Raw genomic sequence first — 72089 nt, 5'->3', positions numbered from 1 at the left:
TCGGTAATTCTGTATAGACGTTCTCGGACTATAACCCTAGGTTTCGTCACAATGTCATGTGCAACCAGGGAGGTCTGCCCTGGATTTTCACTTACTACCTCAGGAACAGACAGGATAACTACTTCGAGCTCCTGTCATTGTTGGCAAGTCAAATTATCTCCAAAATTAAGGTGTAATTTATGAGCAAAGAGAAAGTGGGGCTGTCCAGAGGAGGGCTCGGAATCCCTGTCCTTCCACGGTTTCAGCAAATTGACATGATAAATCTGCTGGCTAGGACGACAATTTGGTTGTTTCCCTAAATAATCGATCAGTCGCTTCCTGTCCTTAATTTCATAGAGGTTTTGCCAATGAGCCAGTAATTTGGAATGTGAAGTAGGAACTAAAACATGACTCGATCTCCCGGGTGGAACTCCCGAAGAGACGTACCACGGTTATAGCATCGGACCTAGGCTACTTGCGCCTTTTCCATGTGCGTTTTCAATATAGGTCTAATCTTCTCAAATCTATTGCATAATTGCACGATATATTCCAATATATTTGTTGACGGGAGGGCCTCTTCCTCCCAGCCTTCTTTTAAAATGTCTAATATGCCCCGGGGTTGTCATCCATATAGCAATTCAAAAGATGAGAACCCTGTGAATGCTTTTGGGATTTTCCGATATGCAAAAAGGATGAGCGGAAGGATCTGATCACAGTTCCTTCCATCCTCGTTGACTACCTTACATAACATTTGTTTGAGAGTTTGATTGAACCTCTCTACAAGGCCGTCAGTTTGAGGATGATATACCAAGGTTGTTAAATGTTTTATTTGAAGTTGCTTGGCAGTTCCCTGAACATCTGTGAGGTAAAAGGCATCCCTTGATCCGTCAGGATTTCTTTAGGGATGCCAACTTGTGTAAAGAAGTAGCTTTTGAAGTAGCTGAGTGCAGCGGAACAGTTTCCAGAAACCAGGTAGCATAATCTACCAGGACCATGATATATTTATGACCTCTAGTTGAGGGTTCTAGGGGTCCTACCAGGTCGAACCCAATATGAGACATCTATTAAGGGTAATGGAACTAGAGGAGCACGGCCCCTCTTAGGAATCTGCCTCAATTGACACTCTGGACAGGATGTACAAAAGTGGCTGATTTCCTCATTAATCCTGGGCCAAAAGAATCGGAGCTTAATCCGCTTGAGTGTTTTTTTGGGTCCCAAATGGGCTCCCAGGAGATGGGTATGTGCTAGTTCACAGACTTGTCCATGACACTAACAACAGTGACCTTATCTCTCCCTTATGTTTTGCCACCAGGTACAACAGGTCATTATTTTACACAAAGTGAGGACCCTGTGGAATAGGATGTAATGTGCGGTGGCCATCTATCAGAACGACTGCATTCTTTGCAAATTTAAGGGAATCGTCGTTCCACTACTCTCTTTTAAATGAAGCCGGGGTCTACCTGAATTGAAACTGCAGGTGTGTGAGGGGATCAGATTCGACCTCAAGCGGTGGGGTTTCATCCTGAGCCGACTCAGCACTTGTTGATGACATATCTGGCTGAGATGTCCTGGGTGTTTCCCCGTCATTACCAGAGGCCGAACTCCGCTCCCCAGCAAGCTGTATATATGGTGGGTGCTGATTCCGCGTCTGTGACTAGACCTAGCGATCTTGAGGAAGAAGCGTCTGTGTCACCACTATTAATGTCTACTCAATCTCTGCCTAATAAGAGATTAGGGAGGATTATTCATCACCACCACCGTCAACTTTTTTACTATGCCATCCTGACATATATAACACTTGGCGGATCTATAATCCCGGACATCCCCGTCTTAATTTTGAGCCACTGTAACACCAGATGGTGAGCAACAATAGAAATGTTACTGCTGGAATCAAACAAGGATATAACCTTAATTCCATTAACTAGCACTTCTCCCATATGCAAAAAGGACAGAGGGTTAACAAGTGCACACTGTGCCTCCCCCCCATATCACTCCACAGGCCCCTTCGTCACTTTGCAGAGCTGGCCAATGCGTCCCAGGTTCCACTCAAGTACACTTCACATTGCAGCTAAGAGACATGTTAGGGACACAAGTCCCGTTCTGATACTCCCAAGTCGGTTTTCTGCCCTGATATGTTCTATTGCCTCAGTTAGCGAGACAATATCAGTATTGATGGCTGGCTGGGCAATTTTTCCAGGTAGGGCACGGTGCAACAAAGCACAGACCACCTGCCTCACTATTTGATGGCTCGATTGCTTATGTGGTTGTATTCAACTAACCACCTTAGCCCATAAAGCCATTGCCTGTTTTTTTTGTTGCTTTAGCAGGTTTAAATGTCCAGGCCATTAGGTTTTTCACCTGCCAGCCTGGGTTTCTCCCACCTTTATCAAAAGGCTTACCTTTAATGGATATTTAGGGGCAGTCCCCATACTCGGGAGACCATAAAAATGTCCCCAGTGTGTTCCCAGACGCACCACGTTCTATCCTATGGATCCTGGTTCTACTTTTCTCCAGACCTTTAACAGGATGATGAGTTGAAGCATTCTCAAGCTTTCCCTGACACACCCTGACTGACTCCCACTCTCCGACTTGGGAGCGGTACTTACCCATCTGAATTTACTTGCATTGTGTATAGTGTGTCAAGTCTATGTTTTGGTCTGACTTCCATTCTCTCCAGGAGGTCATCATCCTGCAGACTACGCCACTGTGAAATAAATAGACTTGACACACTTAAAAAGGTTTGGGGCAACCACCCGTATATTATTCCTGGCTGCAAAAGGCTTTTAAATAGCACAGAGATGTTCTCAGTATGGAGTCCAAAACAGAACTGCTGAGGGTTTGCAAAGATGGCGGCTTTAACACTAGAATTACCAGAGTCTACGAAAAAACTTGTAGATCCGGCCCACCTTAAAACTGGTCTCACCTCTTCGCCAGCATCCTTTGTCTTCTAAATGTGCCGATTAAGGCGAGCAGCAAGCACTTGGCTATTCCATCCCCCACCGTCACAGAACATTCACTAAGTTTTCCTAACTCATGCCTTGTTTGATTATCTGGGAGTGACTCAACTGCTGGAGTTTTACAGTGGAAATAATAGATCATTATTTGGACCACACGCATTTCATGTTGATTTGTTTCTACAGTAATCTGTGTAAATACATTGTTAAAATAGAAAATTTTTCATATTTTAGTAATAAATGTTACTACGCACTACTACACTACACAAATCAAGTGTAATCAAGAGTTCGATCTCCACTCACTCCTATATTTGCTGCTTTCAGTAGTAAGCTGTTCTTTTTGTTAATATTATACAGCACACACATACTTAGAGTCAGATGGGGGAAGGGAGGGGTTAGAGTGCGTGAGCTTATTCAGTGCTGCAGGAACAATGTACATGTGCCTTCCCTGTTTATTTATATATCTAGTGACTTCTCTGCCTGTCTGTCTCTCTATTACGCAGTGCTCTGTCTGTCTGTGTGTTATGGATCTTAAAAATAACAGTTATAAGGACACTTGTTCATGTTATTTGCAGTCTCAATTGTTAGAAAATATTTTAAAATGAGCATTCCACATGAAAATATAATGATCTCATTAACTGACAGTGCATACCAGCTTATTAATTTTATGTCCGTTTGATGTTAAATAGAAAATACATTAAATCATATATCAATCGACAAACGCTGCACGCAGGCAAGCGGGCAGTGAGAGTAGAGATAAAGACGCTAGATAGATTATACAGTATACAACAGGCAAAAATAGCGACCACTTGATAACAGTATTACCTATAATGAATGAAAGCATGAATTAATCAACAGAAATAATCACGATCGTCATTTTACACTTAACGATTTACTTAAGAAAAAAAAAAAAGAAAAACGCCCCAGCACGTAGAAAGCAGACGTTTGCCCACAGGCAGGCAGGCAGGCAGGCAGCGCAGCCATGGTTAAACAGAAAAAAAGTAACACTTTCTCCCTAGCGGGGAATCAAGCTCAGGTCTCTGAGGCATGTCAAGCATGCTGCATTCTGAGAAGCAAATCTTAACGCTACGCCACGGAAGCTATTGTGTTGTTCTTGAACCTTTTGTGAAAGTGTTTCTTTGATCTTTGGAAATCAGGCTTCACACATTCTATAGTTTATACCTACATTTTTTAACATTTATTATTAAAATATGATAAAGTTTCTGTTTTAACAATGTGTTTACACAGATTACTGTAGAAACGGAGCACACATGAAATGCATGTTTTCCAAATAACAATCTATTATTTCCACTCTAAAACTCCAGCATTTGAGTCACTCCCAGATAATCAAATAAGGCATGAATTGGGAAAACTTAGTGAATGTTCTGTGAAGGTGGGGGATTGAATAGCCTGCTGTTTGCTGCTCGTCTTAATGGGCACATTTAGAAGACAAAGGACAGACAAAGGATGTTGGTGGAGAGGTGAGAACGTTTGAAGCCCCAATTTACCTGGTCATCTGTCAGCTCATTTCATGTCTCATTTCTGTTTGGCTACCATTTAATGATGAAAAGAATCAATTCAGAGAAATGAATCCTTAAAAACAGGGCTATTATCTAAAGGGAAAAGAAGTTAATTAGCAATGAAACCTGGTCGCTGATTAGAAAAAGGGTTAGAATAAAAACCTGCAGCCACTGCGGCCCTCCAGGCCAAGGGCCTCATGTATAACACTATATGTAGAACTCACACTATAACATGGTGTAAGCACAAAAGTAGGAAAATGTGTACGCATAGAAAAATCCAGATGCATAAATCTGTGCGTTCGCCAACTTCCACGTTTTTCTGCTACATAAATCCCGATCAGCATGAAAAGTAACACACATGCACATGATAAATCCCGATCAGCGTGAAAAGTAACACACATGCACATGATAAATCCCGATCAGCGTGAAAAGTAACACACATACACGTGCCTGCTATCCCGCCCCAACTCCTCCCAGAATTACGTCTCTTTGAATATGCAAATCAATATAAATAGCCCTTAAGCTCAGCCTTCTGTGAAAAGACAATGGCAAAAGCAAGAGGGAAAATAGAAGAATTTCAGTGAATACCAAGTGGAGGCAGAGAAAAATATACTATTTATTGGTTTAAACAGTGGTATAAACAACAAAAGGAAGTTGATCGAGTGACATAGAGTGTCGGAGAAACTCAAAAGCTTAAGTTCACAAAGTTGCATAGTGCCCGAAATAAAAAAGAAGTTGTCAGATATCAAAGTCGCCGTGAAAAGGCGAGTCGTAGCCCACCATCTGAGTGTCATATGAAAGCTTATTAGGGTACAGAGAAAAAAAAAGGCACACAGTGGGGAAAAAGCATGAAATGTCAACTTTAATCTCCAAATTTCCACTTTAATCACGTATTTTTTTTGTCATTAAAGTAGAACATCATAAACTTCATCTTAAAATCATTTAATTTACTAGTTTCTCAATCCCATGGTAACTAAATAGCATGTTAAATGCTTTGTTTTGTATTTGATCTACTATGTGCTCTATGTGTGTGAATCACTACGTCTTCCGGGCTTTCTCTTCCTCCGACAGGACACAGAATCCATTACATTTGTGATATTACAGCTCTCTGAATGATTAAAATACTGAGATGTAGGATAGGAGTTAAAGCATGTTATTAAACATTGGAACACGTTAGCGCAGTGATTGTTCTTGTCTCACGCATGATACTTGCTGCAACGTGTGCTACCTTTGATTAAATACTTTATTGTAGCATTACTGTCTCTTTCAAACGTACTAACTTCCAATTTCTGTCCTTACTTTTGTTTCTCCAAATACTGAATCGCCACACAATCATCTCTGTAATAGACATTAAGCCATCTGTAAGCTTAGAACACTGATTCTTCAAAACTTTTAAAGAACATCGAAATATCTTCGTAGTACGTGTTTAATTATTCTATCCATCTATCCTTACAGTGTTGCGTTAGCACCAGCAAGAATACAGCACGAGGCAGAAACAATCCGTGAACGGAGCGCCAGCGGCTCACTAGCGCTGTGGCATCGTGTAGTTAAATTGTTTTATCTGTATAATATAATAAGCATAATTTGCTGCATTTCATCTTAAAAATGATATTGTCATCATATGTAAATATGCGCTTTATAAAGTGGCTCAGGTTGTGCAATATTATAACTGTAGAGCAAGTTTACAGTGAGGTGATTGTACTAATAAGTACAAACAGTTCTACAAGGAGCACTTGATGGACTGATCGAGTGCGTTTAGAGTTCTTAGGATGAAAGTGTTTCTGAACCGCGTGGTCCATACAGGAAAGTCTGTGAAGTGTTTGTCATATGAGAGCAGTTCAATAGACAGCATGGCTGAGGCAGCGTGTGCTTGATGCTGTATACCGATAATTCTCTTTTCGAGTAGCTGCTGTTCAGCTATGATTCACACTCAGATACAGTGATATAAATACTCTGCGTGGTACAGTGAGAGTAATGTGGAAAAAGATGATCCGATGTGGGATCCGAGGTGCAGTGAGAGTAACAACGCTAAAGCAGTTATGGTATTTGGAATAGGTTTACCATTCTATGGACCATTATATTGTTACAGGTTAATTACAATCAGATGCATTAAACTAATAAACAATATGCACTTAATTTCAGTGTATTGATAAAGCCACGTCAAGGATGTGGATCTTAAAAAGAAAGGATAACCACACAGGAACAGTAGCACTGCTTTGACGCTGGGTGCCACCAGTCTGCAAAACTGAGCAGAGAACTTGTGTACGACAGGGTATGAGCTACTGTGGAAATGTGCGTGGCTTTCCGGCAAGTTTAGGTTTTATACATCGTGATTTGTACGTGGAAACATTCTTACGCAACATTTTTGTGTGTACGCACCTTTTATACATAAAGCCCCTGGAGTTTGACATTTGTGCTCTAAGCTAACATCAAAGCGCTTTTATTAGGGTTCACATGCTGGTGAAAATGAATTACCTTCAAGGGAAGAAATACATCAAATTGCAAGATGGATTCAAATTTGAGGAGTTTCTAAACAAAGGTAAGTTTGAATTTAATTAAATGTTAGCTAATGTTTCTTCTGATTTGAATAATTCATTTTATTGACATTATCAAATTTCTCCTGTTTTAGTGAAAAAAATGGGCTTAAAGCAAACCATGCACCTCAAGTCTTTGATGAGACAGATACTAATGTGGAGGAAGATATTTTTCAAAAGTTGATTCTGAGCAACCCACAGATATGCTTCACAGTAAAATGTCCTCCACAAGGACTTTTCGTTGACCTGGATGTTTCTGATGGCATATAATTTCTTTCATGTTTATGAATGTTCAAATGTCTTCATAAAATATTTGAAAATGAATCAATATTGATCTTCCCTTTTTGAAAAATGAATTTTCACCCACAGCTACCTCAACACCAACTACATGCACTGATACATTTTCAAACTCCAGTTATGTAGAAGATGCAGAACCTGTCTGCAAGCTCAAACTCTAGCAAGAGAAATAGCCAGAGAAATGACAGGTGCTTTAAGCAAAACTGGTAAATGTGAATATATCTGCTTTCATGATGCCATCATTCTACCCCTTCATATATTTATGTTTAATAACTAGATTGTTCAAAATGCCCTGCAAGTCAAAACAGGTGGTATGGATGTTCTTGAAGAATATGAGTTGACTAAAACACTGAAGCACAGCACCAGACGGCAGCTTGTTAACATTCTTGTTAGCTATATGACAGAGGTTGATGGGTAAGATGCCAGAGCATTGATAAATACACACAATCTCAAGCTTGCTTTGGGTCTATTCGTATAGATATGGAGGTTTAAGTTTTGGATAAATGACTAAGTTCTGCTTAATCTTATAACATTTTCAGGAGGATCCCACTTGTAAACAGAGTGAGACATACAGTATACCTTGGGCATTGTTTCTCCTTTCCCTGATTTAGAGCCCTGTATTCATTGAAGGTCTATGTAAGCACACTTCATTCACTTTCATGTACTTTTATGCAGTTTAATACGGCAATTTAAAATAAATACATGAATTTTATTTATTAACATTTTTGTTTTGCAAGTATTTGAAAATGGTATGGTTTTAAATTACAGCATTTATATAGTTTACTGTTGAGATTTAATAAATGTACATTATTGCTTCTTTGTTTGTCCTTTCATTTTTAGGAAACATCCACAAAATTGCTTGAGCAGTGGGAGACCGCATTCAAGCAGAAAGTCATCAAAGAAGCAAAGTCTGTCACATTGACAGAACTTCAAAGTCATATCCGTACAGCAGAGAAACGGTCTGAAAAAGTGGTATATTGAAGTTTTAAATGGCTGGCAAGGCTCTCTGTTCTACATACTAATTAATATTTGTAAGCATTGACCCCTTCTCTTTTTCCGTCAGAGGAACGGTGACATTTCCTCTTTCTTGCTGCTGTTGTATTTGCTACCAACTTCTGCAGGAAGAAACAAGGCTAACATCAGTCTAACTGATGCTGTTGACAGGCTTGTACATTTTCATAAGGTAAATTTATTAAGGCGAGATAAATGTCTTTGTAATGTGTTGTACAGTCATAGATGAATTATTTTTGGTTGATTGGTACTGAAGAAAGTTGTTCTCTTGCTTTTTATTCAAGACCAATATGTAATGTGTTTTTTTTTAGTCTTATTGATGACATGTAAATTTAATATCAATTTTAACCATATCTGCACTTGTCTTTGTTTTCTAGCATATTTTCTTCTTCCCTTTGAACATGACTTGTAATTGCTGACAACCTCCAAACTTGCTGTGTTAAATTTTAACTGTAGCTCTTTCATATTTTCAACCTGATAAAATGTTGTTCATTGTTTGAAGTGTTTAATGCATTAAATTCTGTTCTGTTTTGAAAATTCTGTGTATTTTATCAAATGCAAAATTAACTCGTCATTCTTTTATAGTCCTATACCAGTGCTGAAGAACATCTCTGCAGGAGAGAAGGTCACCAACCATACTTAACAGAGAGTTTGAACATACACTTGATGTAAACTAAATTCCCAAAACACTCTGTTAGTGTTAAAAAAATCAATTCTTGCATTTGTCACACATGTGTGCATGGGACGCAGCTAAAGTGCTTGAATGAGGGTAATTCCAAGCCAGACCGGGATGTGGCAGATTGCAACGACTCTTTTTCTTGCTTTTCTGCAGACCGTTCACGGGAAGTTCCATCTGGCCCTAATGACATCAATTCTGGTTCCGACCCCTTTGACATCACTTCCGGGTCCGAGCCTATGGATGAAGCCCTTCCGAAACCCTTCCATTTCCAGCCCCTTTGAGGTCACTTCCTATACTGGCCTTTAAAAGCTGCCACCTTTCCCCTATCCCCTCAGTTCTTTTTTGGACTCAAATGGATTTGTAGTTGTGAAATTAACACTTTGGATTTTGCTGTGTGTTCTATTCACTGCTGATCCCCAGTTTAAGATGCCATCTATGACTTTAATCCAACCTTTCAAAACTTCTATTATTTGAACAGTAGCCTGCCAAAGGAAATTTCCAACGAAACCTGTATGCTCCAAAGTGCATATTAAATGCACAGAGTTCACTTTCATCATCATGCTTAAGCTACCAGAAACCCTAATTATCATTAAACACAGATAATATTTTATCAGTTAGCATGCTGGATACCACCTCATCTGGTGTGTATGTGTAGTAGTAATAGTATAGTCAGGATATGGTGAAATTCTTGTTTCATGTCCAACCAACATGCAAAACATAACTCTCTGGTGCTATGACTAAATAATTCAAATAAAAAACAATTACATGCAACCATTTTCTGAAAATTAATTTTCCATTTTCTTTTTATTATCTAGTGAATATTTCAATATTTTTCTGGCAAAGGAGTGAGGATACAGACAGAAGATGGAAATCAAACTATTTGTGAAAAATAAGGGTCATCACAGTTTTCTGTACATCACCTTATTGTTGAGCAATTGTGCATATATCATATTAATGACTTAAGTTTGTAATTCACTTTATGGATCTTTCTGATTTTACAACAACAAATGAGTATCTTGAGTGACAGTTATTTTCAGATGCTGTTGCGTTAGGTATTTTTTCTCCAGCGACTCAATTTTTCCTCTCACATCCCAAATAAACATTTCTTAGATTAAACTGGTGACTAAATATTGGAAGATAAGGTTTAGTGTATATGCAGTGGGTTTTGAAATCTTGTGGATTCATCCAGATTTAAATTTTATTAGGCTTTTACTATACTATGACTATACAGTTAACAATCTGAAATTCAATTTTTATTATTTTTTTCTTCTTTTGCCACATGTAGATGTTGGTTATCCTATTGGTGACACCTAGTGGCCTGAATATGCAATTCGTTTGCAGGCTGATGTCTGGATCTTTTCTTTTGAATGAAAGGAAATCTTTTCAGAAACAGCATTACATTTAGCATCTGTATCAAGCTTAAAATGATGTTATTTTCCGTACTATTTTTTTCTTATGACACAGCATGCACATTTGACATTATGCTGGATACAAATTTTGATTATGTTTTTACCATGATATGTCATAGTTTATTTTCTTTTATCATATGATTTTTGAGATATCTTTGCTTCATTTTTATTTTGCCTTTTTGCATACTGGATTTCTATTGCTTAATGTACTTCCATTACTTCAGTAATATTTTAACCTTCACAGCAGATGTGTTTTGTTAGTTCTTCTTTCAGTAATGTTATCCACACCTGGGGCCTCATGCGTAATGCTGTGCGTAGAATTCGCACTATAACATGACATAAGCACAAAAGGTGAAATGTGCTTACACACAGAAAAATCCTGATGCAGGAATCTGTGCGTAATCCAACTTCCACGTTCTTCCGCTACCTAAATCCCGGTCAGCGTGAAAAGTAATGCATGTGCACGCGCCTGATGTCCCACCCCAATTCCTCCCAGAATTATGCCTCTTTGAATATGCAAATCAATATAAATAGCCCTTAAGCTCAGCATTCTGTGAAAAGGCAATGGGAAAAGCACAGGGGACAAATATAAGAATTTCAGCGAATACCAAGTGGAGGCAAAGGAAAAACATACTATTTGTTGATTTAAACAGTGGTATAATCAACAATAGGAAGTTGATGGAGTAACATAGCGTGGCCAAAATAAAAAAGAAGTCACATATCAAAGTCGCCGTAAAAAGGCGAGTCGTAGCCCACCATCTGAGTGTCATATGAAAGCTTATTAGGGTACAGAGAAAAAAAAAGGCACACAGTGGGGAAAAAGCATGAAATGTCAACTTTAATCCCGAAATGTCCACTTTAATCACGTAGTTTATTTTGTCATTAAAGTAGAACATCATAAATAAAATCATTTAATTTACTAGTTTCTCAAATCCCATCATAACTAAAGTAGCATGTTAAATGCTTTGTTTTGTATTTAATGTTCTGTGTGTGTGAATCACTATGTGCTTCCGTTCTTTCTCTTTCTTCAACAGGACACAGAATCCATTACATTACATTTGTGAAATTACAACTCTCTGAATAATTAAAATAATGAGATGTATATGTGATATTTTCATGGTGATTGAAATGAAAGCATGTTATTAAACATGGGAACACGATGGCACAGTGATTGTTTTTGTCTCACACAAGATGCTGCTGCGCCATGCGCGACCTTCAAAGAAATAATTTATTGTAGCAGTACTGTCTTTTTCAAACGTACTAACCTCAAATTCCTGTCCTTACTTTTCTTTCCCCAAATACCCAATTGGCACACAATCAGCTCTGTAATAGATGTTAAGCCATCTGTAAGCTTACAACGACGATTCTTCAAAACTTTTAAGGAACACTGAAATATCTTCATAGTACGTGTTTAATTATTCTATCCATCTATCCTTCCAGTGTCAAGCCAGCCTCAGTAAATATACAGCGCGAGGCAGGAACAATACGTGAACTTTCTAATGCTGCGGCACCATGTCCTCACATTAATTATTAACAATACAGATTATTTAAATGAAGTTAAAGATTTATCTGCATAATATAATCAACATATTTTGCTGCATTTCATCTTAAAAATGATATCGTCATCATATGTAAATACACACTTTATAAAGTGGCGCAGGTTGTGAAATATTATAACTGTAGTGCAAGTTAACAGTGGGGTAATTGTACTTATAAGTACAAACAGTTCTACAAGGAGCAATTGATTGAGTGCGTTTATTGTTCTTGGAACTGCGAGGTCCGTACAGGAAAGGCTTTGAAACGTTTTGCCGTGGCTGAGACAACGTGTGCTTTATGCTGTATACCGATAATTCTCTTTCCGATCAGCTGCTACTGTGATTCCCCACTCAGATACAGTGATATAAATACTCCAAGTGGTGCAGTGAGAGTAATATGGAAAAAGATGATCCACTGAGGCAACCCTTAACGGAAGCAGCTGAAAGAAGAAAAAGAAGAAGAAGATGGTGCAGTGAGAGTAACAACGCTAAAGCAGTTATGGTATTTGGAATAGTTTGGCCATTCCATGGACCATTATATTTTTACAAGTTAATTACAATCAGATACATTAAACTAATAAACAATTTGCTGCGTCAAGGATGTTGATCACACAGGAACAGTGGCATTGCTTTGACGCTGGGTGCCGCAAGTCTGCAAAACCGAGCTCAGAACTTGCGTATGACAGGGTATGAGGTACCATGGAAATATGCGTGGCTTTACGCCAAGTGTAGGTTTTATACATCGTGATTTGAACGTGGAAACGTTCTTACGCAACATTTCTGTGCATACGCATCGTTTATACATGAGGCCCCTGGTCATTTTTGAAGTCATAATAATATATTTATGACTGTTGGCCACTGTGCTCCAGGCCAGAGATGTGGGTTGGGGATGAGGGGGGTGTTACAGAAAAAAAAACCTAAATGGCAGTGTAGACTTCAGTGTTTTTTTCTGCTAAAACTATGGCTTTCAAATAACATGCATCACATTTATATTTGACAGAGTTTCAGCCCCATAATGGTAAAGTGATGTAGCGTAAACATCTTGTACGTTTACCTACAGTAATCATCAAGCATTTCACCTATACTCACAGAATGTGCCACCCTGTTGCAATTTTAATGTAACTAACTAAAGTTTATTTTACAATTCTGTCAAGATGTTTTGTGTACGGTTTCCTATTTTATATATATATATATATATATATATATATATATATATATATATATATATATATATATATATATATATATATATATATATAAAGACTGATTTTTCTTTGTCTTTGCCTGTGAGGGAGTTTAAACTGCATCCATTAGAGCCAGATCACTTTATCATGATATCTTAGAGCTATGTTGCCAATATGACAATGTACCCATGGGGTATATAACAGTATTACATAGAGGCTCACAATATTTTTCACATTCCCATCTACTTTTTAAGTGGAGCAGAAAGAGCCTATCAGAAATTGCAGTTTACTTATAAAGTCAGGGCAAACATTTGAAATCACAGAATTCACAAAGCCTGACAGTGACATTTTCTGACACCTGTCATTGCCAAAGTTGCAGAGAAGATGCATCAATTGTACTTCCAGAAGACTCACTTTCTGTTGAAAGGGTGTCAACAAAAAGGTCACAACAAACAATTATCAATTTTAAACACCACGTGTTTCGATCTAGATTATGGTTCTTCTGTTCCTTTCTTAAGTACTAGGGTGTTGTAGCATGTTAGCAATTATGACTGTAGTGAGAATCAAGCAAAATGACACCTTTTATTAGCTAACTAAAAAGATTACTATGCGCAAGCTTTCAAGGCAACTCAGGCCCCTTCTTGTCATTTTGCTTGACTTCTCCATACATTCCTTTCTTAAGAAATGGAAGTATTACATCTAGTCTAATACTTCCATAACAAAGCTTTCAGTTCTGCTTTTGCACTTTTCAGTCCTGCTGCTTTTTAATATGTTGGTATATCATACTATTCTGTGTCTAGATTTGACAGCATAACTGACAAACAAGGATGCAGGTAGATCTTTACGTATTGCATTACTCACAGAACCGATCTGCCAAGTTAAGTAGGATAAAAATATCTTTAGATAACAGTATATACAAGAAAGCATGAGTCTCACACACAGTACATTTCAAAACATTTCTTTTTTGTGTGGTTTAATTAGATAATGAGATTTAATAGTGATGAGTGAAACGGGGAAGTTTTCTTTCATGCAGTTTCATGAATCTGAATTGACAGTGATTATACAATTGCAAAAAGTGAAACTATTTATAAAAAGAATTTTAGTGTGCAGAGTAAATGTTTTTTTTTTAGCAGAAATCAAGGCATATTTCTTCATAAAAACTTTATCATAAGATATGTTCTGTGTTCACCTGTTTTTTTCTTTCTGCAGCTGTAGTACAAGTAATCACCTGTACACACACAGTGTAAGCATCTTGTTCACATCACCATGGAAGTGCAGCTTGTTTTTTAAAAATATGACACGCTGCATATTTTTTAAAGGAAGAAATGCCAGACACACTAAAGCAAACCATCATGCATGTTACTGTGCTTTCAGAATACTGCTTGCAAGCGCACTTTCCTGTTTCTTGATTCCTGAAGATGAAAGTTTGCATGCTCCATGTAATTTCTGTTTCAGGTGCATTTTTAGGGTTGCAATCGGCAAGATTTACAGTTGGCAAAGTGAGCATCATAGTCGTCTTCTACTTTTCTTCTTCAGGCTGCTCCCACTAGGGTCGCCACAGTGGATCATCCTGTTCCATATCTTCCTATCCTCTACATCTTCCTCTATCACACCCACCACCTGCATGTCCCCTCTCACCACATCCATAAACCTCCTCTTAGGCTTTCCTCTTTTCCTCTTTCCTGGCAGCTCTATCCATTCATCCATCTCTCCTCTGCACATATCCAAACCAAAGCAATCTCACCTCTCTGACTTCGTCACCCAACCATCCAACCTGAGCTGACCCTCTAATGTACTTGTTTCTAATCCTGTCCATCCTCGTTACACCCAATGCAAATCTTAACATCTTTAACTCTGCCACCTCCAGCTCTTTTTCCTACTGACCTTCATTCCTTTCCTCTCCAGAGCATTTCTCCACCTCTCTAGTGTCTCCTTAACCTGCTTCCTACTATTGCTACAGATCACAATGTCTAATCTCATCTGTCAACCTGTCCATCACCATTGCAAATAAGAAAGGACTCAGACCTGATCCCTAATGTAATCCCACCTCCACGTTGAATGCATCCGTCACTCCTACCGCAGACCTCACCACTGTCACATTTCCCTCGTACATATCCCGTACAACTCTTACGTACTTCTCTGCCACTCCCGACTTACTCATACAATACCACAACTCCTCTCAATGCACCCTGTCATATGCTTTCTCCAGGTCTACAAAGCCACAATGCAAATCCTTATGGCCTTCTCTATACTTCTCCATCAACACCCTCAGAGCAAACATCATATCTGTGGTGCTCTTTCTTGGCATGAAACCATACTGCTACACACTAATCACCACCTCCCTTCTTAATCTAGCTTCCAATACTCTTTCACATAACCATGCTATGGCTCAACAATTTTATCTCCCTGTGGTTATTACAGTTCTGTACATCCCCTTTATTCTTAAAAATCAGCACCAGTACACTTTTCTCCACTTCTCAGGCATCCTCTCATTTTCCAAATTTCCATTAAACAGTCTGGTTAAAAACTCCACTGCCATCTCTCCTAAACACCACCATGCTTCAAGAGGTATATCATCTGGACCAATGGCTCTTCCATTCTTCATTCTCTTCATAGCTGTCCTTACTTCCTCCTTGCTAATCCTTTGTACTTCCTGATTCACTATCTCTACATCATCCAACCTTCTCTCTCTTGTTCTCTTCATTCATCAGCCTCTCTAAGTACTCTTTCTATCTTCTCAACACACCCTCCTCACTTGTTAGTATGTTTCCATCTTTATCGTTTATCACCCTAACCTGCTGCACATCTTTCCCAGCTTGGTCCCACTGTCTAGCCAATTGGCACAGGTCCTTTTCTTCCTCCTTAGTCTCTGACGTCTCATACAACTCATCATATGCCTTTGCTTTAGCCTTCGCCACCTCTCTCTTCACCTTAAGCCTTATCTCCTTGTACTCTTGTCTACTTTCTGCATCTCCCTGACTATCCTACTTCTTCTTCCCCATCCTCTTCCTCTGTATACTCTCCTGTACTTCCCCATTCCACCACAAGGTTTCCTTTTCCTTCTTCCTCTGCCCAGATGTCACGCCAAGCACCCTTCTAGCTGTCACCCTTACTACTTCTGCTGTAGTTGCCCAGCTATCTCATAACACTTCACTGCCACCCAGTGCCTGTCTTACCTCCTCCCTATACTCAACCTTGCAGTCTGCCTTTTTCAACTTCCACCATTTGATCCGTGGCTCTGCCCTCACTCTCCTCCTTTTCTTGATCTCCAATGTCATCCTACAGACCACCATCCTATACTGTCTAACTACACTTTCCCTTGCCACCAATTTGCAGTCTTTAATTTCCTTCAGATTGAGTCTTCTACTTGTGTCAATGGCATGAACTTTTATAGGAGTGAAATGCCATTTATTTTGCTTTTTTTTTTGCAAAGCAAAACACAAGAGTTTCACTGTAAATTCAATTTTGAGTAAGTTGTTTCACTTATCTTATTTTTTTTAACATGCAATATAACATTCTCACACCCACTTAATCCAATTCAGGGTATCAGGGACTGGAACCTGCCTCGGGAGTATTGAATGCATGGCAGGAAATGGCTTTGGACTAGTTACACAAAGCAAATCTAATATCATCTCTTCATTTCTCACAGTTCACTTTTCTAGAAAAAAAAACATTTCACTATGAATTTCAAAAATGTTATTTGCTCATGATATCATTAATTGCATGTTATATTTGTCTGCATTTGCAATTCAGTGGACATGGCTGCATGATTGCTATCATATGCAAGTAAAAATTTCACTGTACTTCATACAAGTGACTAATCTCTTCAAGAAGCTGCATTCCTCCATAAACACTTAAAATGGCTAACAACATCTCTGAGGAAGGGTGTCCTACACTTCACTTAACCACTCTAACCACAAACATGTTTATAGCAGATATGTTGTTTTTGAATTCATATTAATATTTTAAAAGAAAAAAAACATAAACCTACCTTTAGCCTACTTACCTGTGGGGCCAACAATTGCAGGCGAAAATTAATGGCAAAAGTACACCCACTCTTATAAATATTTTTTTCTTTTGCTTTTGTATGGTCTTTTTTAATCACTTTTTTATTAGCTCAGGTATTCTTTAGAAAAGACTTTTGTCATTTGTTTGGAAATGTAAAGTTGATTTATTGCATCTGCATCTGTAAACAAATTGTCAATTATGCAATGATTTGCATTGCTGTTTTACAAATCCATTGTCCTGCATCCAAATACCACATCCAGTCAGAAACAAAACCTTTAAGTGGCTCATCTTCAATGAATCTTAATCAGTGTTAGGATGGAGATGTCTGCTAATTTTTGACACTGAAGATGACACAATGAAAGGTTTTGTTTTTTTCCTAGTGTAAATATAAACACATGGAACTCCAGTTTCTGTACTACAACTTGCCTGAAGAATGGGACCTAAGTTGACTCAAAAGCTTGCATATTGTAATCTGTTCAATTAGCCAATTAAAAGTCCCTCTTTGCAGTTACACCAAACAAGTAATACTGATGACCTTAATATTTATTTTTCAACTCCACCCCAACCACCCCCACCCCCCACTAACCCAGGGCAAGCTACACGCTTGCCACTTTGCGTCATCTGCCATAAGGAGATGTGGTTTGATCAGCTGCTGCCTTTCTGCTGCTGCTGCCGAGCTGCAAGTTCTGCTTGTTGCACTGCGCGTCGATCATTTAAAAGCGTGTACAGCAGCTATCCTTTTGCCTCACTGCCTTATCTTGCGTGACGTTAACGTGTCTCTCAGGGGACATCAAGTTGTCTTCCGAGAAGATCACGTATCGTTTCCTTCCGAGCTTTCCAAGATTTTTTTTATAATAGAGAGATGTTTGTTTTAGGCATTGTGTGTCAAACCAGCAGTCACCTATAAGAACAGGTAGTGTGAAACAGTTTGACTCGGTCTTGAATCATTGGTTTAGGCCCTGTGTGTGCAAGAGTTGACAGCCAATGAGCATATAATGTAGTAACGAGGAATAAGGAATGCAGGTATTTTGGACCTTGAACATAGAAGAAAGGCTTGTCTATCACATGCCTCTTGCTTTTTGTACTATGATAGATTAGTAGAAGAAAAAAAGGGCATCAGACAGCACGTTATTGGCTGCTAGAGAAATAAGGGCAAGCTGCAAAACTTTCGAATATGGAATTGCGCTGTAAAGTCATTACTGAGTCATCTAATTGGAGATGCCAATAATATGGATATACTCTGGCCACAAGATCAGCAACTGCTTTTCCAAGTTGGCATCCCCTCTGACTAGAAATTCTGTAATGTGACATCAGGTTAAGAGTTCATTATCAATTTTTTTAAATTCAAAAATGGTCTTTCAGATGTAAATGGATCACTTGTAAGAAAGATAACAGTGTTAGGATTTATGGTAGTATTGTGATTTAGGACTTTATTAGTATAAAACATCATTGAATCACTAAGTAAAATGAAATAAAGAAATTGCAAGCATATTCTGTCGAGTCAGCCTTCTGTATCCATAGCGGATTGGTTCCAGAACCCCCAACCCCTTGTATTTCCCGTCCCTAATATAAAATGGCATAGTATTTATATATAACCTACTCACATCCTCCAGTATACTTTAAATTATCTCTAGATTTCTTATAATACCTAATGAAATGTGAATGCCATGTACATAGTGGTTATAGTGTACTATATTTACACTCCCTTTCAGCCTTTTTATGGATTGCTTTGACCAATTAAATGTTTTATAGGAGGCATTTTATCACAGAAACAAAGGGTGCACACAATGAGCAATAAAAGCATCCCAGAGCCTTATAATAGGTATTACCAACTGAACGACTTTTGTTTAAATTAATGTGGGGCAGCGCTTGCTGTGAGTATGTGTGTGCCTGTCAAATGGTCTCATTGGTTGAAGTTTAAAGCCAGCACCCTGGTAAGCTGGTGGATGGGCTCGCTTTGATTGAACTGGAGAAGGGGTGCAACAGTTTAAGGAAGTCCAATTTCAGTTCAGTTTTTTGGTTACTAATTGTTTAGTGTTCTTTGTTTCAGTTCTGTAGCCGCCGATGTATAAGGCGAAGTCAGGCATGGGTAAGACGCGTGTCAAAGAAATCTCACAGTCCAAAAGTACATTTTAAAATATTTAGTGAAAGTTAAAAGCAAATAATCCACACAGGAATAAAAGGAAAAATAGTTACACACATAGAATAAAGGCAAAAAAAAGAAAAAATGTATCTTCTATAAACTTAGCTTTTCTTAAGAAGCTTTGGTTATTTCTGTACTTAAAGGTTCTTAATTTCTTCTTCTGTATGCCTTAAACATACGGTTCAACACTTAAATCTTTTATTTTACGAGTTACTTCACACTCAAAAGGCCCGTAGGCCGTTGGCACATAGACATGCACCCAGGCACGGTCACGTGCGCAAGCACGAACGTGAGCACAAACAAGGACACGGTTAAAAAACCGTATGCCTCTGTACCTTACACAAGGCAAGGCTAGACACTAACTGGAGAACATTGTTTGCTCAAAACTGTTAGAAAATACAGGAAAATACCAACTCATTTCTATTCACGGGGTTATAGGAACCTCCCATATTTTATGCATTATCATCTAGTAAATATTCATACATTTTATAGAACTAGGAAAATGGCTCTTACAAGTTCAGTGTCCTTATTTTCTAGGATAAATACTGCAGTACTGTAGAAACTATAAAGGTGGAAACAGTTTGGCAATTGGTAGCTGGATAAGTGAGAAAAAGTTTTCCTTTCAGAAAGGCAATACAGTTGATGGCAGTACATCCAGACCAGGATTCCCATATAGTTACCCAAAGGGCACAATGGAAGGTGTAGTCCCCTGGGGCAGCCTAGTTGGGTTCAGTGGGAGCTAGCAAGGAGAGTTGGTGGGATTGGTAATCCCTATTTACAAGATTTCCGATTGACTGGGTCCAAGAATAAAGGAACCACTCTGCCACATCCTGGTGAGTCGGAGTTGGGAATGGAGACAGACAATTCTCACCTAGGAGGAGTGGAGGAACAAGAGAGAGGGAGAAACAGACAGTTGAAGAAGAGTGTTGTTAAAGAATCTTATTATAAGGTATTTTAATAAACCCATGTTATTTGAACCCAGGACTGGTCTAGTGCAGTTGCGTTAGGGATTTCGGCTGCTGCAACACTCCTTACTGGTACAGTATATCAAGGAAAAATGTTAAAATGTATTTCCATGCTGAAGGCCCAAATGGATCCCAGCCCCTGACCATGATATATTTTCAGGTAAATAGGAATTGCCCCCTAGATCGGTCATTGGCTAGGACTTAAAAGCCCCTCTGGTAGGGTGTGGCTGAACTTGGAAGTTGGGTGGAAAATCAGATAAGGGTACCATTTGCAGAGAAAGTGAAGCCAAGAATAGTCGAAAGATGATATGTTTTACTGGACATAAGGAGGAGGAGTGTTACAGGCACCCTATTTGATAGTAATGGATTGAGAACAAGTTAGAAAAAGCCAAGTCAGCAAGTGGGTTTATTGTTTCCATTTTGTTTAATACTCTTAGTTCTCCCTTAGTGTCCTTTCCTCTCCTTGTACTTTTATTTCATAACACACCTCTGTTTAACCATGTTTGGGTCTCTTAAGAGATCTTCTTTGTTTGGCAACAGTTTGACAGTGCCCCTCCAACTTTTTAGGATATACAGTTGCATAATATTCAAAAACAGTATTTACATACAATGAGACAATATATCTCTCTATTATAATAAAAACTAGCCAACGCCTGCTGTAGCATACGGCGGTGTAAGAATAGGAACGGAATACAGTGAGAAAGTAATTCAGAAATCAAGAAGAAAGAAATACTTCTTGAAAGACCCAGTTGTGAATATGTATTGTAAATAATAATTATATATACACACACACACTAATGTGCATTCGTAGTCTGAGTCCCGACCTGAATTGTGTGGGTGGTTACCTACCAGTTGCAAGAAGTAGATCATGGAATGTTGCAAATAATGCAAAGAGTACACGACACGTGTTTCACCCTCATTTGGGCTCATCTGGCGTATATCTACTGCTCCCCTCTCAAGGATTGAACCTCGGACGTCAGCGTCAGAGACAAAGCCCCTTTACATTTCACCACAGCGTGTGGTTTGTTTATTTTACAACTGAGAGGGGAGCAGTAGAGTGTGTATGCCTGATGAGCCCAAATGAGGGTGAAACACGTGTTGCATACTTTTTGCATTATTTGACAGTAAACTATGCAACATTCCATGATCTACTTCTTGCAACTGGTAGGTAACCACCCACACAATTCAGGTGGGGATTCAGACTACGAATGCACATTAGTGTGGGTGTGCATATATAATTATTATTTACAAACATGTAAATAAACATCAATAAGAATAAAAATATACTACTTTATAAATCTTGATCTTATGTTCATTACAGCATAATATACTAATTGATGGTCAAGAGGGAAACAAAACACTAATTATGCAATTTTCATTACGTTATAACTTAAGTTTATTACACAGAAAATCACCCGAAAAATCCTGGACCATCGAGAAGTGTGCGAACTGACAGCATGAAGAATCATCTTTGCGCTGAACTGAAATCATCCCCGCATAAATCAAAGTCATCTAGACGATCTAGATCTGCATAATTAGATCTGGACCACCCTGTATATTGTTTTAACTATTTACCTTTAATCTGGTGCACAGTGCATTATCTGTTAGGTGCTCTTTACCCAGCTATAATTATTCAATTAAAAATTGCATGTGCCCGATTTTGCATTAAAAGATTAATGCTTTTAAGACATGTAAATGTGAGGATTATTTGTACTTCATAGTATGGTGGAGGGCGGCACAGTGGCGTAGTGGTACTGCTGCTGCCTTGCAGCTAGGAGACCCGGGTTCGCCTCCCTGCATGGAGCCTGCATGCTCTCCCCGTGTCTGCGTGGGTTTCCTCCGGGCACTCCGGCTTCCTCTCAAAGACATGCAGGTTAGGTGGATTGGCAATTCTAAATTGGTGTGTGTCCTGTGGTGGGCTGGAACCCTGCCCAGGATTGGTTCCTGCCTTGTGCCCTGTGCTGGCTGGGATTGGCTCCCGTGACCCAGTGTTTGGATTCAGCAGGTTGGAAAATGGAGTATGGTGGAACCTCGGTTCACAACCATAATTCGTTCCAAAACTTTGGTCATTAACCAAAGTAATTTTCCCCATATGATTGTATGTAAATACAATTAATCTGTTCCAGACTGTACGAACTGTATGTAAATATATTTTTTTAAGATTTTTAAGCACAAATATAGTTAATTATACCATAGAATACACAGTGTAATAGTAAACTAAATGTAAAAACATTAAATAACACTGAGAAAACCTTAAACAACAGAGATAACTAACACTGCAAGAGTTTGTGCTATAGTGCTATGAACCACTCGCTAAAAACACTTTTTTTAATGAGTTTTAAGCACAGGGAAAAAAATGAACATTTGAAAAATCTGTAATTTAATAAACCACCAAGAAAAGTAACATTGCAACAATGCATGCTACGAACTGATTACTGTAAACAGAAGAGAAGTGGAGATTAAAATTCAATACAAAAAAGTCTTCATTAAATAGGTTAAAACAATGTCTCTCTCGCGCGCGAGCCTGTGTGTGTGTGTCTTTCTCTCTCGTCTCGTGTGTGTGTGTGTGTGTGTGTGTGTGTCTCTCTCTCTCTCTTGCTCGCTGCACAGGGAATGCACAGGGAGAGACTGAACATGTGCATAAATCATCGACACGCACAAACCAAAAGGGAAACTGGCTTGTTTGTATATCAAGTCTGTGGTCGTGAACAGATGCAAAACTTTGGCGAACTTTTTGGTCGTAAACCGATTTGTATGTGTTCTGAGACCTTCGTGAACCGAGGTTCCACTGTATTGCTTTAATATTCCCAGACGGTACACTTTGATATGCCTTTTGAGTGTCAAATCCCATTGCATTACAATAATGACAGTGATTATTTTCATCAGATTGTTTTACTGAACTACGTTTCCCCTACCTACAGTATATATGCTTTTGTGTGCAATGCAAGCAGTTTATAGTGCCGAACAATGGGCTATTTAAGTATCATATTAATGATTATTCTTTGTAACAGTCTAATGTGCACTGCCGACGGTTCCTTAAAATGCAGGATTTTAGGGAACACGAAAACTTGCAGCCTTTCAAAGAAAGGCGACTTCATTCTTGGTGGTTTCTTCCCTTTACACTTTTTTAAATCGGTTTGGATTTGCTTTTGTTTGAAGTGATGTCCAAACCGTCCACATGCAGTGAGTGAATAGATTATTGTAAAATATCTATATATATCTTATATATATATAATTTTTAACTGAGAGTCTGCAAACACCAATGATGCTTTTCTTACTGAATTGACAGATGTTTCTATGTATTAAATTTACACCTTACAGCACAAAATGTTAAGTTCTATTATTGCAAATTAATGTATTTATACGTTTCATGCTAAATCAGTTCCGATAATAAAATCTAATTCTCTAGGAGTGATGCTGGTGTCTTGCCATTTCTTAAATTTAATTTAATTTTCTTTCTCTGCAGCGCGCCATTAAAGACCTGATCAGACTGATTTTTTAATTTTGCATATTGCACTGCATTTTTTATTTGGCATGTGGATACCGGTCTCGCTCACTTATGATATCTAAACATGTGTTTTATTTAAATGCACACATGACCGAAGTGAAAAGCGCAGTGGGGGTGTATGGGAGGCCGGAGGCAGCATGGGGAAGGGTTTGGAAGAGGACGAATAATAATCGAGAAATGCCATGTGGACTGCTTGTGGGCGGGACCGGTTTTGACGTGGAAGCAGGACGAACCAGAAGAGAAATATATATAAGAGACGTTTCGCTCGTCAACCCCTGTGTTTGATTAAGCGGATATACAATTTTATTTTTTTTTTCTTTGGAATTGTTTCAATTTCATTATTTGCATTTTGACTTTAAAGCTTCATTAAAAACAATATTTTTTGGAGAAACATTGTGACAAAGCAATGTATAACTGTCTGTGAGTGACTATTGCTTCTGTTTCTCTAATAAATAATCCGACATTTTCTAATGTTTGTCCCTGTGATTTATTGATTGTCATAGCAAAAGCTATTCTCACGGTAAACTGTAAACATTTTAATATGAATGGCATATCACGATCTCCTTTGGTGTGTAATGTTATTCCCGGAATATATATATTATCTTTCTTTTTGCTTGTTAAAATTTGCATAGCTTCTCCATTATCATCAATATAGACCTGTCCGAATTGTGTATTCTTTGAAGTTCAACTTGTCGTTGCTTTAACTGTTCCAGGACCACAGATTCTCATAGCGTATGGTCCATTATTGTGTAAATCCACGTTTTGTCCATTGAATGATGCGAATGCGAAAATACTTCATTGTCCACTCTTTGCCTTTTATTTCTGACCTCCGTCCTGCTATTTTTTCAATTACACCTGGTTCTGATGATCTGCGGTAATGTGATCTTTTCTATCTTTTCTTTGATACTGTAGTGACTGACATGATAAAGTGTCACAAAAGTTTTACTTGAACAATCGCCGACTTCCTAACCCCAAATACAACTTTCTAGCACCGTCTCCAACCCCTCCTCCTCCGGGTTTCGCCCCCCCTACCACATCAATCAATACCCCACTATCAGTCTTCCGTGCCGTACTCCGCCCTCCCTCAATTGGACTGAACAGTCACTTAAAACCAAAAAGGCCTCAACTTGGCTGGGACGCTACAATACTTTCGAATTTTACTGCTTTCATATTCTGTACTTTTCTCTGCATGTGTATTGTGCCATCGTTTGTTTGAGCCTTTCGAATTCCACTGCTTTCATAATCTCTTATCTGCCTTTTTTTCTCTCCAACGCCTTCGGGTCTCTATTCTCCGTATTGTCCTTATACGCTTTATACAGTATGTGCTGAGAGCAAAGGATGTGTGTGTGCTACGTGCTTTTACACGACTGAGTGTTTTTTGATGGGTGTGCTCTTATATGATATCTTTTGTAAGTAGGGCGTGTCTTGCAAGAATCTCATGTTCCACATCCCCACGAGAAGACCCTGGGACAATCTCTTGGCACCAAGTCTCATGTTTACAGTCCCCGCAAGATGCTCCGCGGTAAGTCTCTTTTGTCTCGCAGGTCTTTTAAATGTCTTCTAAGAACTACCGAGAAGATCACGTATTTTTTTTATAATAGAGAGAAATGTTGGGAGACAAGACTTTTTATCCTGCAATGAGATGTGATCTTTTGAAGAGAGACACTTTCATGTCCTGCTAAACCATAATTATAGTAAAGTGCAAACAAATGGAAATTATTATTCAGTGAAATAATGGAACAGCAAAAAGAGATCAAATACATTGTTCGGATTTAAACTTTAAGTCGGAGATGCGTAGATCGCCTAATTCATGTTGCCATGAGTGAAAAGTAATATTTCTTCCTAATGAAGATGCGTATCTGCGAGAAGAGAGACAAAACAGTGAGACAAAAGGACAGCTGCTGTACAGTTTTAAATGTTTGAAGCGCCGCACAAGATACAGATCAGATGGCATGGAAGCAGCAGCAGAAAGCCAGCAGTTGATCGAGCAAAGAGGAGGTAAAAAAAAAACTATTTGTTTCCCGTTGTATCACCATAAATAAACAGACTTTTTTGAATGTTTGTCCCTGTGATTTGTTAATTGTCATAGCAAAGGCTATTCTAATGGGAAACTGTAAACATTTTAATACGAATGGCATATCAAGATCTTCTTTGGTGTCTAATGTTTTCCTCGGAAAATGTACTACATTACCTTTCTTGTTGTCTGCTAAAATTTTACATGTCAAAATTTGTTCAACCAATTTTGAATACAACTAATTATTTTGCCGTTACCGTTATTTCGCCGAGTAATAATTTCTGTTTGTTACTGCTAAAGTGATCTTTACTATCACTTTCGAATATTTGTACTTCCATTATCTCTAACCTGCTCTGCATGTGTATCGCACCGTTTTTGAATTGTTTACGACTTTCTACTTTGTCATCTACTGTTTTTCTTTAATTTCCAGCCCCGAGTGTGGTTAAATCACTTGGCACAAAGTCTCATCTCATCTCTCTCTCTCTCTCTATATATATATATATACATACTAGCTGTGTAAGGCTGTGCTGTAAAATGCCCGGGCTCCTAGATACCATGCAGCCTGGCTGTTCAATCAGACAATCGCATTGGTTGTGCATTAGCGGCTAAGCAAGGTTCTTTTTCCTCTGCGGTTTCATTTTGCTGACGTGCTCACCTCCATTGTCTATCAGTGGCTATGCAAGTTTCTCTCTCCTTGGAGTTTCCATTTTGCTGATGTGCTTACCTCGCTTGTGTATTAGCAGCTAAGCAAGTTTCTCTTTTGTTGGCAGTTTCGCTTTGGCAACAGAGTCGCTTTCTTTGAGCAACATGCTGTAGCCTCGCACTTTCAGGCTGCCTCACACTTCCAGGCTGGACAGACAGACACACACACTTCCACGAATAGACGTTTATATATAAGATGTATTGTGAGGTTTCTGAACTCTTTTAGGACTCCCCCACAACAGGATGGCATGCCGAAGCATGCTTGCCGTGTCTGTGGAGGACTGCTTCTCTGTTGCCAAGGCAACCACAGGATCACAGTGCAGCAGCGGAGCGCCACAGATACAACTATGAGCTGATCATGATCACACTATACATGCCTTGGCCAATGGGTGATGCAAAGGGAATTATAAATGAAGTGAACAGTATAACTTGGCCACTGACCTGGCCATGACTATGCCCATTTCCTGTGTATGTGTATAGGAGAGTGGTAGCTCCCACTTTAATAAATAACCCTGCTGTTCCTGTTTCAAGTTGAATAAAGCTGGTTTTGCTAAAGTACAGAGATTCAGTGTCGTGTTTCAGGGTGCAAGACAGCGACTCACACATCATAATACACACGCACACACACACAAATACAATAGACCCAAGTTTATTAAGCATAATTCTCTATGATGAACACAAGCCAACCTATTATGTAAAGTGAAAAATGCAAATTTGTACCTCTTTTGCTAAGCAGTTTCAAGGGCACAGCCATTCTCATTCTTGAGACATTTTCTATTGTAAATTGCACTTTTCCAAGGGAATATGACTAGTCTTTGCATGTGCAACACAATTGTAAGATGCATATGCATTTAGAAGCTTAGACACGTGGATGTAGTAAGTTAAGGTTTGAACCCAGGATATTCTCATTACCATTTGTCTATAATATTACTATTATGTTGAAGATCTGCACCAGTACAGACCTAATCAAAGCCAGCTTTTACACTCATCAGATGTATGTACAACATGGCTTCAGTGTGATAATTTACCAATTTATGTTGTTTTAGTTTGACAGTAAAATCTAAATAAAAAGTATATTCAAAAATTTCTTTTAAAGATTTTAAAGAATTATAACTTTTAAATTCGTTATCAATTATAATGTGGTACAATTTTTAAAAATTGATTTGTAGTAATGTTCTAATCATGATAGACAGATTGTGAATTTCTACCTGTGTACTTCATCAATAATTAAGGCTGTCACTGTGAACGTGTAATGCATTTACAGTTTTTTTAACATTTGTAAAGCAATTTCGAATATGCAGTCTGTTCCAGATCATGGTGCAACCATCTGGGGAATTAATGGTATTGTGTTATTAACATTAAATAACAGTAATCAATGTTGATCTAACAGATTTTTAAAAGACACTGTCTTTTGTACCTGAAGCTTAGATTCTCTTATTGACAGAATGAGTGTTACATCCATTGATATGTATAAATTCTGTTCAAAGCCATTGTAATCATTATAAGCAGAAAGATTAAACTAAACCGTGCTGTTTTTGTCCACCACTACCATGGATCATGCGTTTGTCCATTGATGGAGCAGATCAATGTATGAATCCCTACAGTTAAAAGAAAAAAGTTATTAAGCAATAGAAAAACACACTTTCAATCAGAATTCTGCATAAACACACACACAATTTGGATATTAAAATATAAGAAATAATTCCAAAAATAATTTTTCATGTAACACATATTGAAGTTTGCGAAATACTATATTTCCCATATTTCTACCATTAAACATGGGTAGGTAAGGTGATTTGCTTAGTGTCATCGGCTGAGTCAGGCCAGAACCGTAGCCAATGGGCCACACTGCCTGCAATTAATTATTCTGAAGTCAAATTTTTATTTCTTTTAATTGTATTACTGTTATAACAACATTATGTCCAAGAGTAAGAGTATTAGTCAGTGAGATGCTTAACATGTAACTGCAGTGAGGGTTTTTGTAATTAAACACTGAAACAAATCTGTGGAGTCTTTTATGTGTATCATGATACATCCTGATGAGACAAAGCAGCATATGAAAGCCTGAGATTGCAGATAACCCCTCATTTGCCATGTTAAGCAGTCTCCTAATCTGAGTGTGTGTTTGACTCTCACTCTTAGTTCTGAATAGATTCAGCTAAGCTACTTCTGCCTGTGTGTGTTATCATCCTGCTCAGAAATGTACGTAGAGGGGACAAGGCTCATGGGTCTCAAACAGTTTCATCTCAGCTGTAACACTGTGCATCATTCAGTTAAATCAAGGTCTCAAACTTTGAAATCTAGCAGGCAAGGTAGGCAACCATGGCCAAGAGTGCAAACCATTGCTTTTGTTGAATTCCAAAACCAATCATGAAAATTCTAAAGAGAGTTTGTAAACACCATTGAGTTAATCATTGAATAATTAATAGGTAGTGGGAAAATAAAAATTGCTAAAATTTCTACATTTCAACTATTTTTTCAAGAGAAATTATCAAAAGAAATTGTGCATAAACAAAGAAGTTAGTGGATTCTGTCACTAAGCATCTGCAAAGGAAAAAAATAGAGGTTAATTTCAGCTAAAATGATAAAATGGTAACTGTTGACTCCCCTGACATTTACTCTACAGTTGAAATATTACAATTATTAACTAGACTATTATCCTTAATAATAGAATGTTTCATTTGCTTTCCAAATATTCAGGATTAAACTGAGATTTGTACTTTGACATAGCTAATGCAATTTCAATTAACTTTCAATAGGAACTATGTTTTAAATCTCGTACACCAATACTTCCACATCAGAGTATAGAAAACATGTTCAGTACCTGGATGGTTACTGTATCCTGAAGTCAAGCAGTTCCTTCAATGTGAAGCAGAAGCACCTTTTAAAGAAGAGACTGGCATCCTGGTGTTATGCAGTTTCAGCTACTGTTCTTGAGAACAAAGTAAGTTATACTTATAAATGGCAGCACTTTTAATGAGGCTTCTCCTCATCACTGCCTGCAGAAAGTGCACAACAGAGCAGAGTTCAACTCCACATAATTAGTGGTCTCCAAATCAAAGGGTTTGCAATTTCAGAAAAGCCCCATCACAAACAAGACTTACGAGGACCTATAAGAAACATATAAATTAATAAAATGGTAGATTCACTGAGTTCATCTAGATAATGGCTAAGAGCTGGGTCACATAAATAACTACTCACAGCCAGAACCAGTGCTTGATTCCCTAAAATTGTCAAGTAAAAAACATGTACTTGTGTGTGATTACCATTTAGTAAGACTAAACACTATCCTTAGTTGTTAACCAGAGGTTGTTAAAAAATTCAACATTCACATATCTAGAAGACTGTCAATTTCACCTTGACCAGGGGTCTTCAAAAAGTCAGACCCAGAGTGCCAAAGTGACTACAGCTTTTGATCCAACCTAATTTCGTCTTTCGAGTAATGGAAGTTATTTAGTTTTATTTAATGCCATATTAGTAGATTCATTCTTCCACTTAAAGTCATTCTTTGTAGGACTGACCTTGAGGGCTTGTGACATCAGTCTTGAAATACAAGTAGTACAGGTCATTCTGATAAGAAAATATTATGTTTTATGTTGGATTTTCAAATCGTAATGTATCAAATGTGACAGAAAACATGGTGGCCTACAATCCTTTGTTCTGCACTAAGCATTTGAATTTTAATGTTTTTTTTTTTACATAAGTAGTCTTTATATTTTTCTGGACACAATAAAAGGCATTGGATTATTGTTTTGTTATTTGCTTACAAAACAGGGAGTAAACCTCTCAAGCTGTCAATTCCCATTTCCAATGATGTCCACTCAATGCCTTTACATGGCAAGAGGTACCTCTATTTGTTTATTTGATATATATATATATATATATATATATAGTGGTGTATGGCCAGCCGTTTATCCCGGCCAATACCCCCAAGCCACCATGGGGAGCCCTCCCTTCAGTATGGAGGTTCCCCGAAGACCAGCAGGGCATCATGGACATTGCAGTTTTAATACGCAGCCCTGCTGGATGCCATGTGGACCACTAGGAGACACTGCAGAGGGGAACAACGGTTATTTACCCTACACCCCGGAAGTACGTCCAAGTCACATGGACAAGGGGAATGACGTGCTTCCGGGGTGAAGGAATGGACTTTTTACCTGACCCGGAAGTGATACAAGATCACATGGACTGGGGATTGGGAACACTTCCGGGTCAGGCAATATAAAAGGATTGTGAGAGCTCCCAGACGGCGAGCTGAGCTAGGTGGTAGGAGGGCAACGCGTCTGGGAGTCGGAGGATTGTTTATTGTGTGTTAATTGCGATTGTTTATGAATATAGTAGAGGAGAGGGGGCTTTGTGCACTGTGGCAATTTAATAAAGTCGATTATTGGACTTTTACCTGGGTCTGGAGTCGTGGACAGGGGTTCAAGGGAGCGATAGCGCCCCCTATCTGTCACTATATATATATATATATATATATATATATATATATATATATATATATATATATTTCCTGGTCACTGGATGCCCTTATTGGCTTATTGGGCAGATTGTTACACTAGAGTCAAGGTAAGGATGAAGGCCAAACCCAGGATAGAGAGGTTCAGTGAAGGAAGCCTTGAACCTATGCAAGAGGCTCATTGTGTGTGAGACCGTGTAAAAAGAAAGAGAACCAGCAGAGTAGTCTAGATACACTCCAATCCGGGGGCAGCGAGGAGCAGATATTTTAGTCTTCTTGTTGTTATGCCACACAATATAACTTGAACCAGTGCACAGAAGACTCCATGACTTGTCATTCCATCCAATAAGACACACAAGATCCCTTCCTTTCCTGTAAATGCCTTTATAGGTGACACCTATCCATGCTCCACCTCGCCATTCCACCTCCCAGTAGCAGCGGGTTCCTGATAAGCTTTCAGCACAGAGAACCTGGTGCCAAAAGTCAAACCTGTCAGGGTGATCAAGACAGGGGCGCAACTCTTCCATCCAGGTCACCTTCCTATTTCCCTCACACAGACTGAGATGTGTGTGTGCACTGTTCGGGTCCAAAGTTAGTCGACATGAGTCTATTTAGAGAGAAGGAAACATTTCACATTATCCTAATTCACCATCGGTCAATAAATATTTTGAAACAAAGGTAAATTCTCATTCAAGGAATAGAGGTGTTTTACAGTTTGAGATATTAGAATGGTGGTTACTAAAACATTGGTAGACATGCCCACATTTTAATAACTTAGGACACTGATTAGGATTACTTGAAGTTGGATATTTTTAAAACTTATTAGACAGGCTTCAAGACAGACATTGAGGATTTGCAGGAGGAAGAAGTAAAGAGTTAAGTGGGGACACATTATTTTGAAATGTAATAACTTTAGACTGTTAACCATTATTTAAACAATCATATAGTGTAGGAGTTTACAAAATTTTGTATCAACCCTCAGTTTTCTGAACCTGGATGGTTTGTGGTCTGTAGGTTTTCCATCTCCAGAAGTAAAGAATTCTGACTCTGAAACACTTAATGTTATGATTTAGTTTATTTAAACATTTTCCTATGTTCTTTATTCAATTCCCTGTTAAAGCTTTTCATATCATAGAATTTCATTATATATATGAGACCAGAATGCATAAAACAGACATCTACCACAGGCAGTGTGTTGTAATGGTTAAGATTTTGGCCTTTAAACCCTGAGGTTGTGGGTTCAAATACATTTTGTGACCAGGGTCAAGTCACTTGACCTGCATGTGCTCCATCTGGAAAACCAAAAGAAATGTAACCAGTTGTGTCATAAATGATGTAAGTTGCCTTGGATAAAGGCATCAGGCAAATAAGTAAATGCACCACTATTGCTTTAGAAAAGATTGTTGTTAACATACCTGCTTGATTGAATTCTTTCAGAAAACAAATGCATGGAACTAAATGTGTTTATTATTTATTTGGATACTAAGACACATTCAACTTAGTATCATGAAATTGACTGAGCATTTGGAATAATCATGCATTTGAAAAGTCATTTCCATAACTGGCTAGAAGAAAAATGGCAAAGGATTTTTAAGGAGTTGATTAGTCCAAAGAAAATGAATTGCTATCATTATTTTTGTAAATTTACAGGAATGATTTTATGTAAAATTATTTAAAACTGGTATAACAATTTGCATACAACATAAAACTTGAGGATTTGACAAAGAGTTACAAAATGGCTGCTGATATTCAGTGATATATGGATACTATATTTAATCAGTCAGTCTAGGCAGTAGATTTATTTTAAAATCAGCAGATTTATACTGTCTGCATCTTTCCATATGAGAAATCTGATACAAATGTTAACTGCAGTAGTATATGGCAGGGTGCATCTGTCAAACTGTCAATCAAATTTGAATGATGACATTAAGCCCCTTTCTCTGATTGGTGGGTGTAAATAGAGGCCCCACCCCTCCACCTGATTGGTGGATTTGAATGGTGGCCACACCCCCTGGTGGTGGATTGGTCAATGACAATCTGTCCTTGTCCAGACTCCCGCCCATCCACCTGTTTGCCTGAGGTAAGTGTCAAGAGCATTTTGATGGACGTCTGCCCCCCTCCTTAATCTCACCCCCACCCCCACACCCACCTGTTTGGCCACCTGTTTTGTGGGCTGGCTCCCCTCTTCCCGGACCCTTCTCCCAAGGACATGTTCAGACATGTTCCAGCCAGTCCCCTTGACTTTTGCTTCGGCGCTCAAGCCACCGCGTTCAAGTAAGAATTTCATTTGTTTATCCAATTCACTTAGCGTTTAAAAGGTCGCTGGAAGCCTGAGCTTTCTGCCGCAAGGATGCCTTTTGTTTTTCAGGTACTAGGTACATCTTGCACATGTATTCATATTTATACTCTCGAACCTATTAAAGTAGTAATGAAAGGAATGGCCGTGCTTAATAGGGCTCCAAGAAACCCCCCTTTCTGATTTAAAAGGGTTTTTTTTTTTCATTTTACCTGCAATTGTTTATCGCTGAGTTTTTTAATGTCGCAACGAGGGTTCTTCAGCAGAGGGTTGAGAACGTGTGTTAATGGGGTATGTTTTAAGCTACTTCATCAGGCACAGAGTATCCAATATATTAACATTGTACTAGTCAGAGTCTATTGAGGATCAGGATTTCACTTTCTTTTTTTAAATCTGTACCTCCTTTTTCCATCTTTTGCATTATTCAGTAAACCTTATTTTTGGTGGATCAGAACATTTTGTGTACACTCCACTCATTATTCTCTTTAGGTTTTTAACTGTTATACCCTACACATTTGTAAGTTTCAGCAGTAAGTTTTGAAAATGTTTCTGTGACAGTAGTAAGTAGTAACATAAACATATGGTGCAAAAATCCAGACTACTCACTTTTAAAAGCTCTGCTCTGAATTTACCAATTCAACCAATATGTCAGCTTTGCCTCCATTTCACCACTGCAACAGTCATATGAATTTGTACATTAATCATCATGCATGTAGATAACTAGAAATTAAATGCTGCAACTTGTACACACACACGAGCGCTCCTAATCACACGCATGCTCCCCAAGATCACGCACGCATGTCAGGATTTCATGCGGTTAATTAAGCCATAAATGTTTTAAACAAATATCATTTTTAAAAAGGGCTTTACCGTTTTCCGAGTCGATTTGAATATAAAATCCTGAGAAAAAAAAAATATAAGGATTCGGCCATCCGTTTTAAAACATGCTCGTTTAATGCTTATAATAATCATGAATAGGCCTTACCGGGGTCCAGGGTGTCTGGACTCTCTAGATAATAGTCTGTATTAACAATAGTCATATTTTATTTAGTTCTAGTCATTAAAATTAGAAAACATTGTTCTAAGAAGATCATGAAGATGAACCATTTTGGGAGAAATTCATCTTCCGTTCTGAGCAGCGAGCCAGGATGTGAGAATTTGGGCCATCTGCTGGGTTATTTTATAGATGAAAACAGGATATTTTTTGAAATTTGAATGTTGATTTATAATAACAAATATGTATCATTTGCCAGTCAATTTAAACGGTCAGATATATAAGTTCCTCTGTCCAGTCAAAGGTTAATATCTAAAATCGCTGTACAAAAAAAGTCCAGTTCTTCTGTCTTCTGTCTATCCTGTCTTTAAGACACAAAACACTGTATGATCTGACCTTAGGTTAAAACCCTTATGTGTGAACATTTTGTGGATTATTTCCCACAGCTAAAGTGTGAATCGTCCCCTTCCGGAACCAACACTCCCCAACCTCCTCTATTTTTCTCTATCACCAGAATGCCTGAGCATTCAAGGCATTGGACGGGTGAAAGCAAGGTTATTCAAGCGTGCTCTGTGTGTGCCTGAGTAAAATTCTAACCAAAAAAAATAAAGCTAAGCACATTGCTTCTGCAGTGTGGTTCCTTAGGGCCAGCTGAAGATACATACATTTAAAATGGGTTGTATTGGATAGAAAAGGGCTTATTTTATTTTTTTTATTTTAGTTTATTTTAATTTTATACAAATTACAATTATAATTATACAGCAGAGGACAGATTTTTTATACGTCTCAGATGTGATTTAAAAGGGAACTGCTGCATACTGCTGTGTGTGTACCAACAGGTGCTGCCTTACCAGAGGGCCAAGGCAAAGGCATACCGTTCATGTCTGGACATGTCAAGGGGGCTGGCTGGAACATGTCTGGGCATGTCCTCAGGAGCAGTGTCCGGGAAGTGGGGAGCTAGCCCACAAAACAGGTGGCCATGCAGGTGGGTGTGGGGATGAGATTAAGGAGGGGTGCAGACATCCATCAAATCTGCTCTTGACAGTTACCTTGGGAAAGCAGGTGGTTGGGGTTGGGGGTGGGATTAAGGAGGGGGGCAGACATCCATCAAAATGCTCTAGACACTTACCTTGGGCAAACAGGTGGATGGGCGGGAGTCTGGGTGGGGGCAGATTGTCATTGACCAATCAGCCATGAGGGGGTGAGGCCATCCTTAAAATCTACCAATCAGATGGAGGGGCGGGGCCTCCCTTCAAATCCACCCATCAGTGAAAAGGGGCGTGGCCAGCATTCACACCCACCAATCAGAGAAAAGGTCATCAATCAAATTTGATTGACAGTTTGACAGATACCCCCTGCCATATACTACTAACTGCTATAGATTGACCACAGTAGAGCGGACATCATACAAGGTAATTCTCTTTAAGATGAAGACTAGACAAAATTGGACAAACCTATTATAGAAATTTGGTCTCTTCTCACACAGATTTATTGTAGTCACGGGACATTTAAATGTATGCAGAACTACTGGTTGTGATGTCTGGATGAGAGGATATTCCCATTTGATTATTACTCTGAATTAATGCTATTGGGATAGAAAAGGTCCACTTGTTTTTTTAAATGAGAGAATGCCGCATGATGTTAATAAAAATAAACACATACTCACAGTGTAAAAAGTCATCTCTACTGCTTGGCTCTGGTGCTTTCTGAATAGGGAGTGGTGCATCACCTAACAATAGAAATAAATATGTCACTTGTCAGAATAATCCTAAATAGTGTACAAATCTACCAAGGACCTCACAATGTATCTTTGTTCCTTTGTATTTGCAGAACATACAGTAAGTGGTCACACCACCTGTGTGGCTGATTTTATCAAATTCTTTTTGACTGATCTCTTCTAGCCACACTTTCAAGCAAGTCAACTTCTTCCTCAGATCCTCAGATGAGAAGTCTGTGCTAACATCAATAATTAAGGAGTTTCCGTCTCCAGGGGGAATACAGAAAGATGGAAAAGTCTACATCAGGAGAGAAGTAGAAGGATGACTTTTGAGTGCACATCTGGCCTAAAACATAAATAGTTAAACAGCCCAGTCTTTCTCAAGTGATAACACTACCTGCAGGAAGTGGATGTGATCTTCTGCCTTGGAAAGCTCAGAAAGTTCTTCATCTTTCCTTTTCAGCTCTTCCATTTGCTTGTGCAATTGCTCCACGAGCCCTTCAGCCTTTTTCACTTCACTCTTCTCCTGGTCTCTGATCAGTCCAGTCAATCTTCTGCGGGTCTCTTCAATAGAGTGGATCAAGTCTGCAAGGCTCTTCTCAACTTCTTGCACTTCCCTCTCAGCAGAGATCTAATCAAAGAACAAGAGATATGGAGTGTGATTTTCAGATTAGTTTACAAATGTAACAGAACTGCTTCAGATGTGATCTTGAAAGATTTTCAATTAACTTCTTGTCAAACAATTTTCACTTTAGAAAGGCAACAAAGCAGGTACATTTCTGCTACTGTATTTCAGATTAGTTGTTTTTTATTAAACCTCAAACAATGGCTTATGGTAATAGGCCACTGTTCTGAAGTAGATTAAGAACCGGACTTCCCAATGAGAGAGTTCTGGAGTCACAGCTTTCTCTTTACACAGTTTTTTCAAAATAAAAATAATGCAGTTTCAGCTATAGCTTCTCATGCAATGCCAGGCATAAAAATTCCTCTGCAGCTGTTGTCTCCCATAACTGAAGAAGTATGTGAATCAGGAGAGTGACTGTTCTGTTTATTTGAGCTAGTTTTTCTCAATCAAATAGTGGTTTGAATCAAAACAATGAGACATTTTTCTACAGAAAGATCATGTGTATAGCACATAGTGTACACATTACTTTATACACTTTTTGTTTGCATGTCTCCTCAGAACAGTAATAATAACATAACAAAATGGATATTCCCACAATATTAATGACTTTTTCATTGTATTCCATTATACATTAATTAATCATACTTAAAAAATTGACATAATTGTGACTTTGTTCATTTTTAACAACAAAGAGACCACTAATGAATAAATTCTTCTGAAATTTTAAGAGTGGGGAGATGGCATTATCTTTTAACTCAGTTCTGCAAATGGACTGTGAATAGACATACTGTATCAAGAAAATATAGAAGGAATCGGAAGTAATTAACCTGTAGCAGTTTTGTTAGAAAATGGAAAGGAAATACTACTATCATTCCTCCTTAATTATTTTCACTGTTCATCATTAATTACAACCAACTTAGCAGAAGCATAGTGAACTAACACTCACTTAGAATATGGTACCAGTGCAAGAGAGACATTTGAGGCTGAGATGTTACTACTAATTTCATCATCCAAATACAATCATATTTCCTCCATTCCTAAAGTGCAATATATTTTTGGTATTAGGACCTTTAGAGATCTATATTTTTATAATATGTTTACTTTTTTTGAATGAATACCATCTTTTTTCAAAAACATTTCCTTTAGTATATGAAATTTAGAAACTTTGCCATAGGAAACCTTTCTACTGTATAAACTATCCTTTCTGTTCACAATAAATATATTGATTCTACCTCAAATCCTTACCAGTTTCTTCAAATTAACCTAACCTTAATCATGCAATAAAATTTCAGAATTTCAGAAAATTAATAGACATCAACTATTACAGGAGAAGCTAAACTCATAAACAGGAGTGTGGCAAAATCAGAATTGGATTATCCTTTGTAAATACTGAAATATTTTATTTGTAGTTGTTATACAGCAGGTTTTATTAAGCATTCATTTTTTTAATTAAGTGTTTTATCTTGAGAAAAAGAATGTAGTTCAATCAAACAAATTTAAAATAGCATAACAACTACAATGATATACTCTGCGCTCAAGCCCCAACCTGGGCAAGAGACTTTTAAAATTAAATAGCACCATTTAAAGTAGTTCTTTGTATAAGATATGGCAACAAGTAAAATAAAAATGTTGAGTGCAGCAAGTTTACTTCAGAATTGCATTAGTGAGATCTACCCAAGTTAAAACATTCTGATCAAATCCTTGAAATGACCATTAGAGTTTTCTAATTTGAAATAATATTGAATATTACTTTTCCACTGAGATTTGAAAGGATGGGGATTCTTCAGTCTTTGTGTAAGTAGTATATAACAGTAAAACTGATTTTTCATAGCACTGTACTATCTGATATTAATCCAGATATTGCTGCTGAGGTGTTAACAGCAAGGCTATCTAAGAGATATGTAAATATTTTTGTCCAAAATAGTGTGAGTGGAAAACATTACCAAAACATTTAACCTAGATATATTAGCAATTGATTAAACTGCTTACAGGTTGGACCTTTTATTAGGAACAGTACACTACATTTTAGACAATTTTAATGAAAGTTGCATGTGTTTAACAATTTTAGGATATGGTTGACACATATTGAACTAGATTGTATTTTTTACAAGACTGAATACCATTCCTTATCTGAAATTTTAATTGAGAGATTACTTTCTCACTGTTTCCTAAGATCAGCATGTTTTAAAATCTTTCAACTTTTTGATATTCTCTGGAAATATTGGAATTTTTTCCACATTAACTAAGTGTCACCTTAAGGACAGATGCAAGTGGAAGATGAGCAGGTTGCTTTTAAGAAAGTTTCCAGCTTTTATACAGTATCGAAAAAAATATATGTTACTGGAAGATTTGGAGCTTAATAGTTGAAAAGATGCAAATGTTATCAAAAGTGGCAAGCATTATCAATATAGAGATCTCTAAATGTCACAATCCTTAGTGTCTTCCATAGATTGTACACAGCATATTTCAAGGAAGGTTGAAGTAGATGATTGTCATGTACAGGGACAACAAGTAGGAGCTTCTGTGTGTTAAAATGCATCCTAAACTCTAAATAGTGGACAACTGAGATATTGGTAAACTGATGATAATTAGTGTTGACTGGAGCACAAAGCACATAAAAACAGTACAAAACAGAATTTCCTTTGAAAATGCTAACCATACAAATGAAGATTTAGAAAGCAAATGAAGATTCAGAGACCTCTGCAAATTTACTATATTTTATTGTATTAATATTTTAAGCCGACTAATACAACTGAAATTAAGGTAGTGTCATGTCACCTTATGCCTTAGATCTCTGTAGAGGAACCCATTTCATATGCAACTGTGTGCAGTTCCATATAAATCATGTTAAAATGTAACACAACTTCTTACAGAAGGGTTTGTTGATATGCAAGGAATGATCTGAAAGATATGGAAGGATCTTCATTACTTACCCTCCAGCTAATGTAAAATGAAGGGAGGACCATTTATTAATATCATATCTAATGTTTTCTATTGAACTATCAGGATTTAAATCAAAGAAATCTTTATGTCTTCCCATAATAATTATCTTTAGATATCTACACTGTTTTGATACATCCAAAAGTTATACGGCCTAGACATACATGCCAAAAAAATAATCTTAAAAATTTAGCCTTCATTTAGATTAATTTTAAATCCAATGATCTTATCAGATTCTCCTAGTAGATTTAATACTAATAACATAGAAAAATATGCATTTAAAATATAAATAATTGTATCATTAGCATAAAAATTCCCTTGGGACATTGCAATTGATCGCTTCTGCAGATGAATAGCTAGTGGTTCAATAACAATCGCATAAAGCACTGGTGATAATGAACAGCCTTGACTGATTCCACGTTTCCATATGAAGTAATCCAAGTTCATGTTATTTTATAACCTAAGGCTTCTGGCTATCTTAAAGTAATTTAATCCATTCAGATATACCAGGGCTAAAACCAAATTTGAATAATAAAAAGATAACCAAATTCAACTCTATGAAAAGCGTTTTCTGCATTAAAATATGGTAAGACATCTGGAGATTCAGATTTTGTAGGTGAATATTTTATATTAAAACTAGGGGGCTTCACCTCCTGCTCACTTCGCTCACCAACCCCCATGTTTGGTTTTCCAGATACACACTTTTAAGAGTTTTTTTTTCTTTGAATTGTTGCTATTTCATTAGTTTCACTTTTATTTCAGAACTTCTGTAAAAACAATATTTGGAATCTTTCGAGTCCCAATATGCTGAATCTTTTAAATGAGGTCAGTGAGACTTTGTACCATAATTCAGGATAGGTTTCTCTGTTTGGAATTTCAGCACAGGCAAAACTATTTACATCATCAGCAGTTAATTAATTTTTTTGCAAAGTAACCAATAAATGCATGTGAGGTAAACTCCATTTTTGAAATTCTCTAACTTAAACTTCAAAGCCTTACAATATTTACATACTTCTGACATATCACCTATATCCATATATTTGATCTTTATTCGCCTTTTCGTTATTTCTCAGAGTAATAATTTCTTTTTGTTTGCGCTAATGCGAAGTTTACTTTCTTTGTTTTGACACTGTCGTTTTTTTCTGCTTTCATATTCTGTATCTTACTCTGCATGTGTTTCGCGCCTACATTTTTTTTGAGTCTTTTGAATTCCACTTTCCATTATCTCTAACCTGTTCTGCATGTGTTTGGCTCCCTTGCTTTTTAACCTCTTTATGATATTTTACTTTGTTTTCTACTCTGTCTTTTATTTCTGACCTCGCTTTGTCCTGCTTTTTTTTCAACGACACCTGGGGCCTCATGTATAAATGATGCGTACACACAGAAATGTTGCGTAAGAACTTTTCAACGTTCAAATCGCGATGTATAAAACCTACACTTGGCGTAAAGCCACGCACTTTTCCACGGTATCTCATTCCTTGTCGTACGCAAGTTCTCCGCTCGGTTTTGCAGACTGGCGGCACCCAGTGTCAAAGCAATGCTGTTCCTGTGTGGTTACACCTTAATTTTCCTGACGTGGATTTATAAATATACTGAAACTAACCGCATATTGTTTATTAGTGTAACGCATCTGATTGTAATTAACTTGTAACAATATAATGGTCCAGGGAATAGCCATAGTATTCCAAATACCATAACTGCTTTAGCGTTGTTACTCTCATTGCACCTTCTTCTTCTTTTTTTTCTTCTTTCAGCTGCTTCCGTTAGGAGTTGCCACAGCGGATCATCTTTTTCCATATTACTCTCACTGCACCACTCGGAGTATTTATATCACTGTATCTGAGTGTGAATCACAGCAGCAGCTGATCGGAAAGAGAATTATCGGTATACAGCTTCAAGAACACGCTGTTTCAGCCACGGCAAAACGTTTCAAAGCCTTTCCTGTACAGACCTCGCGGTTCAGAAACAGTTTCATCCCAAGAACTATAAACGCACTCAATCAATTGCTCCTTGTAGAACTATCTGTACATATAAGTACAATCACCCCACTGTAAACTTGCACTAAAGTTATAATATTACACAACCTGCGCCACTTTATAAAGCGCATATATACATATGAAGACGATATCATTTTTAAGATGAAATGCAGCAAAATATGTTTATTATATTATACAGATAAAACTTTAACTTTATTTAAATAATCTATATTTTTTCACTGGGAGTGTCGTGAAGGATAGAATAATTAAACATGTACTACGAAGATATTTCAATGTTCCTTAAACGTTTTGAAGAATCGGCGCTCTAAGCTTACAGATGGCTTAACGTCTATTACAGAGCTGATTGTGTGGTGATTGGGTATTCGGGGAAAGAAAAGCAAGGACTGCAGTGACGGCTACGCCAATATATACTGAATATAAAACAGAAAGAGAAAATAACAACACAGCTAAAAACGCAGCGACAAATTTCGGCAAAAGTTAAATGCTTGTGTCATGAGCACGAGGCGGCTATGCAGTGTCTGCAACGGACGTGGCCATCCACTGTGCATAAGCTACCTTACTGACATTGGTGGGCGAAGGAACCACCGATTCTTCCTCTGCCCAGTGCCACCACAAGCCTAGAGCCGCCCCTGAGTACTGCTGCAATAAATTATTTCATCGAAGGTCGCACACAATCACTGCGCCGTGAAACTCATGTTTAATAAGTGAAACTCATGTTTAATAACGTGCTTTAACTCCTATCATCATAAAAATAATATCACGTATACATCTCAGTATTTTAGTTATTCAGAGAGCTGCAATATCACGAATGTAATGGATTCTGTGTCCAGCTGGAGGAAGAGAGCCGTTTTAAGAAGCAAGTAGTGAATCACACACATAGAGCACATAGAAGATCGAATACAAAACAAAGAATTTAACGTGCTACTTTAATTACGATGTGATTTGAGAAACTGGTTAATTAAACGATTTTAAGATGAGGTTTATGATGTTCTACTTTAATGACAAAATAAATTACGTGATTAAAGTGAAAATGTCGAGATTGAAGTTGACATTTCCTCCTTTTTCCCCACTGTGTGCCTTTTTTTCTCTGTACCCTAATAAGCTTTCATATGACACTCAGACAGCGGGCTACAACTCGCCTTTTCATGGCGACTTTGATATGTGACTTCTTTTTTATTTCAGGCACTGTGCGATTTTGTGAACGTGAGCTTTCAAGTTTCTCCAACACGCTATGTCACTCGATCAACTTCCTTTTGTTGATTATACCACGGTTTATTTGAACAAATAGTATGTTTTTCCTTTGCCTCCACTTGGTATTCGCTGAAATTCTTATATTTTCCCCCGTGCTTTTCCCATTGTCTTTTCACAGAAGGCTGAGCTTAAGGGCTATTTATATTCATTTGCATATTCAAAGAGGCGTAATTCTGGGAGGAGTTGGGGCGTTACATAAAGCGCGTGCACGAGCGTTACTTTTCACACTGATCGGGAAGAACGTGAAAGTTGGAGTACGCACAGATTCCTGCATTTGGATTTCTCTGTGCGTAAGCACATTTCGGCTTTTGTGCTTACACCATGTTATAGTGTGAGTTCTACGCATGGCGTTATACATGAGGCCCCTGGTCCGTGGTGATTATTTTCCCTTTTTTGAGTAATAATTTCCATTTGTTTGCGCTACTGCGATCTTACTTTCTATTTTTTATACTTTCTAATTTTCCTATGCATGTGTATAGTGCCAACATTTATGAAAGTGTTTATAAAGTTCTACTTTGTCTTTTACTCTCTGTCTTTTAATTCTAAATAAGATTGGACATGCTTTTTTTTCAATTCCACTTGTTCTGGGCTGATAATTACTTTCCTTATTTTCTGAATTTGCACCTAGATTCTTCTTTTTCTTTTTTTTCTCTCCAACGTTTTTGAGTCTCATTTCTCCGTGCTGCTTTCTTCTTCACTTAGTCGTCTACGTTTCATTTATAAAATACTGTCCTTATATGCTTTATATGCGCTGAGAGCCGTGGATCTGTATGTGCTCAAAGCCTCCTTTACATGACTGAATGTTTTGCTGCTTCTGGGCTTATTTGATATTGATTGTAATTAGGGCATGTCTTGCAAGAATGTCATGTTCCACGTCATCGCAAGACGGTCCTGGGTCAATCTCTTGGCACAAAGTCTCATGTTTAAGGTCCCCGTGAGACGCTCCGTGGCCAATCTCTTTCATCTCATGGTTTCTTTTGAGTGTCTTCTATGATCTTCACGTGAAGATCACATCTCGATGCCCTAGTGTTTCTCTCCAGGATTTTTTTTTTTATAATAGAGGGATGAAACCAATTATTGGATACAAAGTGTCTGTCTTTATTGATATCACAGATGGAGGCACTTTATCTGTTCTTCTAGCAACATCTTTATTCAGAACTGAAATGGGTCTATACAATTCACAATGTACCAAGTCTTTAATTTTCTTTGGAAAGACAGGAATTGAAGCTTGGCTTTATGATTTTGGTGCTAACAATAATGGCACTAATAGAGTAGAAAGCTAGATACTGCTCTGGACCTTCAACTTTTCAAATGCCGTGAGTTTGTGGCATTTTGGGTTAAGCCTCTCCTTCTTTATACCATGAGGAATATCAGGGGTTAGATTATTTCTTAAATGTGCTCCCTAATTTTATTTCCTGTTACAGTTTATATCTCTGTCTCAGTCCAAAGTTCCCCTTTTGTATTTGTTGCGTTGAATATGTTTTGGTTTTTTTTCTCCATATTCAAGATAGTGATGTGGCTTAAAAGTTCTGTTTTATATATATATATATATATATATATATATAAACAAAAGTTTAAATTCCAATTGTACAGCTAACCTTTTTCTATAGAGTGCCCAATGTGGCAAACTAGCATATTTCTGAATAGTTCAGCAAATCTTGGTATTCAAATCAGACACCTTTCTAGTCTGTAATTTATTCTAATGTGAATCATACAAGATAATTTGTCATCTTAAAACAGCCTTTACCATTTCCCAGAATATGCCTGCAGAATCTCTCTGAAAGCATTTGTTCATCAAAATATAACAATTTGTGTCAAACTCAATTTTATAAAGTCCTCATCAGCTAGCGATGGATTACATCACCATTTATAAGGTGACTTTATAGGATATAATGGTTTGAATTCCACAGTAAGAAGTGCAGGGCTGGAGGTGACAATAGCTTTGTATCTGCAAGATTTCATAGAAGGTAGCAAGTTATTATAAATTTAAAAAAATAATAATTCTTAACGTAACTATGAAATACTGAAAGAGAAAGGCTATTTTCTTGAATTTTGATATAGAAATCTCCATGTATCATATAGATTGTGCTTCATAATAAACTAAACACCATCACAGTTTTAGATGTTATGGTTAAAGTGGCTGAGGATTTATCACAGCCTGGACTTTAAATAAACAAAAAGCATTAGCTATTATTAAGTCTGCATTACAGTGTTTATACTGCAGCCTATTTTAAATTCCTTCAGCACAAATTTCTCTGTCACTAATATTTAGTGTACTAGGGGGATCCACCCACTGCTCGCTTTGCTCGCTCACCCCCGGGTTTGGTTTACCAGATATACAATTTAAAGAGATTGTTATTTTTATGGAAGTTGTTACATATGTATTATTTTCACTTTTACTTAAAAATTTTGTAAAAACAATACTTGTCCTTTATTTCTGGCCCTGGTCGTGGTTAAATCTTTCTCGCAGGACATATAACGCTGCTTGTGTTGTGAAGGGGGAGCTGAACACATGCTATGGAGATGCCGTTCGTTCAGCTGCTGTCTTTTTGCTGCTGCTGCTTGCAAGCTGCGTGTTCACTTTGTCGCGCTGCGCGTCGATCATTTAAAAACCTGTACAGCAGCTGTCTTTTTGCCACTTCGTGTCTCTGCTTTTCGCATTGTGAAGGGGTTGGGGGGGCCTGAACACACGCTAAGGAGAAGCAGTTGGATCATCTTCCGGCTTGTTGCTGCTGCTGCTGCTGGCAAGCTGGGTGTTCTGCTTGTTGCTCTGCCTGTCGATCGTTTAAAAGACTGTACAGCAGCTGTCCTTTTGCCACTTCACGCCTCTGCCATTCGTGTTGTGAAAGGGGGTAAACACACACTCGCTTGTCATTGTTTTAAGAGCTGGGTGCACATGAAGTGTGTCTGCCAAATGCATTCCAGCAACTGGTAGGTTAGATGTCCCTAAACTTGCTTTAAATATTGTCTCACTGCCTTGTATCGCGTGATGTTAAATTGTCTCTCGCGGGACATCAAATTGTCTTCTGAGAAGATCAGGTCGAAATTATACGCGTAATGGTCATAACCGGAATCTATTTTTATCCATATACTGTAATAGACTGCAGCTCAATGGCCGTGGGAGACGGAGTTGTGTGTCGCATCATCACGCCTCCCACGTAATCACGTGAACTGACTGTGAACGCAGTACATAGAAAACAAGGAAGAGTTCTAAAGAGCGCTGGAGAAAAAATGCATACAAGCATATTCATAAGTGCAGCTACTGCGGAAACAAACCACGGTGTAAACCGTAAGTTTCAATTACATTTATAGACACGCTCCTGCTGTCGTTTGTCATGCCTACGACAAACGGAGTTAAAATTGCTGTAGCAAGAAACTTTTAGGTGCCGGGACTTAGCTAACATTAAATAAAGCCGTGGACATCACAACATCACACAAGAGAGCAGCTCATGTGAACTGACTGAACGCATTACGAGTGATCACTTCCATGAATCAAACCTGTTCAAAAAACACATTACACAATTGACAAGGTAGGAAAACAATATGCTCCAAGCTGAGCTCCACAGCTAACACGGTCTTGCGGAAGCAACTTCGTCACGCTGCCACCAAATACTCACAGAAAAATCCACAAGTTAATACACACGCTGTCTCTAGAGTTTCTCCACACTCTGAATGTATTCCTCGCATCCCCATTATACCCTCTGATCTCCCATTTCAATTCAAATGCCTTCAATTTCCAGTAAGGCTCTGCTTCACGATGACGATTAATAAGTCTCAGGGACAGACCCTACAAAAGGTTAATATTGATTTGAGGCAAGATTGCTTTTCTCCTGGACAACTATACGTTGCATTCTCAAGAGTGAGCTTGCGCAGCTTGGTCATATTACAACTGGAGTGCTGAACTGACAACGTGGTATACAAAGAGATCCTTAACAAATAGTTATTGGTATATTTTCCCTCAGTTTAAAAAGGTTTCTTTTCTTCTTAATAAAAATTTAAAAGCTGTAGTTCATCGCTGCAAAGCACGGGGATTTTGCTATATACGGTATATATATATGTAAATATATATATATATATATATATATATATATATATATATATATATATATATATGTATGTATGTATGTATGTGTATATATGTTGATATGTATATATACCTGTATATGTGTAAATATATTTAGATTTGTATATATATGTAGGTATGTATACATATGTATATTTATGTGTATGTATGTATGTGTATATGTATATATGTATATGTGTGTGTGTATGTATGTGTGTATATGTATGTGTATATATATATGTTGATATGTGTATATAGGTATATATGTGGATGTGTATATGTATATATATATATATATATATATATATATATATATATATATATATATATATATATATATATATATATATATATATATATATAGTGGCAGCCCCGGCCGGGACGCCCAGGAGGAACGGAGGAGGGCTTGTGCCTCCTCCAGACCACAAGGGGGTGTCCGCCCTGGTTATGTTGGGGTCCTCAGGTAAAGGGCTTGGAAGCCCAGCCCTGTAGGGACCCGTGGCCACCGCCAGGCGGTGCCCCGGTGCCTGTAGAAGTCTGGAGCCCAGCACTTCCGCCACACCAGGAAGTGCTGGGGGGAAGAAGACAGGGGAACCCAGAGGGCTTCCGGGTGCGCAGCTGGCATTTCTGCCACACTGGGGCGTATCTTCTGAGGAGTGCCGGGAAGCAGCTGGAGCCCATCCGGGTTCCTATTTAAGGGGCCGCTTCCCTCCAGTCATTGGCGGAAGTCGGGTGGAAGAGAGACGGAGCTGGAGAGAGGACTGGAGGCGGCCAGGAGAGAGAGGCATTGGAACTGCGATGGCTGGACATTAGGGGATCGGTGCTGGAGGCACTGGGGTTTGTGTGCACTGTATATAACTGTAAATAAACGTGTGTTGGGTGAAATACGATGTCCGCCTGTCTGTGTCCGGGTTCAAGTTCACAATATATATATATATATATATATGACAGCAACACTCATAACACTGACAAAACAATTACATTGACAATCATGTTACGTTATTTTTAAAATGTTTCCTTTTCTTTTTCATAACTTCTTTAACACACTAGTTCTCCGCTGCGAAGTGCGGGTATTTTGCTAGTACAATATATTAGTAAAAATTAATTCACATTCATATGGATTCCCCAACAACACAATATATCACCCTTCAGTATCAGATACTATGTCAATGGCTCTAAATGAAATTCCATCACCTCTGGTTTTCTTATAATTATTACAATGAAAGATTTGACCAACCCAGTTTCTCTTCTGCCAAAACTGATCTTTATTTATTTATTAAATGAGTCTTCTGTAAAAATACTGCAGACATTTGGCTGAGTTTAGCCTCCACTTTCCAGTCATCTGTTTTCATTTTGACATTCTTCTGTTGATCAGTGTAAAAAAAAGTGAAATCCACTGTGTTTCTATATTGCATAACAATAATATATAAAAATTTCCAAGTAAGGTGAATACATTTTTAGGTACTGAATTTGTTACCCACCAAACACACAGGATATTTGTTGTTTTCCCAAAAAAGTCTTAATTTCCATTTTCTGCTGAATTCTATATTTATACTCTTGCTCTCTTTTCTGCAAAATTCTTGATCACTCTTTTCTTTTAACTAATACGCAGTGTCTCACCTCTTCTTTTTTCACTAAAACTGTAATATTTCTTTTTGTCTACATTTTTACCAGCAACTAAGTATGTCTCTTGCATTAAAACAAATACCAAATCCCAAAGATTTAATTACAATAACATATGGCAAATGGTGCAATGGTTGGAAGATGCTGTGAGCATCAGAATATAAACAAAATAAATGAACAGGGAGAAACAATAGGTAAAACAAAATGGACAATAGTTTAGAGCAAAGTGAAAACACAAAGATACCCTCAATAATCACTGTCAACCAATATATAAAAAAATGTAAGCATGATGGCGCAGTGGATAGTGCTGCTGCCTTGCAGTAAAGAGACCTGGGTTCACTTCCTGGGTCCTCCCTGCGTGGAGTTTGCATTTTCTCCCCGTGTCTATGGGGTTTCCTCCGGGTACTTGGGTTTCCTCCCACAGTCCAAAGACATGCAGTTTAGGTGCATTGGCGATTCTAAATTGTCCCTAGTGTGTGTGTGCGCCCTGTGGTGGGCTGGCGCCCTGCCCAGGATTTGTTTCCTGCCTTGCACCCTGTGTTGGCTGGGACTGGCTCCAGCAGACCCCCATGACCCTGTAGTTAGGATATAGCAGGTTGAATAATGGATGGAAGTTGTTTAAAATATTCACTGCCAAGAGCCAGCTACCATCAAGAAAGATTTCCATGATGCCCTATATCCATTTGCATGAATGTCATTTATTTAATTAGCTGCAATCAAATACTGTACATCTTTGAATTTTAGGTTCCTAGAAAAGAAGACTATCTGATCTTTGGGACATTTTATGACAACGTTTCTATTGAGTGATTTCCAACTCACCTTGACCAGTCTGACATTCTGTTTTGCCTCCTCCAGATTCTTCTGTGTTTCCTGGATTCTCCCGCGGATCTCATCCAATATCTCTTTCAGCTTTCCCTGGTTGAATACAGAGGAGGCTTAGACATGGTCAGACAAAGGGCTCTGTCTTTTAGCTACGTATATATTTACCAAATATTCAAGGTCACAAATTCATCTCTCACATAAACAAAAATGTTTCAAAGGGTATTTTTGAGGTTAAAAAAGCAATCAGCAGTTCAAAGACAACAGACATAAAAACTAAACTAAACTAATGCATAATAAAATGCATTATGATCCCTCTTAGACTGCTTTCCACAATCTGCATAAAACATTTACTATGTTGGGTGCACTGTCCAATCCTTCACTAATACAATTATTTCATTCAACCATTTTCTGAGCAGCTTATTGCACATCCAGGCTTGCACTGGCCTGAAGCCATTACTAGCCTGACTGGTTAAGTTGCCAGTCCTGAAGAAAGACAATTTAGAGCTACAGGTCAGCTTTACCTGAATGATGTTGAGATATAGAAGGAAAACTCACACAGACATTAGCCAGGCTGGGATTAAAAACCAGTCCTTAGGAAAATACCTCTCTTAATGAACGATATTTGTTATTATTTAGACATCCAGCCATAATTGTAACACTGTGTTTTAAAGCTTTTATCTCCACTTCATTACAAAATGTAAATATGAAAGGTAGCTTATAAGACCTATAATTTAATGTTTAGGTCGATGCAGAAGCTCTGCCCCCACACAAGTTCAAGTTATGTGTACCAGAAGACTATGTAATTAATTGGAATTCATGTACCATCCAAAAACAAACTGATAAATTGATTGATCCTTTGCTGTTATTACTTCCTGCCTTGATAATAGGAAAATATATATGGCAGATAATTACCTTCAGTTTCAATTAGTCACAAGCTGAGAACACAACAATGATTATAACTTGCACTGAATGTCTTCTTTATCCATTTTCTGCCATGCAAACTCAAAGCTTACTTTGAATTTGAAGATATTTAATATGTCCAACTTCCTTTGCTCTCCCACACTGTAAATGAAGTTAAACCATTAGGATTAGTAATCCCCCTTCTCACCTGTTTTTCAGCTCTTTCAACCTCAAGCTCCACAGTTTCATGACTCCGATGTCCAGTTGCGACACACAGCAAGCAGATGCATGTCTGATCTGTTTTGCAGAACACCTCCAGACCTCTCTGATGCTTGGGACACAGTTTCTGCAACAGATTTCCAGTTGGACCCACCAGTTTATGAGTCTTCCAAGCAGCTCCTTCATAGTGTGGTTGGATATGGGTCTCACAGAAAGAAACCAGGCATGTTAGACAAGACTTCACAGCTCTAAATTTTCTTCCAATACAAACATCACATCCTACATCTCCTGGCCCAACATAGTTCTGAGGCACTGGTGAAGGTATCCTGAACTTTAATTTCTGTACAACTTCGGAAAGCACTGTGTTCCTGCACAGAATTGGTCTAGGGGTAAAGGTTTCTCTGCATTGGGGGCAGCTGTATTCTTCAGTCTGATCCCAGCAGCCTGTAATACAATCCATGCAATAATTGTGTCCACATGGAGTAGTAACTGGGTCTTTAAGTGTATCCAGACACACCAAGCAGGTCAACAGGTCCTGAGATTCTGAGATATGCTCTTCTGTCATTGTATTTTGCCAAGACTCAGAATTGAAAGTGAGAGAAAACTGTTTGAATCCCTGTACTGGAAACAATGTAATATTTTAATATGAATATGAAAAAATGGCTATTCTGTTGAAAGGAGCAGACAAAAACTTGCATGTGAAAATGGTAAAAGAAAGGGTTATGTGAAAAAGGCAATTATGTCTTTCTGTTTGTATTCAATATGTGACTTATTTATTTATGTGTTTTCCACAAGCAGTGTGCTTAAAACAAAATTATCATATGTGAATAAATGGAGTTGTCTGAGTAACAACAATGCCAGACAGGCAAACAAATACTGCATTACCTCTAACAGCAGACTACAAATGTTTATATCCCAAAATGGTTTGTGGAAAATATTTGACTCTGCTAACCCTACCATTCTAACCTATATGCCACCCACTATCTATTTAGATGTATTTCTAGTTTTTCTCTCCAGAAGTTCTTTCGTTTAGTGCCATGTACCATAAATCTTTACTGAAAAGTAAAGAAATTAACATAATATTCTCAGACTCACTTAATCCAAGCAAGGGTCCTGGGGGACAGAGCCTATCCCAGCAGTGCTTTGTGCAGGGCAGAAAAGAGTTCTGTGCCTATCCAATTTAGAGATTTGGTAGGAAAGTCCACACAGACAAATGGAGAACATGAAAATTCCACACAGAATTTACAGCAGTAGATACTAAGGTAAGATGGAGAGAATTAGTAGTAAAATGCTTTGTATTAAAATAAGTATTGATTAACATCAGTCTTATTTCCTGCAAGTGATGAGTGAAACAGGGAAAATTCAATTCAGTTTTGCAAAACCTCTGGTAAAATGTATTTCTCTGAGAATTTTTGATTGCAAAATGCAGAACTCACTAAAAAGACATTTTGGGGATTTAAAAAAATTTAGGGTAGAGGAAGTGTATCAAAATAAAAACAAACAAACAAGGAATATTGCTCTTTTAAGACCCATTCATGCTACTTTGTTTACCTGTGTTTTTTGTTTCCATAGTTGAGTGATGTACCTACATGACAGTAATGTCAGTTCTATTTATGCCTCTCACTCACACCATAGAAGAGGTGCACTGCATTTTGTAAAAATGTTTTAATTTTTGTCTCCACTGCATCTTTATGATTGTGATTGCCAATCTGATTGAGTCTGACGGCTTAACAAAATACAAAACAATAAAAGGACAATCTGCCATTTTATGGATATGTGTACTTCTGGGGTATATCAGAGGCCATAGTGGTAAGGCTGTAAAACTAAACTGACATAAAAGGCATTGTTCCCAATAAAAGTTACTGACAACAAAAACATTTAAACAAAGCCTGCTATGTGTTGCCCAGTACACCGACTTGTTTGGACACCAACAAGGCTTATATGGGAGCTGTAGTTTTGCTGGGCAGACCTATTTGGGTTCTCGGGTACCACTAAGGAGAGCTGCATGGAGCAGTGTCTACCTGTTACAGAGGGGTTTCATTGGACCCAGAAGTGCTTCCAGGTGGCAAACCTGTAACACCGGAAGTATTCCAGGGTTTGGATTGAAAAACAGCCACTCTGCCTCATCCGGGGTCAGAGTTGGAAGGAAGTGCACAAACTTCAGAGTATCCAGAGGAATGCAGGCCCAGGAAGAATAAATAGATTCCATACAGACATCAGCTGGGTGCAGGATTTAATCCCCGTTCAATAGATTTAGGAAGGAGTAGTGCTAATCATTGTGCCTCCACCTAAGAGAGAATTCTATAGCTAATTTATAACTGAAGAAAGTAAAAGTCACATTTACATTTCTCTCTTTATAGTAAGCCTTTATCAGAACTCTTAATTTTCCTCTCCGTTAGCTGATATACAGTGGTGTGAACAACTATTTGCCCCCTTCCTGATTTCTTATTCTTTTGCATGTTTGTCACACAAAATGTTTCTGATCATCAAACACATTTAACCATTAGTCAAATATAACACAAGTAAACACAAAATGCAGTTTTTAAATGATGGTTTTTATTATTTAGTGAGAAAAGAAATCCAAACCTACATGGCCCTGTGTGAAAAGTAATTGCCCCTTGTTAAAAATAACCTAACTGTGGTGTATCACACCTGAGTTCAATTTCTGTAGCCACCCCCAGGCCTGATTACTGCCACACCTGTTTCAATCAAGAAATCACTTAAATTGGAGCTGCCTGACACAGAGAAGTAGACCAAAAGCACCTCAAAAGCTAGACATCATGCCAAGATCCAAAGAAATTCAGGAACAAATGAGAACAGAAGTAATTGAGATCTATCAGTCTGGTAAAGGTTATAAAGCCATTTCTAAAGCTTTGGGACTCCAGTGAACCACAGTGAGAGCCATTATCCACAAATGGCAAAAACATGGAACAGTGGTGAACCTTCCCAGGAGTGGCCGGCCGACCAAAATTACCCCAAGAGCGCAGAGATGACTCATCCGAGAGGTCACAAAAGACCCCAGGACAACGTCTAAAGAGCTGCAGGCCTCACTTGTCTCAATTAAAGTCAGTGTTCACGACTCCACCATAAGAAAGAGACTGGGCAAAAACGGCCTGCATGGCAGATTTCCAAGACGCAAACCACTGTTAAGCAAAAGAACATTAGGGCTCGTCTCAATTTTGCTAAGAAACATCTCAATGATTGCCAAGACTTTTGGGAAAATACCTTGTGGACTGATGAGACAAAAGTTGAACTTTTTGGAAGGCAAATGTCCCATTACATCTGGCGTAAAAGGAACACAGCATTTCAGAAAAGAACATCATACCAACAGTAAAATATGGTGGTGGTAGTGTGATGGTCTGGGGTTGTTTTACTGCTTCAGGACCTGGAAGGCTTGCTGTGATAGATGGAACCGTGAATTCTACTGTCTACCAAAAACTCCTGAAGGAGAATGTCCGGCCATCTGTTCGTCAACTCAAGCTGAAGTGATCTTGGGTGCTGCAACAGGACAATGACCTAAAACACACCAGCAAATCCACCTCTGAATGGCTGAAGAAAAACAAAATGAAGACTTTGGAGTGGCCTAGTCAAAGTCCTGACCTGAATCCAATTGAGATGCTATGGCATGACCTTAAAAAGGCGCTTCATGCTAGAAAAGCCTCAAATAAAGCTGAATTACAACAATTCTGCAAAGATGAGTGGGCCAAAATTCCTCCAGAGCTGTAAAGACTCATTGCAAGTTATCGCAAACGCTTGATTGCAGTTATTGCTGCTAAGGGTGGCCCAACCAGTTATTAGGTTCAGGGGGCAATTACTTTTTCACACAGGGCCATGTAGGTTTTGGATTTTTTTTTCTCCCTAAATAATAAAAACCATCATTTAAAAACTGCATTTTGTGTTTACTTGTGTTATATTTGACTAATGGTTAAATGTGTTTGATGATCAGAAACATTTTGTGTGACAAACATGCAAAAGAATAAGAAATCAGGAAGGGGGCAAATAGTTTTTCACACCACTGTATACAGACCATATATTGTATAATGAAGGGATTTGCTTTTAGGCAATCATCACTTGGTTAGATGCTACGTAAATTATATTTTATAAAATTATTTTTCGATGCTGGAGCACAGCTCATGCCAAAGGGCATGTGACAATAATAAAAGTCAACTGCATAAAAGGGCAATGAAAGCTTTTCACTCAAGTCCTAAAATTAGATAAAGAGAAACCAGTTAAACAAATGAGAAAAAATATTATACTTGGTAATTTATTTATTGAGGAAAATGATCGATTACATATTTGTGAGTGGCAAAAGTATGTGAACCTCTAGGATTAGCAGTTAGTTTGAAGGTGAAATTCGAGTCAGGTGTTTTCAATCAATGGGATGACAATCAGGTGTGAGTGGGCACCCTGTGTTATTTAAAGAACAGGGATCTATCAAAGTCTGCTCTTCACAACACATGTTTGTGAAAGTGTATCATGGCACAAACAAAGGAGATTTCTGAGGACCTCAGAAAAAGAGTTGTTGATGCTCATCAGGCTGGAAAAGGTTACAAAACCATTTCTAAAGAGTCTGGACTCCACCAATCCACAGTCATACAGATTGTGTACAAATGGAGGAAATTCAAGACCATTGTTATCCTCCCCAGGAGTGGTTGACCAACAAAGATCACTCCAAGAGTGTGTGTAATAGTCGGCGAGGTCTAAGCAACTGAAGGCCTCTCTCACATTGGCTAATGTTCATGTTCATGAGCCCACCATCAGAAGAACACTGAACAACAATGGTGTGCATGGCAGGGTTGCAAGAAGGAAGCCACTGCTCTCCAAAAAAAATTGCTGCTCGTCTGCAGTTTGCTAAAGATCACGTGGATAAACCAGAAGGCTATTGGAAGAATGTTTTGTGGATGGATGAGACCAAAATAGAACTTTTTGGTTTAAATGAAAAGCGTTATGTTTGGAGAAAGGAAAACACTGCATTCCAGCATAAGAATCTTATCCCATCTGTGAAATATGGTGGTGGTAGTATCATGGTTTGGAAGTGTTTTGCTGCATCTGGACCAGGACGGCTTGTCTTCATTGATGGAACAATGAATTCTGAATTATATCAGAGAATTCGAAAGGAAAATGTCAGGACATCTGTCCATGAACTGAATCTCAAGAGAAGGTGGGTCATGCAGCAAGACAACGACCCTAAGCACACAAGTCGTTCTACCAAAGAATGGTTAAAGAAGAATGAAGTTAATGTTTTGGAATGGCCAAGTCAAAGTCCTGACCTTAATCCAACTGAAATATTGTGGAAGGACCTGAAGTGAGCAGTTAATGTGAGGAAACCCACCAACATCCCAGAGCTGAAGCTGTTCTGTACGGAGGAATGGGCTAAAATTCCTCCAAGCTGGTGTGCAGGAATGATCAAAAGTTACTGGAAACATTTAGTTGCAGTTATTGCTGCAAAGGGGGGGTCACACCAGATACTGAAAGCAAAGGTTCACATACTGTTGCCATTCACAAACATTTAATATTCGATCATTATCCTTAATAAAAAAATGACCAAGTATAATATTTTTGTCTCATTTGTTTAACTGGTTTCTCTTTATGTACTTTTAGGACTTGAGTGAAAATCTGATGATGTTTTAGGTCATATTTATGCAGAACTATAGAAAATTCTAAAGCGTTCACAAACTTTCAAACACCACTTTAAAACTAAATTTATGTTGCAGCAGACTGATGATAGAAGTTGAAGACACTATATAATACTCATTTTATAAAATTAGTGTGAGGTATTTGACCTGAAACTAGTAACGGAGGTTTTGTAATATTGTTATATACCTTTCATACATGTACCATGTGTTTCTTTGAGCTGTCATTACAATATTTTCTGCTACATTTGCTGCTGCCTACTATAGCTGTGGCTTGTTGCGCTGATGTCAGTCTTTATTTGAAAGTGCTGCAGTAAGACTAAGCAAACTTTTTTAACCAAATAGATAGGAAGAGAGTGTTACTACTGCAGTGTGGCTTCTCAATACAAATTTTCTTATTTTGTAAAAACCAAGAGCCCACTTTCAGTCACAGATCTTTTTTCGGAGTACAAGTATACCCAAATTATATATTGTGTAGTTACTCAGTTTAAGTAACACCTAGGTAGAACTCCAATTCATTAGTTAATGCATAGATACTTTTATTTTGGATGAAGTAACAAAGATTACCAAAAGTGAAACTTGATAAGAATTATGCAGGATTATGATTCTCTATCTATCTGAATACAAAATGCACTTTATATGTTTCAATGATGTTTTGTTTGCCTTAATAATTTTGAACTAGGGATCTGTGCAAAGGATCATAGTGACCAATTCAAAGTACATCTTAACAACAAGAAACAATCTGTGTCATGGAGGAAATTTAAGTGGCAATAAATTATTAATAGCTTATCATTTTCAAATTCTACTTTTATCTAGATAAATAGATACTTTATTCATCCCAAGGCTAAATTCACATTTAGGTAATTATATTGATATTTTTATTACTTTAAGTCCCCATGACCCTGCTAAAGACAAACCAGGTTCAGATATACATGTTTAAATGGATATTACTTCAAATAGATAAAAAAAAAGCGCTTACCTATGCAGTCACTTTAAACTCTTGTGACATCAGACACAGAGTCGTAGTGAGACAGCAGCCAAAGAGAGGAATGTCCAGCCGGCAGAAAGGCAAGTTATTCAAAAGCAGCAGTTCTGGTTACTGAGAATCAGGGAGTCAGTGGTGGTAGTTAATGTTCTTGCAGCTCGGCGCTAATTGATACAAATGATTGTCATGCCTACTTGAATACTTACTTCTGCTTTGTATGTTAACAGGAATCACGTGTCCAAGAGGTTTTTTGGGGTTTTTTTTAAGTATTTTTTCTACAAGATTAAAAAAAAACAAAAAGGCACTGAAGAATTCTTCACATTAACTAGGGATATATATATATATATATATATATATATATATATATATAAGTAAATGTTTAGGACATTAAAACTGACATAAACCCGGTTCTATACACTCAATGTTCCAGCAGTATGCCAAAATTGTATATACAATGTGAAGGCATAATGTGTATGGGCAGTATTATAATAGTGTATAATAGTTTATAATAATTCATCTAATAGTTATAAGATAAAAGGAATATTAAAAATGCATTTAAAAATTAGATTTAGTTCAAATCAGGCAAACATTCATTTTCCAAACGTGCTTTTTTTATTTTAGGATGATGGTGATCTATTTATAGGCATGGGGTTGCAGTCAGCTCTGAACCGGGTGTCTTACTAGACATCAGTCACAGTACACACTCGGATAGGGCTAATAAAGTTTTTAATTCATCTAAAATGGAATAAACTTGTAATTCTTGGGAAATGTGCACAGTGACACAAGGTGAATGTATATGAGAATGTGAAGCTTGGATTGTGGAGAAGAGAGCTAGCAGAACTAATCTCTGCACTAATACTATGGCAAGCCAAATTAACATTTAGAGATATCTCAAAATGAATTTTGGATATCTTAAAATGTAATTTACTTTTTAAGATATCTGAAACTCGCTTTCAGATATCTCAAAATAATTGTGTCTGCATTTCAAGATATCTCAAATGAATTTTCAGATATCTTAAATTGACCTTTCATGCATTTTAAGATATCTTAAATGCATTTCAAGATATCTCAAAATCATTTCCTGTAAAATTGCCTATTATTTCAATGGGACTACTTGTTTATTATAAGATATCTGGAAATGTATTTGAGATATCTTAAATTGTATTGTAGATATCTGAAAATGCTATTGAGATATCTTGAAATAATTGAGTGTCCTTTAAAAGATATCTTAAAATGCATTTTAGATATCTTGAAATACAATTTGAGATATCTTGAAATACATTGTTAGATATCTGAAATGGAGCAGAGACCCATTTTAAGATATCATGAAATTAATTTTAGATATCTAAAATGTATTTCAGATATCTGAAAAAAAAAGAATTTCAAGATATCTTGAATGCTTTTAAGATATCTAAATTATATTTCGAGATATCTCAAAATAACTTCCTTCTCATTTTAAGATATCCCAAATTCATTGAGATATCTGAAATGCATTTTCAGATATCTTAAAATGACTTCCTGCACATTTCAAGATATCTCAAATACATTTCAAGATATCTTAAAATAACTTCCTGTGTATTTCAAGATATCTCAAATTCATTTTGAGATATCTCGAAATAGACAGGAAGTCCCATTGAAAGAATAGGAAATGTTACAGGAAGTGATTTTGAGATATCTCAAAATGTATTTGAGATATCTTGAAATGCACAGGAAGTTATTTTAAGATATCTCGAAATGTATTTTCGATATCTCAAAATGCACAGGAACGTATTTCAAGATATCTTGAATTGCATTAAAGATATCTTAAAATGCATTTCAGATATTTCAAAATGTACAGCATATCATTTCAAGATATCTTGAAATCTATTTAAGATATCATAAAATGCTTTTTAGATATCGTAAAATAGATGCATTTTTAGATATCTGTAAGTCAATTTGAGATATCTAAAATGCATTTCCAGATATCTTAAAATCCATTTTGAGATATCTCTAAATGTTAATTCGGCTTGCCATACTAATACTGAAATTTGTGCAGATAATGTGCATGCCCAAGAAGGAAGGTGTTTCTTTTAAATCTTTAAAAATGTATCACTCATTAGACATACTAATTAATGGTATGCCTTTACCAGTTTTGGAAAGTTTGCTGTTACAGTTCCTCTTATGCAGATACATGAAATACACACAAGGAAGAGCACTCTGTCAGTGACAGAATGAAAGTATGTCTGCAGAATGACTTCCTGCTTCAGCTTGCTTTTATCAATGTTCAAAACCAATTGGTAATATTATATTGAAAACAATGTGGTACTAACATATGCTTTCAAACTAAATGGAGTTAATTTCTCTAAGCACATTACAGCCATTATAATTAATGATCTAGTAAAATAGTTTCTGTTAATAGTTCTCATTAAAATAACCTAACATAAAATAAGAATATTTTTTCCAGTTTCCTCATCTAATATAAAATGAATGTTTCCTCTGTGGAAGAGTCAATACATTTGAATTTGTTATACCATGAAAAGGAAAAGAGAAACAATTCACTCCATTACTCTTTCCTGGCAGAACTGAGAGTAATTTACGGCTGCTACAGAGCTTTCTAGCCTTCTTGGGACTGCTCCAAACGCTGAGGGGTGACACTAAGGATATACATATTTCTTGATATCTGAGGAAAGCTACTTCAGACTGTTTGTATTTTAACAGCCAACCTGGTGTAGAAAAAGAAAAGAAAATAAATCTTCAGAATATTCAATATGATACAGTTATGGCCCTGGGTGTTTGCCATTTCTTCTTCTATTTAGCTGTCTTTCTACTTTTCTATATTGTGGTATTACCCACAGGGTCAGGATGAGTATGAGCTAGTACCTAGTGATTGGCGGAGTGAAGCCTGACGAAGGATCGAAACATTTGAATCAATTGTGTCGAAAATTGTCTCAAAGCTTCAAAGCATTTCACACTCACCTCTCTAGTGACATCTTCTGGCCATCATTTGCATTAATGTTACGCTTATTCATTATCAACTTCAATGAGGTCTCTTCAACTTTTATTTTTCGCTGGTACAGTTTTACATCGGCTTTTACTGCCTCATATATATACTATACGATAAGCAACAGATTTACTAAAGCAAAATAAGACGCCACACATATAGTACACCGGCTCTTAATAAATATTTCCTTTTACATCCATTCATCCATTATCCAACCCGCTATATCCTAACTACAGGGTCACGGGGTTCTGCTGGAGCCAATCCCAGACAACACAGGGTGCAAGGCAGGAAACAAACCACGGGCAGGGTGCCAGCCCACCGCAGTTCTCTTTACATTGTATCATTATCAGTGCTGCTTTTATTTGTATCATTATTAGCCCTCATCTTTTCTTGAGATCATATTTATTCGACCGTCGTTTGGGCTTTAAAATTGTAACTAAATAAGAAAACAAGCCTTTTCTTTTTTCCTCAAATGCTTTCTTTGTTCTGACTTATTTAAAACCGAGAAAAGGGAAATAAAGGTTGAACCATAATATAGGTGTGCACGTTTGAGAATGAAGATCCTTAAATCCACAGATGCTATTCAATCAATTAACAAAATATTTCATTTATTATTTACAAAATTGACGAGTTCGCTACGATGAAAAGACGCAATCACAGTCAAATCTGTCTCAGATGTAAACCGTGTCGTCCTTTGCTCGACTGACTAAGACAGTTGCGTTTTGTATTCAGCGCGTAGTGCAAACCCGAGTTCAGGATTAAAGAGTCACCGAAATTAAAAAAAAATGATCAGCAGTGACATATTACCTATCCATCCATCCGCTATATCCTAACTACAGGGTCACGGGATCTGCTGGAGCCAATCCCAGCCAACAAACGCCAGTTCACCACAAGTCACACACACCAAGCACAATTTAGGTTCGCCAAACTACCTAGACTGTATTTCTTTGGGAGAATATGCAAACTCCACACAGGGAGGACCGGGGAAGGGAACCCGGGTCTCTTTTTTGCGAACCATCAGCGATACCACTGCGCCACCGTGCCGCACATATTACCTACTTCGAGAAAATAATTTTGAGAGATATTGTGAAAGGATCACATAGAGCTCTATTCTGGAATCACCCTCATTTAGAATCGCCATCAAAATGCGATGACTAATTTGCGGAAGGCATCTCACGTATTTACCATCTTCTATTCATTGCCATTTGACGTCTGTGAATCCCGCCATTGAATGGGATGATAACAAACCCACTTTGGCAGATAAGGTTATTTTCGCTCTGCTGCACCCAATATTTAAAGGTGCCAATCCGGAGCAAGTCAGAGAGGCCGAGAGACACAGCTCAGTCACCGGCACACAGTGTCACAGGCACACAAGGGACACTCCAAAGTGAACACTGTAGTTGAAATTACTGTACTGTATATGTGAAGTGTAATGTGAATAGAAGTACGTGCTGCACAACTAATTACAACTGTCGTTCAAAAATGAACATTTGGTATAAACACATGTGGACCTGCTGTCAAAAATCATCTGACTTTACTGTATTGGAAGCCTTCCTCCCTCGTGAACACATCTTCAAAGTCCAGACAGGCGATAAGCAAGTCGTCTTAGTCAGTGACGTGGCTAGTGAGGCACTAACTCCTTCAGAGTCAGATTTACAAATATATGAACCCAAAAGAGTAGCTTATTCACTATTCAATTGGCAGCATACACATCGACTACTGGTTATATTTTATATCTCATCAGCATTCTTTACACACAAATAGGTAAGGTACATATTTGGCTAAGAAAGAACGTTACATTTATCGCGGCAACAGAGAGTGGAGAGAACGTATTTGCTCTGCATCCTCCATGCGTTCTGAATTTGCCGTTGCAATTCCACAATTCATACTCATTCAGTGCATTTGAAAGAATTGAGTGGTGTATAAAAAATGGATTTCAATTTTGACCTTAATTGAAATATTTAGCTGTTTTTAAAAGTTTTTAATTTGGATGTTTTAATCAATTTTAATACAGACTGTTCAACAAAAGGATAACAAGGAAAAACAAAATAATATTTTATTTAAGATAAAAATTTAGTTTTTAAATATTTGATTTTTTTTTTTTTTTTGTCTTAGTTTGATTCTTAGTTGTTTATAAATTTGAAAACCGTTTATGGTCTTACCTTTATTTGTAAATGAAGTCCATGCACCTATCCTTCTCCACGAAAATCTCTGGCACTTTCATATACAGAGAAACATCAATAATTTTTCACACATAATTATTTATAAGCATCAACTACACAAGAATATACTATAGATGCACTGATAAGCTGTGTTCTAATTATTAGTTTAATATAATTATCCTGTGAAAACCAGAACCAGTGTAGTGTAGATGTGATAGGTGGGAATGTTTTCTGCGCAGAGCAAGAACACATTCGGATTTTATCAATTGAAATGAAATTATAAATTGTAAATTAGTTGTTTATCTTCCTAGAAATTATTATCAGTGTAATGTTTATGTTTATTTTTGTTATTGACTCATAAATTTCAACTGCTGTGTCTGATGCCGTCACAGAAGGAGTCTGAAAATTATTTTTGAATCATTTGTGGATAAAAGTTAGAGAATTTTACTTTTTTCATTCATGAGTGATATTTTTTCCGAGCCCTGCTGCTAACACATGAACTGTATTGAACCTTTTGGCCAATAATGCCTACCCTCAGTCCTCCCCTAGCTACACCACTGCGATGCAGTGCACTTGAGTTTCTATATCGCTATCTTATTGGTGCAGAGAGCCTCTGCGTAGAAGAACAGCAGCAACAAGCACCTGTTTGACTCACATCCACCCAATTCGGTGAGGCACAGTACTGTTTGCCTCAGCTTGTGCCTTTTTTAACTGCTGTTTTATGTCTTATCAGTAAGACTAAATCTGTCACACACATTCATTAAATATATTAGCCAGACTGTAGAAAGTCGGGGTTTATAATAGGTCTGCAAATATTATATTGGGGACATACTGAGAGACAAAGACAGAAACACACCAATTACATGCATCAACTCCGTGTGTGAGGGAGAGCACAGTCCGAGGTGAGGCTCATCGCTACTGCATGGCCCCTGTATATGAACAGCAAAGGCGCCAATTCAGTGATTTTGACTATAAAAATAATCAAAATTATTGGAATCATACAGAAAATGTATAGCACAGACTAGTGGACACATTTATTTTATGTTATCATTATTAGTTTTTTTACTTTTCATAATGACCTACCTCCCCTGACATTATGTCCCTGGTCTTAGTCCCAGCACAGCATAATAATAAAACATTTCCTTAAATAAAAATGATAGTTGTCCTGTCAGTACCATTCCAAACCAATCTTCCAGTTACAGAAGCACAATCCCAGTCACTAACACATTTACCATGTAGCCCCCTCATTAACAAACAAAGTAAGAACACATTCCACCTGATTACTGACCCCTACTCTCTTTTCTGTTTCTTTTTCCGGTTTCTTTGTGGTGGTGGCCTGCGCCACCTCCACCTACTCAAAGCTTCATGATGCTCCAACAATGATGGATGGATTTAAAGGCAGAAGTCTACGTGACCATCATCATCATCAGGCCCTTTTTTCATTTATGTTAGGTAGAATGCCCAGAGGTGACTGGGCGGTCTCATGGTCTGGAATCCCTACAGATTTTATTTTTTCTCCAGCCGTCTGGAGTTTTTTTGTTTTTTCTGTCCCCCCTGGCCAATGAACCTTACTCTTATTCAATGTTAATTAATGTTGATTTATTTTGTTTTCTTATTGTGTCTTTTTTCTATTCTTTATTATGTAAAGCACTTTGAGCTACTGTTTGTATGAAAATGTGCTATATAAATAAATGTTGTTGTTGTTGTTATTAATTTAATATTAAATTATTTAAACCCCTATACCCAAAATCATCGCCCATAACAACAATTGAAATCGTGAGGCAAATGATTTGTTTTGTTTTACACATGAAACAAGATGCACATTTATGTTTGATATATCTACTAGGGGTATGTGCCCCTGGCTGTCTATGGCGGCTGAACCCTCCTTCAATAGCTCACCAGGCTTGCTATTGGTCCATGATGGAATTTTTCTTTGTTAAATGGGGGAAAAAACCCTTTGTGCAACATTTCACACACGGAGGACGCTAAATACGAACCTATGCTCTTATAAAACGGCAATGCTACCTCTGAACCACCCATATTAACAACACCCCAGCAACTTTATCACTGCTGTTCTTAATGGAATTGATGTATATAATGTTTTTGTTTTTATGTATGCACATTAAATTGGTTGTATTGACATGAGAGTATTGTGCAGTATGTTGTATTCTCCTAATGAAGATGAAAAATATTGATATATGACGTATAGTTCCAAAGAAAAATGAGGGTTGCCTGAAAACGTTGCACAATTTAGCTGATCTTTTATATATAAGAAGAGTAGATAAATTAATGATTAGAGGCAAAGAAGGTGTATTTATGAGAAGAGAGTATTATGGAGAGAGGGGTGTTGTGACCCATAATACTAAAGCTCTTATTAGCATTATCAGTTTTATACATTCTACCAGTCAGTATTTGTAAGATGTATAATTTATAGTTTTGTTTCTTGTCACTAAGTATTATTGGGCACAATCATTTAAAATGTATTGATCATCTACAAACATTCATTTCGCCTGGCAATTCTGTCGAGTTTGTGAAATCTCATGATGCCATATGTACTGCAATCATATTTTGATTAATAATGATTTGAAGCACTGAGCAGACATACGCAGTGATTAATGAACCATCAAGCATAGTTTGAAATGCCGAGCAGACATGCGCACTGGGATTGAATCGTGAAGCGCAGTTCGAAACACTGAGCTGATGTGAGCAGTTCAAAGTATGAGTTGTGAAGCCTATTTTTATATATTGTATTGTATTATATATATATTAAGAGTTTCATTGTAAAACATATTAAGCTTAATATTTTATTGTTTGGAAGCACTTGTGTTCTACTGAATTTATATTGTAGAAAAACATAGCATGAACTACTGTCCATCATGCTTAAATGTGTGTTTTCATTTCTGATGACTATGAATAGTTTAAGGCATTCAGCGCCTTCCAAACATCGAAGATGACAGTGTGAACCTTTATTGTTATAGGCAAGCACTTAATTTAAATACTGTTTGAGTTTCTGTTAAGTATAACAGATGCTTTGCTTAGTTCTTAAATTGATATGGAAATGCACACACATGCATCTTAAATTATATACTAAATTGCCTACATTTACAGTGTCCATTAAGAAAGTCAAACTTTTTACTTGTTCCTCTTATTATGCATTATAATGCCTCAGTGTCACGTATTATTAATTACTACTCAGGAGTCCCGCTTCATTGAGATTCTGTCTTATATGCATTTTGAAGGGAGTGTTTATTGAACTAACTATAGCAGACTTGTCATTGTCTTAAAATGACATAATTTATATAATATAGACAATTATTATAAGATTACATATCAAGGAGGCTGTGAGTCTGAGTGGGCTGTGCTGTATTATTATTATTATTAATATTATTATATATATTTTTTATGACTTCATCTTGGTAGACAGAGCATGCCATTAACAATGCATTCTGTCCTAAATGACAGCTCACAAGGTTTTATGATATTTCCTAAAGGCCAATGCTTATCAGATTTTTTTTCATTAATATATTTTGACAATGTTTTATTTTCATTTAATCTGAATTATTTTAAACATATTACCTATATTCATTGCCCGTGTAGATATGTAACATTTGGTAAGGCTAAAGAATAGTTATGGTACCATACATATGGCACCTTTTTTCTAATTAACATAACTCTATGTTTGTCTGAAATGTTATACTTTATATTTTTATGTCTGGCAATGGATTGCTTCAGTATACATTTGATTTATTCCACTTCTGAAGGTGTACATTGTCAGTATTCTCCATTGCATTTGAGCCCAGTGTAATGCATGCCATAGTGGCCAATAGACTGAGGAGCAGCAGACAAGCTCAATTAATAGGAGACGAGAAACCCCCTCACCCTCATGCCCAGGCTGTTCTAATAAATATTCCCATCTTGTTCTTTTTCTCATTATTGCCATATTACTATTACTAAAGAGCATGTATGTAGAGAAAATGTCTTATGTTATAGTTGTGAAGAGGTGAAGAAGAGAGTGCAGGCAGGGTGGAGTGGGTTGGAGAAGAGTGTCAGGTGTGTTTTGGGTGTGCACCAAATTAACATCATTCTGGACCAAAAACTTTAAATGCCTTTCAGACAGCTTTGTGGTCACAATACATCCTAGTCCATTGACAACTGTGTGTTTGGTGTACTTCCAGATGGGCTTAAAGTGAAAAAGGACAAGCAAACTAATTGCCTTACTACAGTATTGGCACATAAACGTTTCTTGCTCAACTGGAAGAATCCTAACTCTCCTATGTTAAGTCAGTGGGTAACTGATGTTATATACTATTAGAAATTGGAAAAAATCTAATTCTTACTTAAAGGATATGTACAAAATTTTTTCAAAACCTGGCAGGATCTAATCAATAACATTTTAGAATAAGCATTTTAATTGAGGAAATAGATTCACTCCCCTCCATTTTTTTGCTCTGTTTATTTTTATTCATTTATTAATTTATCAACTAAGCAAAGAAGAAAGAGCAGTGCGAAGAAAAAAGACTCAAAAGCATTGGAGAGAAAAAAAAAAGCAAAAAAGAAAAAGAATAATCAAGGTGCAAATTCAGAAAATAAGGAAAGTAATTATCAGCCCAGAACAAGTGGAATTGAAAAAAAGCACGTACAATCAGGCTCAGAATTAAAGTAAGAGTAAAAGACAAAGTAGAACTTCATAAAGACGTTCACAAACATTTGCGTTATACACATGCAGAGCAGGTTAGAGATAATGACAGCAGTGAAATTCGAAAGGCTCAAAAAACGGTGCGATACACATCTGGAGAAAGTTAAAGAATATGAAAGTAGGAAAAGTAGAAAGTATAACAAAAAAGAAAGTAAAGATCACAGTAGTGCAAACAAATGGAAATTATTATTCGAAAAAGGGAAAATTATCACTACGGACCAGGTGTCATTGAAAAAAAAAGCAGGACAAAGCGAGGTCAGAAATAAAAGAAAGAGTAGAAAACAAAGTACAATGTCATAAAGAGGTTAAAAAACAGGGGGGGGGGGCAAACACATGCAGAGCAGGTTAGAGATAATGAAAATAGTGGAATTCAAAAGACTCAGAAACAAATGTAGGCGCGAAACACATGCAGAGCAAGATACAGAATATGAAAGCAGAAAAAAATGACAGTGTCAAAAAAAGAAAGTAAACATCGCATTAGCGCAAAGAAAGAGAAATTATTACTCGGAGAAATAACGAAAAGGCAAATAGAGATCGAATATATGGACATAGGTGATATGTCAGAAGTATGTAAATATTGTAAGGCTTTGAAGTTTAAGTCAGAGAATTTCAAAAACAGGGTTTACCTCACATCCATTTATTGGTTACTTTGCAAAAAAAATGATTAACTGTTGATGATGTAGATCATTTTTCTGTGCTGAAATTCCAAACAGAGAAACCTATCCTGAATTATGGTACAAAGTCATTAAACACATGTCTCACTGGCCTCATTTAAAAGATTCAGCATATAGGGATTCGAAAGATTCCAAATATTGTTTTAAGTTCTGAAATAAAAGTGAAACCAATGAAATAGCAACAATTCAAAGAAAAAAAAATCTTAAAAGTATGTACGTATCTGGAAAACCAAACATGGGGGTTGGTGAGCAAAGTGAGCAGGGGGCAAAGCCCCCTAGTACAGTATAAAAAAACAAATTTTGTAATGTAAAGTGGGTTGCAGGACACTGACAAATTAAGAAAACTTCTGTGTTACTGGGCGTATGCAATGATACCCATAGTTGTTCACTGTATGGAGCTTGTATGGAGCTTGTTATAGATCTAAATAAATAAATTGTTGTTTCTGGGACCTTCATGTGGATGGGTCTTTTGGGAACCAAAAATGGTTCCCCTATGGTATCACTATGAAGAACCACTCTGGCACCTTTAGTTTTAAGAGTGCAGGACTTAACTTGGCAGCAACAGATTTAAACCTTTTTTTACTATTTAGCGCACAAGTAATATTCTTAAAAAGTAGACAATGTCAATTGGACTTATGCCTACACTGCTTGTCACTTATTGTCAGTAGTTACAGTAGATACAATGAAGCATCACTGAAAAAGTTGATTCAGAAACATAATGGTAAAAGAAGGTTAAGTGTTTTAAGCTATAGCATAAAATACACATTTCTGATTATCTCTCTGTTACAAAAAAAAAAAAAAATCTAGGGAGGGAGACTAGGGAGACGAGACGTGATCTTCTCGGAAGACAATTTGATGTCCTGCGAGAGGTACTTTAATGTCATGAGAGACAAGGCAGTGAGACAACATTTAAAACAAGCTCACAGACATCTAACCTATCAGTTGTTGGAATGCGTTTGGCAGACACACTTCATGTGCTCTTAACCCCTTATCATTCGGGGTCATTTTTGCTAAATCGCTTGTAATTCAACCTCTCCAAATTAGAATCATTGCTGTTATTGAACTATCTGGAGTATAAACACATGTTTGGTCTCTTTGTAAAGGTAACATTCTCTAGTTTCACCCTTAGTAGTCAGAATCACTGTAGGTGTGACTGATCAAAAATTATGCACATTAGAACTCACAAAAAAAATGAATTTTTTTGTTCTCGCCTAAGTTTTTTTATGAAAATAAAGGAAAATAAAGCTGCAGTAGGTAGGTGGGGACAGAAACACACTATGTACCAACAGAATAACTTGTGGACTACTCAAATTTCAAATTTGAAAAGAATACCTGTAAAAATGACATTTTTTACACCAGTTTTTATGTGGGCATGCCCAGGGGCTTTTTAGAGGGACCATTATCCACATTTTGGAAAAAGTGTAATAACTTTTGAATGCTTCAACCCACATATATCAATAAGGGCTCTACTGAAAGCTTACACCTAAAGGAATCTATATCTACACACAGTGTCACTCTATTAGTTATGGAAATTCATGTTCCATAATAAAAACAATAAAAAATACACATTTCTATGTAAAAATAGTCAATACAAGTTATGGGCCAAAAATATATTTATATTTTTATTTTTACTTTTTTTATAAAATGCACACAAACTATATATATTTCTTTTACAAACTGTTACAACACAGCTCAGCGTTTTTCCATGTGCCACTTGATGGCAGCAATCACTAGCAAGCAGAAAGCACAAGGCGTGCACGCCGCTCTCCCATTATACGGCCCGTGTGCCGGTTGAATACTTTCAACGCGTACATGCATCTATTATTTAATCGAGCGTTTATTTACGTTTAAACTTCTACTTTTATTCATATTTAAACTGAGAAAAAACTTGGCGAAATCACAATAAACAACCACGCACCAACTCTGCAGACTGGCACAAATGCCACCTTCACTCAGCTCCGATCGTTTTGTTTACAAGTTAGTATGGCAAGTTACATATCAAAATGCTCGGCTGCTCATTGGCTGTAAGTTTTGAGTGTCAGTCACAGTGTCCAATCAAACTGGTAGATTCTACCAGAGTTCAGAGCTATACGTCACCCTGCAAGCTTTCTGTGACACTGGTTGGCTATACGAGGTGCCAGTCAACCCCAGACCCGTCGTAATTGGCCAACTTAGGTGTCTTTCGAAAGCTAACACTTCCGTGTTTCATGCGGTAGCATGGTTATCGCCGACAGAAACAAATTACGTCTAATATGAGCAATATAAGTGAAAAAATATTACTTAGGTGGTCTCAAGTTATGAAACGTTTTCTGGAGTTTTTGTCCCTTTGAGAATATATTGTGTGTTTTGGACCTAAGTTGTTTTACTGGATTATATTCGCTGGAGCCTTACGGACACAATGGGATCAATACTGCTCGGAAATATTAATGTTTGACTTGCAGGGGGTCTTCAAAGGTAGGCACAGTCAACTCTTAAAAGTATGTACTTCTCTGTAAAAAAGGCTTTAGTGTCAGTGCTGTGGTTGTTGTGTGTCAAAATGGTTTATATCATCGGAAAGACGAGACTTTGAAGTTTCATTTGATGGGTAGGGTGTCGAGATGCATGGCAGATGGGCATGCACACATTACTGTAACGTTTTTGAACCGCTGTTATGTCCCGGGACCGGTACGTGTGCGTGTTTTAAAACAATGACAAGTGACAAGCAAACCATGCAGCTCACCAGCAGCAAACCAGCAGGTGATCAGACCGCTTCTTCTTAGCGTGCTATCACAAAACCTCCTGCCCCCCCCCATAATGTGAGCGGCAGAGACGCGAGATGGCAAAAGCACAGCTTCTGTACAGGCTTTTAATTGATCAACGGGCAGCATGTCAAGCAGAACACGCACCTCGCCAGCAGTAGCAGCAGCAACAAGCCAGAAGATGATCCGACCGCTTCTCCTTAGTATGCGTTCAGCTCCCGCCCCCCTTCACAATGCGAGCGGCAGAGACGCAAAGTGGCAAAAGGACAGCTGCTGTAAAGACTTTTAAATGATCGACACGAAGCACGACAAAGAGAACACGCATCTTGCCAGCAGCAGCAGCAGAAAGACAGCAGCTGAACGAACGGTCTCCTAGGCGTGAGTTCAGCTGCCCCCACCCCTCCTTCACAACGCGAGCAGCATTATACATCCTGCGAGAAAGAGATTTAACCAACTAAATGTAAATATCATACTAGAGAACCTTTCTGAATGCAAAATAAGAGGAGAAAAAAGCCAGGTAATTAAACAATTAGATCAATTTGAAGTAACACTGACACATTGATTTGTGAAACTGGTTGAAAATAATCCTGCAGCTGAAGTGGTACCCCAGAACTACACTTGAAGAGTATTTGTACAAATTCTACAAGGGTCTTAAATTGTATAGGCAGAATACAACAGTTCTTTTTCATTTGAAATGCCATCATATCAATGCTTTGGTGTTGCTAGTGGCAGTAAATTCTGCTCTTTGTGGCAATTCCTGCCACCGCAAAGCACAAAAAGGGAGAATAGGCCTCACAAACTACAAGCCAGATCTTCCCTCTATAGATGTCTAGGTCCACTGGATAAGTTTCACTGAAGGCAACCTAGCTCTACACTCCAATGGCAAACTTCTGGCCTACATAAGGCCAAAAATGGGAATATGACTTTTTTAGTACTTTAAGTTTCAAAATGTCCCGAGAGGAGAAGAGGGAAACCACAAACCTCTGCTCCAGGACAAACACTGGCAAATTTCCTTTTTAATTAAAGTAGACTTGATGTTGTTCAGAGGAATTAGTTGGATAGGATTGGTAAATGTACTAAAGCTTACTTATTACTGATACCAAAATAGCAGTAGTAATATACAAGAGAAAACACAGGTTTGTCAAAAGACAAACCTTCAAGCAAATGGAGATGAAGCCTAACATACCCTGTAAACAGTATGGTTTACAACAGCCAGAAACAGTACTAGAGAATTCAAGGACTGAATAGAACAAAAGCAGAAGACAGGAATCTAAGGTTGAAAACCCAAATTCTTAACACATAATAGCATAATTAATAAAATAACACATATTATATATGTAGAAAACAGACAGAGCAAAACAGAAAAAAACAGACTTCATAGCATACAAAATTAAATCCTTTACTCTTTCCCTTGGTCGTATTGCCTCCTATGACTTTATATTTGCTATGGTGTAGAGAGACATATCGGTGGGGCAATAAAATCACACACTCACATCCACCATATTTTTTTCATAACAATGCCCTTAATACTGGTGGCTTCTTGTGTGTTTGTCCTGTTTGGCAGACTGCAGGAATTAGTGAACTTGGTGAACTATTTAATTATGCTGGGCTCTTGTAATTTCTGTCTCTAAAGTCTAATTTTTTTCTTCCTTCCTCATCCATTTTTGTTTTATTTAGAAATTCACTAATTGTTAAGAACATAGGGTATCTGTTTTTGCTCTGCTCTTGACCCCCTCTTTTCCTTTTTCGTCCTCTCTGATTTTACAGTCTCCAGCCTGTATACTGTATTGTGTAACTCTTCTTATAAACATTCATCTTCTAACCTGCTGAATCCGAATACAGGGTCACAGGGGTCAGCTGGAGCCAATCCCAG

General features: G+C 37.5%; 1 protein-coding gene across 1 annotated transcript; it reads right to left on the bottom strand.

The window, feature by feature from the left end:
• Positions 1-31435: 31435 nt before the first annotated feature.
• Positions 31436-56994, bottom strand: LOC120539832 (E3 ubiquitin/ISG15 ligase TRIM25-like). The gene is made up of 6 exons (XM_039770208.1): positions 56961-56994; positions 50338-50969; positions 49227-49322; positions 36306-36539; positions 35858-35920; positions 31436-31508 (listed from the first exon to the last, which is right to left on the bottom strand). The coding sequence occupies exons 2-6, from the start codon at positions 50911-50913 to the stop codon at positions 31494-31496; spliced, it is 984 nt and encodes a 327-aa protein (XP_039626142.1). The 5' UTR covers positions 50914-50969; positions 56961-56994; the 3' UTR covers positions 31436-31493.
• Between the last annotated feature and the right edge of the window lie 15095 nt (positions 56995-72089).

Source organism: Polypterus senegalus, chromosome 11 (assembly GCF_016835505.1).
Source record: "Polypterus senegalus isolate Bchr_013 chromosome 11, ASM1683550v1, whole genome shotgun sequence".
Taxonomy (NCBI): Eukaryota; Metazoa; Chordata; class Cladistia; order Polypteriformes; family Polypteridae; genus Polypterus; species Polypterus senegalus.
The sequence above is the reverse complement of the archived record's forward strand: the minus strand, read 5'-3'. Positions and strand labels throughout refer to the sequence as shown.

Bases quoted from the DNA above. Each gene is read 5' to 3' on its own strand.
- LOC120539832 (XM_039770208.1), bottom strand. From the start codon at position 50,913: ATGACAGAAGAGCATATCTCAGAATCTCAGGACCTGTTGACCTGCTTG. The intron at 36,540-49,226 runs GTGAGTTGGAAA...TTCTTTGATTAG, and splicing joins AGAATGTCAGACTGGTCAAG to ATCTCTGCTGAGAGGGAAGT. The intron at 35,921-36,305 runs GTAGTGTTATCA...TTCTATTGTTAG, and splicing joins ATCACATCCACTTCCTGCAG to GTGATGCACCACTCCCTATT.